This window comes from Coregonus clupeaformis, unplaced genomic scaffold, assembly GCF_020615455.1.
Source record: "Coregonus clupeaformis isolate EN_2021a unplaced genomic scaffold, ASM2061545v1 scaf0049, whole genome shotgun sequence".
Lineage (NCBI taxonomy): Eukaryota > Metazoa > Chordata > Actinopteri > Salmoniformes > Salmonidae > Coregonus > Coregonus clupeaformis.
In genome coordinates this window covers 25,238-97,326 of record NW_025533504.1, presented here as the reverse complement: position 1 = coordinate 97,326, position 72,089 = coordinate 25,238, and the positions used below count along the sequence as shown (strand labels likewise).

Here is a 72,089-nt window from a genome sequence, read left to right as displayed (position 1 = left end):
ATGATGTATAGTAACTGTATGATGTATAGTAACTGTATGATGTATAGTAACTGTATGATGTATAGTAACTGTCTGATGTATAGTAACTGTCTGATGTATAGTAACTGTATGATGTATAGTAACTGTATGATGTATAGTAACTGTACTGTCTGAGGTATAGTAACTGTATGATGTATAGTAACTGTATGATGTATAGTAACTGTATGATGTATAGTAACTGTATGATGTATAGTAACTGTATGAGGTATAGTAACTGTCTGAGGTATAGTAACTGTCTGAGGTATAGTAACTGTATGATGTATAGTAACTGTATGATGTATAGTAACTGTCTGAGGTATAGTAACTGTATGATGTATAGTAACTGTATGATGTATAGTAACTGTATGATGTATAGTAACTGTATGATGTATAGTAACTGTCTGAGGTATAGTAACTGTATGATGTATAGTAACTGTATGATGTATAGTAACTGTATGATGTATAGTAACTGTCTGAGGTATAGTAACTGTATGATGTATAGTAACTGTCTGAGGTATAGTAACTGTATGATGTATAGTAACTGTCTGAGGTATAGTAACTGTATGATGTATAGTAACTGTATGATGTATAGTAACTGTACTGTCTGAGGTATAGTAACTGTATGATGTATAGTAACTGTATGATGTATAGTAACTGTATGATGTATAGTAACTGTATGATGTATAGTAACTGTATGAGGTATAGTAACTGTCTGAGGTATAGTAACTGTATGATGTATAGTAACTGTATGATGTATAGTAACTGTCTGAGGTATAGTAACTGTATGATGTATAGTAACTGTATGATGTATAGTAACTGTATGATGTATAGTAACTGTATGATGTATAGTAACTGTCTGAGGTATAGTAACTGTATGATGTATAGTAACTGTATGATGTATAGTAACTGTATGATGTATAGTAACTGTCTGAGGTATAGTAACTGTATGATGTATAGTAACTGTCTGAGGTATAGTAACTGTATGATGTATAGTAACTGTCTGAGGTATAGTAACTGTATGATGTATAGTAACTGTATGATGTATAGTAACTGTCTGATGTATAGTAACTGTATGATGTATAGTAACTGTATGAGGTATAGTGACTGTATGAGGTATAGTAACTGTATGATGTATAGTAACTGTATGATGTATAGTAACTGTCTGAGGTATAGTAACTGTATGATGTATAGTAACTGTATGATGTATAGTAACTGTATGATGTATAGTAACTGTATGATGTATAGTAACTGTATGATGTATAGTAACTGTCTGAGGTATAGTAACTGTATGATGTATAGTAACTGTATGATGTATAGTAACTGTATAATGTATAGTAACTGTCTGAGGTATAGTAACTGTATGATGTATAGTAACTGTATGATGTATAGTAACTGTCTGAGGTATAGTAACTGTATGAGGTATAGTAACTGTCTGAGGTATAGTAACTGTATGATGTATAGTAACTGTATGATGTATAGTAACTGTATGATGTATAGTAACTGTATGATGTATAGTAACTGTCTGAGGTATAGTAACTGTATGATGTATAGTAACTGTATGATGTATAGTAACTGTATGATGTATAGTAACTGTATGATGTATAGTAACTGTATGAGGTATAGTAACTGTCTGAGGTATAGCAACTGTCTGAGGTATAGTAACTGTATGATGTATAGTAACTGTATGATGTATAGTAACTGTCTGAGGTATAGTAACTGTATGATGTATAGTAACTGTATGATGTATAGTAACTGTATGATGTATAGTAACTGTCTGAGGTATAGTAACTGTATGATGTATAGTAACTGTCTGAGGTATAGTAACTGTATGATGTATAGTAACTGTCTGAGGTATAGTAACTGTATGATGTATAGTAACTGTATGATGTATAGTAACTGTACTGTCTGAGGTATAGTAACTGTATGATGTATAGTAACTGTATGATGTATAGTAACTGTATGATGTATAGTAACTGTATGATGTATAGTAACTGTATGAGGTATAGTAACTGTCTGAGGTATAGTAACTGTATGATGTATAGTAACTGTATGATGTATAGTAACTGTCTGAGGTATAGTAACTGTATGATGTATAGTAACTGTATGATGTATAGTAACTGTATGATGTATAGTAACTGTCTGATGTATAGTAACTGTATGATGTATAGTAACTGTATGATGTATAGTAACTGTATGATGTATAGTAACTGTCTGAGGTATAGTAACTGTATGATGTATAGTAACTGTCTGAGGTATAGTAACTGTATGATGTATAGTAACTGTCTGAGGTATAGTAACTGTATGATGTATAGTAACTGTATGATGTATAGTAACTGTCTGATGTATAGTAACTGTATGATGTATAGTAACTGTATGAGGTATAGTGACTGTATGAGGTATAGTAACTGTATGATGTATAGTAACTGTATGATGTATAGTAACTGTCTGAGGTATAGTAACTGTATGATGTATAGTAACTGTATGATGTATAGTAACTGTATGATGTATAGTAACTGTATGATGTATAGTAACTGTATGATGTATAGTAACTGTCTGAGGTATAGTAACTGTATGATGTATAGTAACTGTATGATGTATAGTAACTGTATAATGTATAGTAACTGTCTGAGGTATAGTAACTGTATGATGTATAGTAACTGTATGATGTATAGTAACTGTCTGAGGTATAGTAACTGTATGATGTATAGTAACTGTCTGAGGTATAGTAACTGTATGATGTATAGTAACTGTATGATGTATAGTAACTGTATGATGTATAGTAACTGTATGATGTATAGTAACTGTCTGAGTGTATAGTAACTGTATGATGTATAGTAACTGTATGATGTATAGTAACTGTATGATGTATAGTAACTGTATGATGTATAGTAACTGTATGATGTATAGTAACTGTCTGAGGTATAGTAACTGTATGATGTATAGTAACTGTATGATGTATAGTAACTGTATGATGTATAGTAACTGTATGATGTATAGTAACTGTATGATGTATAGTAACTGTCTGAGGTATAGTAACTGTATGATGTATAGTAACTGTATGATGTATAGTAACTGTATAATGTATAGTAACTGTCTGAGGTATAGTAACTGTATGATGTATAGTAACTGTATGATGTATAGTAACTGTCTGAGGTATAGTAACTGTATGATGTATAGTAACTGTCTGAGGTATAGTAACTGTATGATGTATAGTAACTGTCTGAGGTATAGTAACTGTATGATGTATAGTAACTGTCTGAGGTATAGTAACTGTATTGTGTATAGTAACTGTATGATGTATAGTAACTGTCTGAGGTATAGTAACTGTATTGTGTATAGTAACTGTCTGAGGTATAGTAACTGTATGATGTATAGTAACTGTATGAGATATAGTAACTGTATGATGTATAGTAACTGTCTGAGGTATAGTAACTGTATTGTGTATAGTAACTGTCTGAGGTATAGTAACTGTATGATGTATAGTAACTGTCTGAGGTATAGTAACTGTATTGTGTATAGTAACTGTATGATGTATAGTAACTGTCTGAGGTATAGTAACTGTATTGTGTATAGTAACTGTCTGAGGTATAGTAACTGTATGATGTATAGTAACTGTCTGAGGTATAGTAACTGTATTGTGTATAGTAACTGTTTGAGGTATAGTAACTGTATGATGTATAGTAACTGTATGAGATATAGTAACTGTATGATGTATAGTAACTGTATGATGTATAGTAACTGTATGATGTATAGTAACTGTATGATGTATAGTAACTGTATGATGTATAGTAACTGTATGATGTATAGTAACTGTACTGTATGATGTATAGTAACTGTCTGAGGTATAGTAACTGTATTGTGTATAGTAACTGTCTGAGGTATAGTAACTGTATGATGTATAGTAACTGTCTGAGGTATAGTAACTGTATTGTGTATAGTAACTGTATGATGTATAGTAACTGTCTGAGGTATAGTAACTGTATTGTGTATAGTAACTGTCTGAGGTATAGTAACTGTATGATGTATAGTAACTGTCTGAGGTATAGTAACTGTATTGTGTATAGTAACTGTCTGAGTGTATAGTAACTGTATGATGTATAGTAACTGTATGATGTATAGTAACTGTATGATGTATAGTAACTGTATGATGTATAGTAACTGTCTGATGTATAGTAACTGTATGATGTATAGTAACTGTATGAGGTATAGTAACTGTATGATGTATAGTAACTGTACTGTCTGAGGTATAGTAACTGTATGATGTATAGTAACTGTATGATGTATAGTAACTGTATGATGTATAGTAACTGTATGATGTATAGTAACTGTATGAGGTATAGTAACTGTCTGAGGTATAGTAACTGTATGATGTATAGTAACTGTATGATGTATAGTAACTGTCTGAGGTATAGTAACTGTATGATGTATAGTAACTGTATGATGTATAGTAACTGTATGATGTATAGTAACTGTATGATGTATAGTAACTGTCTGAGGTATAGTAACTGTATGATGTATAGTAACTGTATGATGTATAGTAACTGTATGATGTATAGTAACTGTCTGAGGTATAGTAACTGTATGATGTATAGTAACTGTCTGAGTGTATAGTAACTGTATGATGTATAGTAACTGTATGATGTATAGTAACTGTCTGATGTATAGTAACTGTATGATGTATAGTAACTGTATGAGGTATAGTGACTGTATGAGGTATAGTAACTGTATGATGTATAGTAACTGTATGATGTATAGTAACTGTCTGAGGTATAGTAACTGTATGATGTATAGTAACTGTATGATGTATAGTAACTGTATGATGTATAGTAACTGTATGATGTATAGTAACTGTATGATGTATAGTAACTGTCTGAGGTATAGTAACTGTATGATGTATAGTAACTGTATGATGTATAGTAACTGTATAATGTATAGTAACTGTCTGAGGTATAGTAACTGTATGATGTATAGTAACTGTATGATGTATAGTAACTGTCTGAGGTATAGTAACTGTATGATGTATAGTAACTGTATGATGTATAGTAACTGTATGATGTATAGTAACTGTATGATGTATAGTAACTGTATGATGTATAGTAACTGTCTGAGGTATAGTAACTGTATGATGTATAGTAACTGTATGATGTATAGTAACTGTATGATGTATAGTAACTGTATGATGTATAGTAACTGTATGATGTATAGTAACTGTCTGAGGTATAGTAACTGTATGATGTATAGTAACTGTATGATGTATAGTAACTGTATAATGTATAGTAACTGTCTGAGGTATAGTAACTGTATGATGTATAGTAACTGTATGATGTATAGTAACTGTCTGAGGTATAGTAACTGTATGATGTATAGTAACTGTCTGAGGTATAGTAACTGTATGATGTATAGTAACTGTCTGAGGTATAGTAACTGTATGATGTATAGTAACTGTCTGAGGTATAGTAACTGTATTGTGTATAGTAACTGTATGATGTATAGTAACTGTCTGAGGTATAGTAACTGTATTGTGTATAGTAACTGTCTGAGGTATAGTAACTGTATGATGTATAGTAACTGTCTGAGGTATAGTAACTGTATTGTGTATAGTAACTGTCTGAGGTATAGTAACTGTATGATGTATAGTAACTGTATGAGATATAGTAACTGTATGATGTATAGTAACTGTCTGAGGTATAGTAACTGTATTGTGTATAGTAACTGTCTGAGGTATAGTAACTGTATGATGTATAGTAACTGTCTGAGGTATAGTAACTGTATTGTGTATAGTAACTGTATGATGTATAGTAACTGTATGATGTATAGTAACTGTATGATGTATAGTAACTGTATGATGTATAGTAACTGTATGATGTATAGTAACTGTACTGTATGATGTATAGTAACTGTATGATGTATAGTAACTGTCTGAGGTATAGTAACTGTATGATGTATAGTAACTGTCTGAGGTATAGTAACTGTATTGTGTATAGTAACTGTATGATGTATAGTAACTGTCTGAGGTATAGTAACTGTATTGTGTATAGTAACTGTCTGAGGTATAGTAACTGTATGATGTATAGTAACTGTATGAGATATAGTAACTGTATGATGTATAGTAACTGTCTGAGGTATAGTAACTGTATTGTGTATAGTAACTGTCTGAGGTATAGTAACTGTATGATGTATAGTAACTGTCTGAGGTATAGTAACTGTATTGTGTATAGTAACTGTATGATGTATAGTAACTGTCTGAGGTATAGTAACTGTATTGTGTATAGTAACTGTCTGAGGTATAGTAACTGTATGATGTATAGTAACTGTCTGAGGTATAGTAACTGTATTGTGTATAGTAACTGTTTGAGGTATAGTAACTGTATGATGTATAGTAACTGTATGAGATATAGTAACTGTATGATGTATAGTAACTGTATGATGTATAGTAACTGTATGATGTATAGTAACTGTATGATGTATAGTAACTGTATGATGTATAGTAACTGTATGATGTATAGTAACTGTACTGTATGATGTATAGTAACTGTCTGAGGTATAGTAACTGTATTGTGTATAGTAACTGTCTGAGGTATAGTAACTGTATGATGTATAGTAACTGTCTGAGGTATAGTAACTGTATTGTGTATAGTAACTGTATGATGTATAGTAACTGTCTGAGGTATAGTAACTGTATTGTGTATAGTAACTGTCTGAGGTATAGTAACTGTATGATGTATAGTAACTGTCTGAGGTATAGTAACTGTATTGTGTATAGTAACTGTCTGAGGTATAGTAACTGTATGATGTATAGTAACTGTATGATGTATAGTAACTGTATGATGTATAGTAACTGTATGATGTATAGTAACTGTCTGATGTATAGTAACTGTATGATGTATAGTAACTGTATGAGGTATAGTAACTGTATGATGTATAGTAACTGTACTGTCTGAGGTATAGTAACTGTATGATGTATAGTAACTGTATGATGTATAGTAACTGTATGATGTATAGTAACTGTATGATGTATAGTAACTGTATGAGGTATAGTAACTGTCTGAGGTATAGTAACTGTATGATGTATAGTAACTGTATGATGTATAGTAACTGTCTGAGGTATAGTAACTGTATGATGTATAGTAACTGTATGATGTATAGTAACTGTATGATGTATAGTAACTGTATGATGTATAGTAACTGTCTGAGGTATAGTAACTGTATGATGTATAGTAACTGTATGATGTATAGTAACTGTATGATGTATAGTAACTGTCTGAGGTATAGTAACTGTATGATGTATAGTAACTGTCTGAGGTATAGTAACTGTATGATGTATAGTAACTGTATGATGTATAGTAACTGTCTGATGTATAGTAACTGTATGATGTATAGTAACTGTATGAGGTATAGTGACTGTATGAGGTATAGTAACTGTATGATGTATAGTAACTGTATGATGTATAGTAACTGTCTGAGGTATAGTAACTGTATGATGTATAGTAACTGTATGATGTATAGTAACTGTATGATGTATAGTAACTGTCTGAGGTATAGTAACTGTATGATGTATAGTAACTGTCTGAGGTATAGTAACTGTATGATGTATAGTAACTGTATGATGTATAGTAACTGTCTGATGTATAGTAACTGTATGATGTATAGTAACTGTATGAGGTATAGTGACTGTATGAGGTATAGTAACTGTATGATGTATAGTAACTGTATGATGTATAGTAACTGTCTGAGGTATAGTAACTGTATGATGTATAGTAACTGTATGATGTATAGTAACTGTATGATGTATAGTAACTGTATGATGTATAGTAACTGTATGATGTATAGTAACTGTCTGAGGTATAGTAACTGTATGATGTATAGTAACTGTATGATGTATAGTAACTGTATAATGTATAGTAACTGTCTGAGGTATAGTAACTGTATGATGTATAGTAACTGTATGATGTATAGTAACTGTCTGAGGTATAGTAACTGTATGATGTATAGTAACTGTCTGAGGTATAGTAACTGTATGATGTATAGTAACTGTATGATGTATAGTAACTGTATGATGTATAGTAACTGTATGATGTATAGTAACTGTCTGAGGTATAGTAACTGTATGATGTATAGTAACTGTATGATGTATAGTAACTGTATGATGTATAGTAACTGTATGATGTATAGTAACTGTATGATGTATAGTAACTGTCTGAGGTATAGTAACTGTATGATGTATAGTAACTGTATGATGTATAGTAACTGTATAATGTATAGTAACTGTCTGAGGTATAGTAACTGTATGATGTATAGTAACTGTATGATGTATAGTAACTGTCTGAGGTATAGTAACTGTATGATGTATAGTAACTGTCTGAGGTATAGTAACTGTATGATGTATAGTAACTGTCTGAGGTATAGTAACTGTATGATGTATAGTAACTGTCTGAGGTATAGTAACTGTATTGTGTATAGTAACTGTATGATGTATAGTAACTGTCTGAGGTATAGTAACTGTATTGTGTATAGTAACTGTCTGAGGTATAGTAACTGTATGATGTATAGTAACTGTCTGAGGTATAGTAACTGTATTGTGTATAGTAACTGTCTGAGGTATAGTAACTGTATGATGTATAGTAACTGTATGAGATATAGTAACTGTATGATGTATAGTAACTGTCTGAGGTATAGTAACTGTATTGTGTATAGTAACTGTCTGAGGTATAGTAACTGTATGATGTATAGTAACTGTCTGAGGTATAGTAACTGTATTGTGTATAGTAACTGTATGATGTATAGTAACTGTATGATGTATAGTAACTGTATGATGTATAGTAACTGTATGATGTATAGTAACTGTATGATGTATAGTAACTGTACTGTATGATGTATAGTAACTGTATGATGTATAGTAACTGTCTGAGGTATAGTAACTGTATGATGTATAGTAACTGTCTGAGGTATAGTAACTGTATTGTGTATAGTAACTGTATGATGTATAGTAACTGTCTGAGGTATAGTAACTGTATTGTGTATAGTAACTGTCTGAGGTATAGTAACTGTATGATGTATAGTAACTGTATGAGATATAGTAACTGTATGATGTATAGTAACTGTCTGAGGTATAGTAACTGTATTGTGTATAGTAACTGTCTGAGGTATAGTAACTGTATGATGTATAGTAACTGTCTGAGGTATAGTAACTGTATTGTGTATAGTAACTGTATGATGTATAGTAACTGTCTGAGGTATAGTAACTGTATTGTGTATAGTAACTGTCTGAGGTATAGTAACTGTATGATGTATAGTAACTGTCTGAGGTATAGTAACTGTATTGTGTATAGTAACTGTTTGAGGTATAGTAACTGTATGATGTATAGTAACTGTATGAGATATAGTAACTGTATGATGTATAGTAACTGTATGATGTATAGTAACTGTATGATGTATAGTAACTGTATGATGTATAGTAACTGTATGATGTATAGTAACTGTATGATGTATAGTAACTGTACTGTATGATGTATAGTAACTGTCTGAGGTATAGTAACTGTATTGTGTATAGTAACTGTCTGAGGTATAGTAACTGTATGATGTATAGTAACTGTCTGAGGTATAGTAACTGTATTGTGTATAGTAACTGTATGATGTATAGTAACTGTCTGAGGTATAGTAACTGTATTGTGTATAGTAACTGTCTGAGGTATAGTAACTGTATGATGTATAGTAACTGTCTGAGGTATAGTAACTGTATTGTGTATAGTAACTGTCTGAGGTATAGTAACTGTATGATGTATAGTAACTGTATGATGTATAGTAACTGTATGATGTATAGTAACTGTATGATGTATAGTAACTGTCTGATGTATAGTAACTGTATGATGTATAGTAACTGTATGAGGTATAGTAACTGTATGATGTATAGTAACTGTACTGTCTGAGGTATAGTAACTGTATGATGTATAGTAACTGTATGATGTATAGTAACTGTATGATGTATAGTAACTGTATGATGTATAGTAACTGTATGAGGTATAGTAACTGTCTGAGGTATAGTAACTGTATGATGTATAGTAACTGTATGATGTATAGTAACTGTCTGAGGTATAGTAACTGTATGATGTATAGTAACTGTATGATGTATAGTAACTGTATGATGTATAGTAACTGTATGATGTATAGTAACTGTCTGAGGTATAGTAACTGTATGATGTATAGTAACTGTATGATGTATAGTAACTGTATGATGTATAGTAACTGTCTGAGGTATAGTAACTGTATGATGTATAGTAACTGTCTGAGGTATAGTAACTGTATGATGTATAGTAACTGTATGATGTATAGTAACTGTCTGATGTATAGTAACTGTATGATGTATAGTAACTGTATGAGGTATAGTGACTGTATGAGGTATAGTAACTGTATGATGTATAGTAACTGTATGATGTATAGTAACTGTCTGAGGTATAGTAACTGTATGATGTATAGTAACTGTATGATGTATAGTAACTGTATGATGTATAGTAACTGTATGATGTATAGTAACTGTATGATGTATAGTAACTGTCTGAGGTATAGTAACTGTATGATGTATAGTAACTGTATGATGTATAGTAACTGTATAATGTATAGTAACTGTCTGAGGTATAGTAACTGTATGATGTATAGTAACTGTATGATGTATAGTAACTGTCTGAGGTATAGTAACTGTATGATGTATAGTAACTGTCTGAGGTATAGTAACTGTATGATGTATAGTAACTGTATGATGTATAGTAACTGTATGATGTATAGTAACTGTATGATGTATAGTAACTGTCTGAGGTATAGTAACTGTATGATGTATAGTAACTGTATGATGTATAGTAACTGTATGATGTATAGTAACTGTATGATGTATAGTAACTGTATGATGTATAGTAACTGTCTGAGGTATAGTAACTGTATGATGTATAGTAACTGTATGATGTATAGTAACTGTATAATGTATAGTAACTGTCTGAGGTATAGTAACTGTATGATGTATAGTAACTGTATGATGTATAGTAACTGTCTGAGGTATAGTAACTGTATGATGTATAGTAACTGTCTGAGGTATAGTAACTGTATGATGTATAGTAACTGTCTGAGGTATAGTAACTGTATGATGTATAGTAACTGTCTGAGGTATAGTAACTGTATTGTGTATAGTAACTGTATGATGTATAGTAACTGTCTGAGGTATAGTAACTGTATTGTGTATAGTAACTGTCTGAGGTATAGTAACTGTATGATGTATAGTAACTGTCTGAGGTATAGTAACTGTATTGTGTATAGTAACTGTCTGAGGTATAGTAACTGTATGATGTATAGTAACTGTATGAGATATAGTAACTGTATGATGTATAGTAACTGTCTGAGGTATAGTAACTGTATTGTGTATAGTAACTGTCTGAGGTATAGTAACTGTATGATGTATAGTAACTGTCTGAGGTATAGTAACTGTATTGTGTATAGTAACTGTATGATGTATAGTAACTGTCTGAGGTATAGTAACTGTATTGTGTATAGTAACTGTCTGAGGTATAGTAACTGTATGATGTATAGTAACTGTCTGAGGTATAGTAACTGTATTGTGTATAGTAACTGTATGAGATATAGTAACTGTATGATGTATAGTAACTGTATGATGTATAGTAACTGTATGATGTATAGTAACTGTATGATGTATAGTAACTGTATGATGTATAGTAACTGTATGATGTATAGTAACTGTACTGTATGATGTATAGTAACTGTCTGAGGTATAGTAACTGTATTGTGTATAGTAACTGTCTGAGGTATAGTAACTGTATGATGTATAGTAACTGTCTGAGGTATAGTAACTGTCTGAGGTATAGTAACTGTATTGTGTATAGTAACTGTATGATGTATAGTAACTGTCTGAGGTATAGTAACTGTATTGTGTATAGTAACTGTCTGAGGTATAGTAACTGTATGATGTATAGTAACTGTCTGAGGTATAGTAACTGTATTGTGTATAGTAACTGTCTGAGGTATAGTAACTGTATGATGTATAGTAACTGTATGAGATATAGTAACTGTATGATGTATAGTAACTGTATGATGTATAGTAACTGTATGATGTATAGTAACTGTATGATGTATAGTAACTGTATGATGTATAGTAACTGTATGATGTATAGTAACTGTACTGTATGATGTATAGTAACTGTATGATGTATAGTAACTGTCTGAGGTATAGTAACTGTATGATGTACAGTAACTGTCTGAGGTATAGTAACTGTCTGATGTATAGTAACTGTATGATGTATAGTAACTGTATGATGTATAGTAACTGTACTGTATGATGTATAGTAACTGTCTGAGGTATAGTAACTGTATGATGTATAGTAACTGTATGATGTATAGTAACTGTATGATGTATAGTAACTGTATGATGTATAGTAACTGTACTGTATGATGTATAGTAACTGTATGATGTATAGTAACTGTCTGAGGTATAGTAACTGTCTGATGTATAGTAACTGTATGATGTATAGTAACTGTACTGTATGATGTATAGTAACTGTATGATGTATAGTAACTGTATGATGTATAGTAACTGTCTGGGGTATAGTAACTGTATGATGTATAGTAACTGTATGATGTCTGATGTATAGTAACTGTATGATGTATAGTAACTGTATGATGTATTGTGGGATATTGATTGACCATAAACACATACTATTAGTCAATAATTGCCTTATTTTGATATTGTTACAGCCTATATATCTACTGTACTTACAGTAATAAGGTTAACTGCTTTATGTTGTTGCAACTGGTGCTAAAATGCATTCATATTAGTCAAGTGTAAACTGATTAATGCTGGCTAAAATGCTGGTTAAATTGACAGAACACATTTTCAGTGTGTGAAGAATGACTAACGTCAGAGATTCTTATTTCGGTTCACATATGGGCAATAATTACATAGCAAAATATGATGTGTTTTTTTCCCCAAATGTTCACATTTTACCATTAGTAATGTAATTTTTTCACACAGTCATGTTATGCACATGACTGTTGGCTACTGTGCTATATATCCTTCCTCTGACCAGTGTCCTCACACCTACTTCCTCTTCTTCCATCAAACTGGGCTATGTCACAAATGGCACCCTATTCCCTATATAGTGCACTACATTTAACCAGGGCCCTATAGGGAATAGGGTGCTATTTGGGACGCATCACTGGTGTGAAACTTAGTACTCCCAAACCCTCCACTCTCACATCACTTCAACTGTCGTTAATCTGGTGAAAAGGCAAATGGGGAGGCTCCCAAAGCCATTTCATATCAATAGGATTTCTGGGGAGAATAATACAATTAACAACATTTTCAGCATTTCCTCTTTCAGTTCCATTACATTTCCCTCTCTACATTACAGAAAAACATAGCCAGACATACTGTATAACAAGGCATCAAATCAATTCTGCTATGGAGACATCGACTATATCAAAGGAGTGTTTTTGGAACAGAAACCACGATGACCAAGTCATTCAACAACGGGCCTTTAGTTTCAATTCCCTCTAAATTACAAGGCAATGCACACTTCTATTTACAGTAATAAGTCCCATTTTAAATAATATCTATGTCCCAAATGGCACCCTATTCACTAGATAGTGCACTACTTTTGACCAGTGCCCATGCTCAACAAGTGCTGTTCTAACTGGTTGAATGAACACATTCAAAGGCATTATTCTTCTTAACAATATGTCAAAACAGTAAACAATTAACATCAAACTCAGTAAACACATTACATTCACTTTGCATTCATAGTGTTATCACAGAATTGGACCAACAAGTAAAATATCCAACTAGACATGAATGTCTTGTTAGTGTGTGTTGACTAGCAGCTGCTGCTGTGCCTCGTTGGATATGACTTGCTAATATGCTCAGTAATATAGTCACACCGCTACAGATCAACATTACCATAATCTAGAAGTGACTAACAATACCTGTCAAATCAATCTGTTTCTTCCCTCTGTATTTAATCAAATGTATTTTTTTAAATCTAATTAACATTTTGTTACCATGAAACTGAGGCTGTATCCCAAATAGCAACCTATTCCTTATATAGTGACCAACTCTGTCAAATGCAGTGCACTATATAGGGAAAAGGGTGCCATTTAGGATGCACTGTGTCAAACCAACTGTGAGTACATGGAGCTGTTAAAATGACTCGGCCACTCCATGACACTGCTCAGATGGTACCTGCCCCCTCAAGCCATCTGAATAGCACAGAGTGGACATCTGTGAGCCCTCACACTGCCAAGAACAAGTCTGATGTAAAAATATCATCAGTATCCTGAGGTGGGGAAAAGACTGAAGGGTCATTTGCACGTGGTCTGAGAAGGGCTTTCATGTCAAAACACATGAGCATTTTTTCTTGTCACAGTTTAAATATTGGCAAACCCCCGCTTCCTGTGTTTTCTCATTACCATGCCGAAATAAGAGTTGGATTTTGTCAACATCTGACACCTCGAGACAGAACATTGGCAGAGACAAAAGCTTCATAAAACCTGAAATTTCCTCAAAAATCTAATAAAAGCAATCAAGCAGCATGTCTGTAATAGATTACCATAGAAAACAAGGCAACTCAAACACTGGGGTCAACAAGACAGTCAAATATGCCCTTTCACCAACATCACCACCATCTCAACACCCCTACGGCCAATGCTGATTGATCATTGATTGAGCTGGCCACTCTTGGATTTAGAGTGTAATCTGAAAAATTATATTAAAATGGCAAGGAATCAATGTTGACAACCTGTTTTTGTATCTTAAGATACCTTTTATTGTGTAGGGGGAATGGGGGGATATCACTTACCACGAACTGGATCTGTTGGTCGTACCGTTGTCTGTGAGACGTAACGCTCGTAGACGATGAGCCAGGATGAGTGTTTTGGGTTTATAACTGGGATGTTTGTTTTTTCTGTGCTGTTGTCCTCTCTTTTCTCTTTGGCTGTTTGACTGGAGAAGCTGACTGTGGAACAAGAGATACACATATATTATGATGCTGATGAGAATGGATCATCCCTGTAAACAACAGGTGAAAAATCTAGATAAGGGTTAATACAGATATACTGATAGTGTGTATTGTAAAACCACATACACACATACACACACACACACACACACACACACACACACACACACACACATACATACACCACAGGAGGTTGGTGGCACCTTAATTGGGGAGGATGGGCTCGTGGTAATGACTGGAGCAGAATCAGTGGAATGGTATCAAATACATCAAACACATGGTTTCCAGGTGTTTAATGCCATTCCATTCGGTCTGTTCCAGCATGAAAATGCATTTAAACACTCACTTTTTAAGTCAGCTGCTTAACACCATGTCTATCTACCTCAACTACCTCAACTAGCCGGTGCCCCCGCACATTGACTCTGCACCGTTACCCCCCTGTATATATAGCCTCCCTACTGTCACTTTATTTTACTTCTGCTCTTTGTTTTTCTCAACACTTTTTTTTGTTGTTGTTTTATTCTTACTTTTTTTGTTTAAAATAAACGCACTGTTGGTTAAGGGCTGTAAGTAAGCATTTCACTGTAATGTCTGCACTTGTTGTATTCGGCGCATGTGACCAATAAAATTTGATTTGATCTATCTGTGGAGATAATAGCAGAGATGATACTCTAGCAGGCAGCTTACTCATTGTTACTTCAGTCACGTCTGGTGGTGAGATCATACATGTGGGCATTGGTCTATTTATAGCCTGGCTGTGGTACTGCTTGGAGACAGAATCAATGCGCATGGCATTTTATCTGTCTACCAGCGTAAAGCAATAAGGAGGACAATATCGGGTTGTTTATGGCCATGCAGATCCATGTGACGTATGTGCAATATGAATACAGTTCTGTTATTATGAAGTACATTTTTTGTTGTTGTAATAAACAGCCTCTTACATAAAAAGGCAAGTGGCAGGATACAGGTGGGCTATGAATGAAAACATGGAATTCACTTTTGTGATAAAATACAATTAAGTTCAGACCAAGCTAGAGTTGACAGTAATAGGCTAAATAACAGTAATACATTCCGATTCAAATTAGTAAATTCACTACTAAAAACATGATAATGTTTGCTACTGTACCAACCTGATGCACTATTGTATCTCATTGCAAAGATTTGACACTATCTATCTTACCTTCTGTACAACAAAACCACGTTGAGTTGAGAAGAAACTCGGTTGGATCAATTTGGCAACGGTAAAGTGAATTTGGTACCCTGCTCGAAGGCAGATAGAGGGCTTCGGGTCAGGCGAGCGCTGTTTTACCATTGAAGCGAATAGGAATGCTCAGTGTCTAAAAGCGGTATGACGAATGGGCTAAACATAGCTACGATGAAAGAGCAGGAGCAGTACAATCAAAATTGTAGCCTATGCGGTATAGAGGGATGGTAGACATAGCAACAGTGTTTATAAATATGTGTGGATATATGGTGATGTTCTATTTCAATCTCTACATGATTGCACTTGATAAAGAAGAACAAGTCTTAAAAATCATGCAGTGTTGCTGGTGCCGGTAAATAAGCCTCCTTGATATAACAGATGAGCCTACATACATCTAAATAGTACTAGACTACCTTATCATTGTGTTTTTACTTTGTCCCGCTCTTACTATAGATTGCATATCACAAAGGAATGTTATTAACGAGTGATAGGGTTTATATTGAAAAGTAGGTCTACAGCCAGGCAGCAGCTATGCTCTGTTGGTTTGGGCTGTCTGAGGTGTCTGGGGTCCACTGTGGTGGGCGGGAATCTGTGGTCTCTCTCTCTCTCACTCTGTGTGTGTGTTTGTGTGTTTGTGTGTGTGTGTGTGTGTGTGTGTGTGTCCTCAGGGCCACTGAAGAAAACTTTCTCGGCATGGTGTCTTGTGGCAACCTGGTCTCAGAGCATTTCGTATTATTCTGTACGTAAATCAGGGACACCCATTTAGTATGATATGTTACGTTTCGTATGGTATGAATTAATTTGTGGATGTCAATCACCCATTTCGTATGATATGTTACAAATTACAATTAGTATTATATGTAACAAATTTGCAAAACGTACATGTTACGGATTTCTAAATGTATGATATGTTACGAATTCTAGCTAGGTGGCTAGGTGGCTAACGTTAGCTAGCTAGCGGTTGGGGTTATTGATTAGGGTTAAGGTTAGGGTTAAGTTTAGGAGTTAGGTTAAAGGGTTAATGTTAGGGTTAGGGGAACGGTTAGCTAAAAGGTTTAAGGTTAGGGTTAGGGTTAGGGTTAGGGGAAGAGTTAGCTAACGTGCTCCACAAGCACTTCGTATTATTCTGTAAGTAAATCGGAGACACTCCATTTAGTATGATATGTTACGTTTGGTATGGTTACATAAGACAGATGGCTACATAACACACGAAATGGGGTGTCTCGAATTTACATATAGAATAATACGAAGTGCTCTGAGACCAGGTTTCTTGTGGAGGGTTTACTGCTGTGTTCCCACTGTTAGAGGAGGGGAGCCACAATGAGGGATGAACTCTGATTTACTGAGGGATTTCAATGATTTATGGCTGGAGTGTATTTGTCAGAATCAATCGTCGTGGGAGTGTCATGACAAAAACTTACCTGAGGAGTTCAGTAATACTGCCTGTCTCCTAAATGGCACCCTATAGAGCTCTTGTCAAAAGTAGTGCACTATGTAGGGAATGGGGTGTCATTTGGGACACATCCAATGCGTTGAGGTATTTGTCAGAATCGTCATGGGAGTGTAATGTCAAAAGTGGATTTCAGTAATACTCTGTTTGCCTAATTTTGACCACAAAAATATACAACCTATATATTTTATACATGCCTATAAAATAAAGAAAATGATTTATCCACATGACCTAGAGGACATAGGCCCTATATTTAGGTAAAGTATGTCATCCAACACAAACATTCAGAATACACCTCAGAGAGTTGTGGGAGGAAGGAAGGGTTATACAGAGAAGCACTTGGACAAATAAACACTGTTGTTGTCCAGCAGCTGGGTGCAGCAGGAAGGAACAGATAAAACACTGGCGTTCACTCTTCATCTTCTAGGAAACAGCTTCCCCTGCTGCCTACATCTGAAGTTGCATGGAGGTCATACAACTGTCTTACAACAAGTCTGTACCACTTCCAACAGATGTTTCTATCTACCAACCAGGAATCTATCACCACCACTTAAGCCTATGCTGTAGCCCATTCTGCACTAGGGATACCCCTACCTATTTATGAGTTTGTGCTGTATCCCATTCTGCACTAGGGATACCCCTACCTATTTATGAGTTTGTGCTGTAGCCCATTCTGCACTAGGGATACCCCTACATATTTATGTGTCTGTGCTGTTTCCCATTCTGCACTAGGGATACCCCTACATATTTATGAGTGTGCTGTAGCCCATTCTGCACTAGGGATACCCCTACATATTTATGTGTCTGTGCTGTTTCCCATTCTGCACTTGGGATACCCCTACGTATTTATGAGTGTGCTGTAGCCCATTCTGCACTAGGGATGCCCCTACATATTTATGATTCTGTGCTGTTTCCCATTCTGCACTAGGGATACCCCTACATATTTATGATTCTGTGCTGTTTCCCATTTTGCACTAGGGATACCCCTACATATTTATGATTCTGTGCTGTTTCCCATTCTGCACTAGGGATACCCCTACATATTTATGATTCTGTGCTGTTTCCCATTCTGCACTAGGGATACCCCTACGTATTTATGAGTCTGTGCTGTAGCCCATTCTGCACTAGGGATACCCCTACATATTTATGATTCTGTGCTGTTTCCCATTCTGCACTAGGGATACCCCTACCTATTTATGAGTTTGTGCTGTAGCCCATTCTGCACTAGGGATACCCCTACATATTTATGATTCTGTGCTGTTTCCCATTCTGCACTAGGGATACCCCTACCTATTTATGAGTTTGTGCTGTAGCCCATTCTGCACTAGGGATACCCCTACATATTTATGTGTCTGTGCTGTTTCCCATTCTGCACTAGGGATACCCCTACATATTTATGAGTGTGCTGTAGCCCATTCTGCACTAGGGATACCCCTACATATTTATGTGTCTGTGCTGTTTCCCATTCTGCACTTGGGATACCCCTACGTATTTATGAGTGTGCTGTAGCCCATTCTGCACTAGGGATGCCCCTACATATTTATGATTCTGTGCTGTTTCCCATTCTGCACTAGGGATACCCCTACATATTTATGATTCTGTGCTGTTTCCCATTCTGCACTAGGGATACCCCTACATATTTATGATTCTGTGCTGTTTCCCATTCTGCACTAGGGATACCCCTACGTATTTATGAGTCTGTGCTGTAGCCCATTCTGCACTAGGGATACCCCTACATATTTATGTGTCTGTGCTGTAGCCCATTCTGCAATAGGGATACCCCTACATATTTATGTAGTCCAGTAAACATCATGAAGTCATGCAATAGCATATGTGGATATGTTTGCCCTTCCCTAGTGTGTTTAGCGCCAGGTATCAGTGGTGAGGGGCTACATCCCAAATGGCACCCTATTCCCTATGTAGTCCACTACTTTTGACCAGAGCCCTATTGGGGTGAAATTTGTGTATGTGGGCCCTGGTCAAAAGTAGTGCCCTATATAGGGAATAGGGTGTCATTTGGTACACAACCAGTGTCTTCTCTTGTTCCCCATGAGGGTATGGGGTAGGGTGGGTTGGGGTGGGGTGTGTCACGGTGTGTCATGGCAGCCGGTAGCACACTTCAAAGCCAGTCAGGGGAACCAGAAGCTGTGGGCCCTCGGACCCGACACTTTCCCACTCCTCTGGGTGACATCACCGGTCATCGCTGGGAATGTAGTGAGAAGAGAGATGCTTTTATCTTAACCAGGAGCAAAGGCATGCACGATTAGGGCAGATTATATGCAGATTTGTCATCGTCATAAATCCACAGCTGTCCAGGGCCTCATGTTTATTTGTCACTTCAAAGGCATTCTTCATTGTCTCTCTTTGGTTTATTGTTTTGGGCACGGACCGCCAGTGGACAAAAGCATTTTCAGTCAATCATTGTGAAAGTAGTTTTTCAACAATGTATATTGAAACAATGTTTTTGTGACATAAAAGTGGTGTTCTGGCCAATGATTTGGATGTCCAGGGTGGGTGGTGACTACAGAGCTGTCCATTAAATTCCCTCTGCTGAGTGACTGGCTGATGACCTGAAACTAAAGAGGAGAATGTAAGACGTTTCAAGACCACACTAACATGTCTCCAGAGACAACCTGAAACACCAGTGGCAGCCATGGCAAGACATTATCAGTCTTGATCATGCAGAAAGGTCTTGTGGCACATAACCATTAGACACCTGCAGCGATGGGAAAGGACTGGTGAGCTGATGCAACTCCTGTTCTTCTTCTTCCTCCTCATCCTCCTAATCTTCCTCCTGCTCCTCTGTCTCTCCTCCTCCTCCTCCTCACCATGCAGCAGCAGCAGTAACAGCTGAATGACCTGGTGGGTGACACCTCTTTCATCCGAGGTTCTCCTCTCTCCACTGGCCAGCTGTTTGCTATTCCTCATTCTGACGGCCTGAGAGACAGAGGACCAATGCTTCCATGCAGAATCTCTCTCACACTCACAGTCACACTCACACTCACGCTCACTCTCACACACACACACACACACACACACACACACACACACACACACTCACTCACTCACTCACACACACACACACACACAAACTAGCGCTGCGCGGGTCAGCAGTTTTTTCACCTGCAACCGTCTGCAATTGCTAATAACTATTAGCAACCTCCCGACTATAATGTGATAAAGTGAAAATCTGAGGCCAGCACCCGACCTATCCCGCTAATAAAGAAAATGCGCTGTAGGCTACAGTCAGAGACGGCAGAACAGTTTTTTGACAGGAGGTGCAGGATTTTTTTTGGCCTGATCTACTTATCATTTTCGACATTTTGGTAGGCAATTTGTTAGTCAACTTGTCTATAATTAGATACATGCAGCTTCTCTTCTGTCATTATATGTTGCCCTAGAAGACTAATCTTGCTCACCAGAACAATGTCATTCATCGATAGAATGAATGCTTCAATCTAGTTGACATTGGTAAAGTTTTCTCTGTGATCTCTGCTTCTTTCATGGAGAAAATATGTTTAGGGACCGGGGAGAAAGTCCAATAACAAACATTTCTGGCCAAAATGTCCAAATGAAATCAGTTTGACCGGTTGTAAAGAAATATAAAGCTGTGAAAGTGACCCAACATGTTTCTGATAAGATTTCAGTTCGGCTTGGATGCATATTTTATGTGGTTGAATTACTATCAGCTTTTATGATGCTGATAAAGATAGATACTGTCTGTAGAGGCGCCCGCTGCACATTCACATTCGCTCAAGATCAACATTTCTCTACTCCTGTTCCCGAGTAGAAATGTAGCCTATATTTGGTGTAGGCCTATCATTTTACTGCAAGAAATGCTTAATTCTGCAGGAGTTAATATTAAGGCTATGTGAGAGGTTATAGACCTACAGTCAGTGTCGAGATTTCAGTTTCTATTGAACCCATCTGAACAGTAGGATACAGTTCCCTTGACGTGCCATAGGCCTGTCTATTTAAGTCACTGTCTTGTGACTGTGGAATTTGTATAGCACCTCACAATCATCACACATAACATAGTCGGCACTGCGATCATCCTCTTTTACCACTTCACCAAATCTTTCCTAAACGTTACTTTTCTGACCATCCCTTCTCTTTATTTTCAACTCTCCATTTAGCAGATTTTCTCTTATTGAATAAAAAACCGACACTGTCCTTTTTGCCTCCGTGGATCGACCCCTTTCCCAAAAAGGGCCACGGAGATTAGGTTTATGCACTAATACCCCTGATAAAATAATTAAAGAAAAACCTAAATGTAGCCTATAGATATAAATTGCATTTACAGGTATTGTTTTCTCTTTATTCAACCCGCCCGCCACCTAGCCGCCTTTCATCCACACAATATTTCATGATGACCCTAAACCCGCCGCCCTGCGAATATATCCACGGGAACTGCAGGTTATTAGTCAACCCACGCATCACTAACACACCCAAACAAACACAGACACACACAAGTCACTGTGGCCCACTGCAAAACAGGATACAACCACACCTGGACTGAATAGATCAGCCATCAGTTCAACGGCAATAATAAAAGCTGACGTATCAGATCCTAGTGCCACAGATCCCTGCATTAGCAGAATAAACAAGCCAGCCCGGGCTTCCTCAGTAGTCAGGGGATAGAGGGTAGAGCACAGGTGCTACAGGTCAGTGTACACACATTACAGAGTCCAGGGATGGAGGTGGAAGGGGATTAGGCTGCTGTTCAGGAGTAAGGAGGTGGGGCGGGGTGAGGGTAAGATCAGGGTGAGGCATGTGAGAGCCAAGGGCATCTGTTTTCTCCATCTCCCTGTGTGTGTTTACACCCCTTCTCCCTCTCACCCTCCTTTCTGCTCCTCTCTTAATTCAATTTGTGGGAACCCCCATCCCTTCGCTCTCCCCTCCTTCCCATCCAGCTGTCCCCAGTGAGAGTGCATTCCAGCTGGGGTTACTGGGGCCTTAGGGGGGCTTAGGGACAGATCCTGGAAGATTACCTCTGGCTAAAAGGGACCAACCCACCCAAAACCATCAGCACAGTGGTGAACTGCACACCATGGCTGCCATACACACCACCTTTCCTCGCTCTCATTTTCTTGAAATGTGAGACCGCCAGGCAAAGCTGGTGAGCATAACCCACATTCTTTCACAGGAGGGAGGCAGAGTAGTGGACTACAACACTACACCCTCCTTCCCTCCCTCCACCACTACCACTACCACTACCATCACCACCACCACTACCACTACCACTACCACTACCACTACCACCACTACCACTACCACCACTACTACCACCACCACCACCACCACCACTACCACTACTACTACTACTACTACTACTACTAGAACAGTAGGACATTCACCAGAGAGTGATAATGACTGTGTTCATTCTTCAGTCTTCCCAGACAGATGAGGGTTGACACCACATCCTGACCTGGCTGCTCATAGCTCAACTGTTAGTGGAAGGAAGAGACTAGACTTGATCTTTAATGTAATGACCACCCAGTGGGACAACTATCTGTCTAAGGTAAGTTGACTGAGAACACATTCTCATTTACAGCAATGACCTGGGGAATAGTTACATGTGAGAGGGAGGGGGGATGAATGAGCTAATTGGAAGCTGGAGATTAGGTGGCCATGATGGTATGAGGGCCAGATTGGGAATTTAGCCAGGACACCGGGGTTAACACCCCTACTTTTACTATAAGTGCCATTGGATCTTTAGTGACGACAGAGTCAGGACACCCTTTTAATGTCCCATCAAAAAGATGACACTCTACACAGGGCAATGTCCCCAATCACTGCCTCTGTAGCTCAGCTGGTAGAGCACGGCGCTTGTAATGCCAAGGTAGTGGGTTCGATCCCCGGGACCACCCATACACAAAAATGTATGCACGCACGACTGTAAGTCGCTTTGGATATAAGCGTCTGCTAAATGGCATATTATTTTATTATTACTGCCCTGGGGCATTGGGATATTTTTTATGACCAGAGGAAAGAGTGCCTCCTACTGGCCCTCCAATACCACTTTTTTGTTAGGGCTGGTTTATACTTTGTGAATTAAAGTTGAGTGTGGTAGGTGAATTATAATACCATTAGTTATTTCAACTATTCTAATATTGCTTTTCAATGTCAAGGAATATGGGACATTTTTGTATCAAGCGATTTTTCATTCAAGGATTCATTACCACTCTTGAGAAAGCGAAAACATGATATTTAAGTCAACAACATATCATCATGAGCACAGAGGAGTGTGAAACTCTCCTAACCTGGAATGTTAGCCACAGCAGCTGATGATGCAGGACAATAATCTCCTCTGGATGGACAGTGGAAATACCTCAGACAGGACTGGAGGGGAATGGAATGGAATGCCAGCGTGGCTTAGAGACAGACAGGACTGGCGGGGCATTGGCGGGGCATCAGCGTGGCACAGCGCCAGAGGTTTGGACACAAGACTGGCAGTGTGTGGAGTACAATAGACCAGTTCCCACAAACCAAATACATCCAGATTCCAATGGTTCCAATGGTCATGGCACATTCCTTGCATGGCCAAAATCCCTGTCATTGATAGCTTGGCATATTTGAATTTTGGGGGGAAAGAAATCTGCAGTTGTTCCCCTGTCTGGAAGGAGCTGCCTCCCTCTGTCAACCTGTTGTGTAATTTAGACCGATATATCACACATTCTCTCATGGCTCTGCTGCTGTAGCAGTCTTAGAGAGAGAAGACAGCAGGGGGCAGTGTTATACCACAGTTCAGAGAGATCACCCCAAGAAATTACAAAAACAATACTAAAACTTATTAAATCTGTCTAAAATGAGGCTGCTCTAAAATAACAAAAAATATATACAATATTGTTTATTGTCTACAAAAACAAATACTTTTTTATATCTTCAGATTTTCACAGAAAAACCTGTGAGAACAGAATGCCACCAAACTAGACTATTCACATTCCTCAATGATCAACCGAATTAGACATATCAGTTTAGCCACAAATAAAATACGTCACATTTTAATCTCCCATAAACAACAGGCCTCAGGTATGTGTGTTTCAACATGACATAACACATAACCAATGGGATTAACAGGTTGTTATTACCCGGCAATAGAAACGTCTGGAACGGCTATCCTTTCTGTCTACCTACTTCACATATCGTGTTAGTGTAAAAACGCCCTCAGAACTGGGACATCTCTGGTCGACGTATTTTAAGTATCAACAAGAGATTCCAGGAGCCAAGTTGTAAACATTCCGTGAGGAATCATATTGGTGAGCTATATAGGTTAGTTACCATCATAGTGGTGAGCTATATAGGTTAGTTACCATCATAGTGGTGATCTATGTAGGTTAGTTACCATCATAGTGGTGATCTATATAGGTTAGTTACCATCATAGTGGTGAGCTATATAGGTTAGTTACCATCATAGTGGTGATCTATATAGGTTAGTTACCATCATAGTGGTGATCTATATAGGTTAGTTACCATCATAGTGGTGAGCTATATAGGTTAGTTACCATCATAGTGGTGATCTATGTAGGTTAGTTACCATCATAGTGGTGATCTATGTAGGTTAGTTACCATCATAGTGGTGATCTATGTAGGTTAGTTACCATCATAGTGGTGATCTATATAGGTTAGTTACCATCATAGTGGTGAGCTATATAGGTTAGTTACCATCATAGTGGTGATCTATATAGGTTAGTTACCATCATAGTGGTGATCTATATAGGTTAGTTACCATCAGTCTAATACTGACTATTTATTTTTATTTAACCTTTATTTAAGTCAGTTAAGAACAAATTCTTATTTACAATGAGGTCTACCCCGGCCAAACCCAGACAACACTGGGCCAATTGTGCACCGCCCTATGGAACTCCCAATCACGGCCGGTTGTGAGACAGCCTGGAATCAAACCAGGGTCTGTAGTGACGCCTCTAGCACTGAGATGCAGTGCCTTAGACCGCTGCGCCACTCTGGAGCCCAAACACCACATGCCATGTTGCTGGCCTCATCGCTCAGTCTAATACTGACTACATGTCATGTTGCTGGCCTCATCCCTCAGTCTAATACTGACTACATGCCATGTCGCTGGCCTCATCCATCAGTCTAATACTGACTACATGTCATGTTGCTGGCCTCATCCCACAGTCTAATACTGACTACATGCCATGTTGCTGACCTCATCCCTCAGTCTAATACTGACTACATGTCATGTTGCTGGCCTCATCCCTCAGTCTAATACTGACAACATGCCATGTTGCTGGCCTCATCGCTCAGTCTAATACTGACCACATGCCATGTTGCTGGCCTCATCCATCAGTCTAATACTGACTACATGTCATGTTGCTGACCTCATCCCTCAGTCTAATACTGACTACATGTCATGTTGCTGGCCTCATCCCACAGTCTAATACTGACTACATGCCATGTTGCTGACCTCATCCCTCAGTCTAATACTGACTACATGCCATGTTGCTGGCCTCATCCCTCACAGTCTAATACTGACTACATGCCATGTTGCTGACCTCATCCCTCAGTCTAATACTGACTACATGCCATGTTGCTGGCCTCATCCCTCACAGTCTAATACTGACTACATGCCATGTTGCTGACCTCATCCCTCAGTCTAATACTGACTACATGTCATGTTGCTGACCTCATCCCTCAGTCTAATACTGACTACATGCCATGTTGCTGGCCTCATCGCTCAGTCTAATACTGACTACATGACATGTTGCTGGCCTCATCCATCAGTCTAATACTGACTACATGTCATGTTGCTGGCCTCATCCCACAGTCTAATACTGACTACATGCCATGTTGCTGACCTCATCCCTCAGTCTAATACTGACTACATGTCATGTTGCTGGCCTCATCGCTCAGTCTAATACTGACTACATGTCATGTTGCTGGCCTCATCGCTCAGTCTAATACTGACCACATGCCATGTTGCTGGCCTCATCCCTCAGTCTAATACTGACAACATGCCATGATGCTGGCCTCATCGCTCAGTCTAATACTGACCACATGCCATGTTGCTGGCCTCATCCATCAGTCTAATACTGACTACATGTCATGTTGCTGGCCTCATCCCACAGTCTAATACTGACTACATGCCATGTTGCTGACCTCATCCCTCAGTCTAATACTGACTACATGTCGCTCAGTCTAATACTGACTACATGTCATGTTGCTGGCCTCATCCCTCAGTCTAATACTGACTACATGCCATGTTGCTGGCCTCATCCCTCACAGTCTAATACTGACTACATGTCATGTTGCTGACCTCATCCCTCAGTCTAATACTGACCACATGCCATGTTGCTGGCCTCATCCCTCAGTCTAATACTGACAACATGCCATGTTGCTGGCCTCATCCATCAGTCTAATACTGACTACATGTCATGTTGCTGGCCTCATCCCACAGTATAATACTGACTACATGCCATGTTGCTGACCTCATCCCTCAGTCTAATACTGACTACATGTCATGTTGCTGGCCTCATCCCTCAGTCTAATACTGACTACATGCCATGTTGCTGGCCTCATCCCTCACAGTCTAATACTGACTACATGTCATGTTGCTGACCTCATCCCTGTCTAATACTGACCACATGCCATGTTGCTGGCCTCATCCCTCAGTCTAAACTGACAACATGCCATGTTGCTGGCCTCATCGCTCAGTCTAATACTGACCACATGCCATGTTGCTGGCCTCATCCCTCAGTCTAATACTGACTACATGTCATGTTGCTGGCCTCATCCCTCACAGTCTAATACTGACTACATGCCATGTTGCTGGCCTCATCCCTCAGTCTAATACTGACTACATGTCATGTTGCTGGCCTCATCCCTCACAGTCTAATATTGACTACATGTCATGTTGCTGACCTCATCCCTCAGTCTAATACTGACTACATGTCATGTTGCTGGCCTCATCCCTCAGTCTAATACAGACTACATGCCATGTTGCTGGCCTCATCCCTCAGTCTAATACTGACTACATGCCATGTTGCTGGCCTCATCCCTCAGTCTAATACTGACTACATGTCATGTTGCTGGCCTCATCCCTCAGTCTAATACTGACAACATGCCATGTTGCTGGCCTCATCGCTCAGTCTAATACTGACCACATGCCATGTTGCTGGCCTCATCCATCAGTCTAATACTGACTACATGTCATGTTGCTGACCTCATCCCACAGTCTAATACTGACTACATGCCATGTTGCTGACCTCATCCCTCAGTCTAATACTGACTACATGTCATGTTGCTGGCCTCATCCCTCAGTCTAATACTGACAACATGCCATGTTGCTGGCCTCATCGCTCAGTCTAATACTGACCACATGCCATGTTGCTGGCCTCATCCATCAGTCTAATACTGACTACATGTCATGTTGCTGACCTCATCCCTCAGTCTAATACTGACTACATGTCATGTTGCTGGCCTCATCCCACAGTCTAATACTGACTACATGCCATGTTGCTGACCTCATCCCTCAGTCTAATACTGACTACATGCCATGTTGCTGGCCTCATCCCTCACAGTCTAATACTGACTACATGCCATGTTGCTGACCTCATCCCTCAGTCTAATACTGACTACATGCCATGTTGCTGGCCTCATCCCTCACAGTCTAATACTGACTACATGCCATGTTGCTGACCTCATCCCTCAGTCTAATACTGACTACATGTCATGTTGCTGACCTCATCCCTCAGTCTAATACTGACTACATGCCATGTTGCTGGCCTCATCGCTCAGTCTAATACTGACTACATGACATGTTGCTGGCCTCATCCATCAGTCTAATACTGACTACATGTCATGTTGCTGGCCTCATCCCACAGTCTAATACTGACCACATGCCATGTTGCTGACCTCATCCCTCAGTCTAATACTGACTACATGTCATGTTGCTGGCCTCATCGCTCAGTCTAATACTGACTACATGTCATGTTGCTGGCCTCATCGCTCAGTCTAATACTGACCACATGCCATGTTGCTGGCCTCATCCCTCAGTCTAATACTGACAACATGCCATGATGCTGGCCTCATCGCTCAGTCTAATACTGACCACATGCCATGTTGCTGGCCTCATCCATCAGTCTAATACTGACTACATGTCATGTTGCTGGCCTCATCCCACAGTCTAATACTGACTACATGCCATGTTGCTGACCTCATCCCTCAGTCTAATACTGACTACATGTCGCTCAGTCTAATACTGACTACATGTCATGTTGCTGGCCTCATCCCTCAGTCTAATACTGACTACATGCCATGTTGCTGGCCTCATCCCTCACAGTCTAATACTGACTACATGTCATGTTGCTGACCTCATCCCTCAGTCTAATACTGACCACATGCCATGTTGCTGGCCTCATCCCTCAGTCTAATACTGACAACATGCCATGTTGCTGGCCTCATCCATCAGTCTAATACTGACTACATGTCATGTTGCTGGCCTCATCCCACAGTATAATACTGACTACATGCCATGTTGCTGACCTCATCCCTCAGTCTAATACTGACTACATGTCATGTTGCTGGCCTCATCCCTCAGTCTAATACTGACTACATGCCATGTTGCTGGCCTCATCCCTCACAGTCTAATACTGACTACATGTCATGTTGCTGACCTCATCCCTGTCTAATACTGACCACATGCCATGTTGCTGGCCTCATCCCTCAGTCTAAACTGACAACATGCCATGTTGCTTGCCTCATCGCTCAGTCTAATACTGACCACATGCCATGTTGCTGGCCTCATCCCTCAGTCTAATACTGACTACATGTCATGTTGCTGGCCTCATCCCTCACAGTCTAATACTGACTACATGCCATGTTGCTGGCCTCATCCCTCAGTCTAATACTGACTACATGTCATGTTGCTGGCCTCATCCCTCACAGTCTAATATTGACTACATGTCATGTTGCTGACCTCATCCCTCAGTCTAATACTGACTACATGTCATGTTGCTGGCCTCATCCCTCAGTCTAATACAGACTACATGCCATGTTGCTGGCCTCATCCCTCAGTCTAATACTGACTACATGCCATGTTGCTGGCCTCATCCCTCAGTCTAATACTGACTACATGTCATGTTGCTGGCCTCATCCCTCACAGTCTAATACTGACTACATGCCATGTTGCTGGCCTCATCCCTCAGTCTAATACTGACTACATGTCATGTTGCTGACCTCATCCCACAGTATAATACTGACTACATGCCATGTTGCTGACCTCATCCCTCAGTCTAATACTGACTACATGCCATGTTGCTGGCCTCATCCCTCAGTCTAATACTGACTACATGTCATGTTGCTGGCCTCATCCCTCACAGTCTAATACTGACAACATGCCATGTTGCTGGCCTCATCCATCAGTCTAATACTGACTACATGCCATGTTGCTGACCTCATCCCTCAGTCTAATACTGACTACATGCCATGTTGCTGGCCTCATCCCTCACAGTCTAATACTGACTACATGTCATGTTGCTGACCTCATCCCTCAGTCTAATACTGACCACATGCCATGTTGCTGGCCTCATCCCTCAGTCTAAACTGACAACATGCCATGTTGCTGGCCTCATCGCTCAGTCTAATACTGACCACATGCCATGTTGCTGACCTCATCCCTCAGTCTAATACTGACTACATGTCATGTTGCTGGCCTCATCGCTCAGTCTAATACTGACTACATGTCATGTTGCTGGCCTCATCGCTCAGTCTAATACTGACCACATGCCATGTTGCTGGCCTCATCCCTCAGTCTAATACTGACAACATGCCATGATGCTGGCCTCATCGCTCAGTCTAATACTGACCACATGCCATGTTGCTGGCCTCATCCATCAGTCTAATACTGACTACATGTCATGTTGCTGGCCTCATCCCACAGTCTAATACTGACTACATGCCATGTTGCTGACCTCATCCCTCAGTCTAATACTGACTACATGTCGCTCAGTCTAATACTGACTACATGTCATGTTGCTGGCCTCATCCCTCAGTCTAATACTGACTACATGCCATGTTGCTGGCCTCATCCCTCACAGTCTAATACTGACTACATGTCATGTTGCTGACCTCATCCCTCAGTCTAATACTGACCACATGCCATGTTGCTGGCCTCATCCCTCAGTCTAATACTGACAACATGCCATGTTGCTGGCCTCATCCATCAGTCTAATACTGACTACATGTCATGTTGCTGGCCTCATCCCACAGTATAATACTGACTACATGCCATGTTGCTGACCTCATCCCTCAGTCTAATACTGACTACATGTCATGTTGCTGGCCTCATCCCTCAGTCTAATACTGACTACATGCCATGTTGCTGGCCTCATCCCTCACAGTCTAATACTGACTACATGTCATGTTGCTGACCTCATCCCTCAGTCTAATACTGACCACATGCCATGTTGCTGGCCTCATCCCTCAGTCTAAACTGACAACATGCCATGTTGCTGGCCTCATCGCTCAGTCTAATACTGACCACATGCCATGTTGCTGGCCTCATCCCTCAGTCTAATACTGACTACATGTCATGTTGCTGGCCTCATCCCTCACAGTCTAATACTGACTACATGCCATGTTGCTGGCCTCATCCCTCAGTCTAATACTGACTACATGTCATGTTGCTGGCCTCATCCCTCACAGTCTAATATTGACTACATGTCATGTTGCTGACCTCATCCCTCAGTCTAATACTGACTACATGTCATGTTGCTGGCCTCATCCCTCAGTCTAATACAGACTACATGCCATGTTGCTGGCCTCATCCCTCAGTCTAATACTGACTACATGCCATGTTGCTGGCCTCATCCCTCAGTCTAATACTGACTACATGTCATGTTGCTGGCCTCATCCCTCACAGTCTAATACTGACTACATGCCATGTTGCTGGCCTCATCCCTCAGTCTAATACTGACTACATGTCATGTTGCTGACCTCATCCCACAGTATAATACTGACTACATGCCATGTTGCTGACCTCATCCCTCAGTCTAATACTGACTACATGCCATGTTGCTGGCCTCATCCCTCAGTCTAATACTGACTACATGTCATGTTGCTGGCCTCATCCCTCACAGTCTAATACTGACAACATGCCATGTTGCTGGCCTCATCCATCAGTCTAATACTGACTACATGCCATGTTGCTGACCTCATCCCTCAGTCTAATACTGACTACATGCCATGTTGCTGGCCTCATCCCTCACAGTCTAATACTGACTACATGTCATGTTGCTGACCTCATCCCTCAGTCTAATACTGACCACATGCCATGTTGCTGGCCTCATCCCTCAGTCTAAACTGACAACATGCCATGTTGCTGGCCTCATCGCTCAGTCTAATACTGACCACATGCCATGTTGCTGGCCTCATCCCTCAGTCTAATACTGACTACATGCCATGTTGCTGGCCTCATCCCTCAGTCTAATACTGACTACATGTCATGTTGCTGGCCTCATCCCTCACAGTCTAATATTGACTACATGTCATGTTGCTGACCTCATCCCTCAGTCTAATACTGACTACATGTCATGTTGCTGGCCTCATCCCTCAGTCTAATACAGACTACATGCCATGTTGCTGGCCTCATTCCTCAGTCTAAAACTGACTACATGCCATGTTGCTGGCCTCATCCCTCAGTCTAATACTGACTACATGTCATGTTGCTGGCCTCATCCCTCACAGTCTAATACTGACTACATGTCATGTTACTGACCTCATCCCTCACAGTCTAATACCGAATGGCACCCAATTCCCTTCATTGTGCACTACCTTTGACCAGAGCCATAGGCACTATAAAGGAAATTGGGTGCCATTTGAGACACACAGCCAGAGACAGCAGTAAGGAGGAAATGGAGACCTGACAGGGCCAATGAAGAGAAGAGCCCTGGAGAATACATGTATTAAGCTGAGGATGAGTGGGCTTGAAGGAGGTTGCCTGCGAGGAGAGGACTCAACATGCTCTGCAGTGCAGTCTATGGGTACTGCTCTGACTGTCAAAGATACAGTACAAAGGAAGAAATGCCTTGGCTTGCAGTCCAATCAAGGTTCATTCATTGAGGATTTGGAGCAAGCTGGATGTGTGAGATAGTCACTCTAGGAGGACAGTGGAAGTTGAATCAAAAATGTTTCTTTCTTATTGAATTCTGCATTTCATCCTTCTTCAGGGTGTTATAAAGCTGCATCAACTCTACTGTGTATCTGTCTATCCAGAGTGTTGGGGTTTTAGGGGTACTCTAAAATGTTTTTTTAAATGTAATTTAAAAAAAGAACTCTTAACAATACCTGAGAGAGGTTAATTAAGAGAGTCCATTGGTCACAACACCTGACCAACCAGCACCTGTTGGTCTACAGGGCTCTGCCCAGGATCAGTGAAAATCAAGGCCTGGAGGTTGTGATTTACTGGTCATTGATTCAGGCATCTCTAGCTGGCTGCCAGCAGTCTCATACGGTGGCTACCCTCTCATGGGCAAAGACCACCTGAAACCTGCGTGGACAACATCTGCCGAGACACTGGTCTCAGAACAGAGGACCTACCAGCTATCATGAACAACAGAGAGTCATTTACATTTTAGTCATTTAGCAGACGCTCTTATCCAGAGCGACTTACATGAGCAATTAGGGTTAAGTGCAGATTTTTCACCTAGTCGGCTCGGGGATTAGAACCAGCGACCTTTCGGTTACTGGCACAACGGCCATCGTCCGGCACATTGCGCCACCATAAGCAAGTAACGATAAGCAACAATACCTGTCACTAGGGTTGCAAAGGAAGGGTATATTACTGGAAACTTTCAACGTTTACCAGTAAACTACCAGAATTGTTTTAACTTTTAAGAATTGTATGTAATTTATCACAAGACATCTAGTGGTATTTTGGGTACTTCAGATTATTACAGGTGTCTAATCATCTCTGGCCCACTGTGTGGCCTCATCACATGTAAAATATATGAAATAATTAAATAAGGTGACAAAGCTGTAAAACATTATCTTAAATATCAACCATAAAACATAGTAAATACCATTGGTGTTTAATTTGAGGGTTTCAGCTTAAAATATCCTTTATATATATTTTGCTACTATGTCAATATGTATTTGTTATCAATGTTTTGGAGTCAAACTGGTGGCAGTTGTGAAAAAAGTCAATAGTTGAAAGTGTTGCAGAGTTCATTGAAAATAATGTCATTGTTGATTAGATTATTTTTTCATTAGTTAGGCTATTTTCTCTTGAACCATATGGTCTATTCACTAGAAACTCATGGACAATACAGACACAGATTTAAAAATATATATATATACTATATGAATACATTTTTTTTAAAGTATTCAAGTATAAATGACAAAAGTTAGCATAGATTGCCATAAATTCTGTTAATTACCAAAATTACAGAAGATTCCAGTAACTTTGGTAAATTACTGGTAGCTTTACAAGCCTACCTGTGACATCTTCTAACCAAGTAACTTTTTTATGAGACTGATACATACTTTAAATTGTGCAACAGAAAACCTACCCTGTACAGCAGTGTAAATAAAACCCTTCAACTGTATTTGCTCAAGCACTAGGTGTAAATAAAACTCTTCAACTGTTCTTGCTCAAGAGCTGTAACATTTATCAGCGTATGAAAGAACAGAATAACAGTAAACTTCCTCTTCCTGCAGTGTCATGATTTTTTATTATTTCATGTTAACTAAAACTTCTCATTACATAAATTGTACACAATTCATAAACAAATGCTAAACTGAACATTTTCAACAATTGAATTTGAACATATTCAAAAGTTTGATTTGGCTTTTGACAAAATAAATTAAATAAACCCTTACTTTCACTGGATTATTTTACATTTACATTTTAGTCATTTAGCAGACGCTCTTATCCAGAGCGACTTACAGTTAGTGAGTACATACATCATTTTTTTTATACTGGCCCCCCATGGGAATCGAACCCTGGCATTGCAAACGCCATGCTCTACCAATTGAGCTACATCCCTGCCGGTCATTCCCTCCCCTACCCTGGACGACGCTGAGCCAATTGTGCGCCGCCCCATGGGTCTCCCGGTCGCGGCCGGCTACGACAGAGCCTGGATTCGAACCAGGATCTCTAGTGGCACAGCTAGCACTGCGATGCAGTGCCTTAGACCACTGCGCCACTCGGGAGACACAATGATTATGTCAATGAAGTGAGAGATCTCCAAACAACAAGGGGTCTAACAGTCCACTGCACAATTCTGCATAGCAACATGAACATGATTGGTTCAGTTAAACAAGGTACATTTAAAAAAAAGTGATATACAACAGATTGTCTTCTAATTTCACTAAGTGTGCAAAAGGTTATTTTGCCATAAATAAGTGCATACATTTTCTTCAAGTTCGATATGTAGATCAAACACAGTGATCTGCCACTTGAACTCAATGGTTATGACCCAGATGGCAGCCTATTCCCTATAGACTACACCCTATTCCCTATAGACTGCACCCTATTCCCTATAGACTGCACCCTATTACCTATATAGTTCACTACTTTTGACAAGAGCCCTATGGGTCCTGGTCAAAAGCAGTGCACTACATAGGGCATAGAGTGCTATTTGAGACGCAAAATATGTCCATTGGTTCTTGGAGTACTAAGTAATCTATAAATGATGATTATTTTCCTGTCTTGCAATGCAAGCGAGTGGGCTGAAGAAAAGCTAGCCAGGATCCATAAAGCTGGTTGAAGTCCACTAAAGTGATCAATCAAATCGCTCATAAAATTACTAAATGATTTAGTAGGATTGTCAATGCATTTTGTACAAAAATATCAAGCACAGTGAAGACAGATACTCCATCTCATCTATCAAATAGGCTTATGGTTTGTTTCATTCAACTGCACCTTTAAATGCAAGTGATGAACAAGTGATTATTTATAAGCAAATAATAAATGCTGTCACAGTAAATGCTACAGTATGGGGAATAAAAAGCCAGAATGCTACAGTATGGGGAATAAAAAGCTAGAATGCTACAGTATGGGGAATAAAAAGCTAGAATGCTACAGTATGGGGACTTTAAAAGCTAGAATGCTACAGTATGGGGACTTTAAAAGCTAGAATGCTACAGTATGGGGACTTTAAAAGCTAGAATGCTACAGTATGGGGACTTTAAAAGCTAGAATGCTACAGTATGGGGACTTTAAAAGCTAGAATGCTACAGTATGGGGACTTTAAAAGCTAGAATGCTACAGTATGGGGACTTTAAAAGCTAGAATGCTACAGTATGGGGACTTTAAAAGCTAGAATGCTACAGTATGGGGACTTTAAAAGCTAGAATGCTACAGTATGGGGACTTTAAAAGCTAGAATGCTACAGTATGGGGACTTTAAAAGCTAGAATGCTACAGTATGGGGACTTTAAAAGCTAGAATGCTACAGTATGGGGACTTTAAAAGCTAGAATGCTACAGTATGGGGACTTTAAAAGCTAGAATGCTACAGTATGGGGACTTTAAAAGCTAGAATGCTACAGTATGGGGACTTTAAAAGCTAGAATGCTACAGTATGGGGACTTTAAAAGCTAGAATGCTACAGTATGGGGACTTTAAAAGCTAGAATGCTACAGTATGGGGACTTTAAAAGCTAGAATGCTACAGTATGGGGACTTTAAAAGCTAGAATGCTACAGTATGGGGACTTTAAAAGCTAGAATGCTACAGTATGGGGACTTTAAAAGCTAGAATGCTACAGTATGGGGACTTTAAAAGCTAGAATGCTACAGTATGGGGACTTTAAAAGCTAGAATGCTACAGTATGGGGACTTTAAAAGCTAGAATGCTACAGTATGGGGACTTTAAAAGCTAGAATGCTACAGTATGGGGACTTTAAAAGCTAGAATGCTACAGTATGGGGACTTTAAAAGCTAGAATGCTACAGTATGGGGACTTTAAAAGCTAGAATGCTACAGTATGGGGACTTTAAAAGCTAGAATGCTACAGTATGGGGACTTTAAAAGCTAGAATGCTACAGTATGGGGACTTTAAAAGCTAGAATGCTACAGTATGGGGACTTTAAAAGCTAGAATGCTACAGTATGGGGACTTTAAAAGCTAGAATGCTACAGTATGGGGACTTTAAAAGCTAGAATGCTACAGTATGGGGACTTTAAAAGCTAGAATGCTACAGTATGGGGACTTTAAAAGCAAGGGCCGTATTCATAAAGTGTCTCAGAGTAGGAGTGCTGATCTAGGATCAGGTCCACCCCCCTCTCCATATAATCATATTCATTATGATCTGAAAGGAAACACTGATCCTATATCAGCACTCCCACTCAGAGATACTTTATGAATACGGCCCAGAGGTTTGGTAACATTTGACTGCATCATCTCATCTTACTTATTGACCAATGGAAGAACTGGTCGTTCAGTATTACATCAGGTTCATGACAGTGCATGCTGACACACTGACCAGTAAACCACGACTGCACCAATGGGTTGTTTTTCTGGACAAACAAAATGGCTGACAAGAGTTTTCTTTTTTAAGCAAACCAAAATTCTAAAAAGGTTGTTAGTCCATTACATTTCTATGCATATCATCCACTTCCTCTGGTCTTCCTCCGTCTGCCTGTCTGTCTCTGACTGTCCCACTGCCTGCTGTCTGACATTCAGACAGTCTCTCTGGATGTTACTCTTATTTTTACATTTACATTTTAGCCATTTAGCAGACGCTCTTATCCAGAGCGACTTACAGCAGTACATTTTCATACTGGTCCCCCGTGTGAATCGAACCCACAACCCTGGCGTTGCAAGTGTCATGCTCTACGAAGTGAGGCACACCTCTCCAGTCCAAGTCCTCCATACTCCCAGACATTCCCTGGCTCCTGTTTAAGATTGAATCCCAAATTGTACCCTATCCTCTATATAGTGCACTAGTAGGGAGGAGGGCCTTCAGTCTCACATGAATCTCCTCAGAGGGAGGTCAGGGTAGGGCCTGCTCTCAGCGGCGGGAGGGGGAGGCTGGTGCGTTGGCTGCCCCGCTGCTGAATGTCCACGGTCTGCCCCCCTAGAGGACCCAGGGTTGGGTACAGGGCCAGCCCCCCTAGAGGACCCAGGGTTGGGTACAGGGCCAGGGTCTGCCCCCCTAGAGGACCCAGGGTTGGGTACAGGGCCAGGGTCTGCCCCCCTAGAGGACCCAGGGTTGGGTACAGGGCCAGGGTCTGGGCCAGCCTCCTGCAGGCTCCCGTTCTGGAACTGGAACAGAGGAAATGTCAGACTTAGCTAAGCCTCCTTTTTCTGGTCTAAACTGCCCTGATGTGTAAATACCCACTGGCTTTCAACGGTCAAATGATAATGACCTTCTGTTTCTAAAGTATCATTCTTGGTAAATCTGATGCGCGAGTATGTATGTGCTGTTGGTATTCAACGATCATATGATGAGCCTATAGCTAGAGGAAGTAAAGCATATAGGCCTAACATTTTACATAATTAGTTCAGGGGCCTGTTCAGTGGGGCACAATGTAGCCAATTATAATTGTTTATTATTAGCATTCTTACTAGACAAGTTCAGGTAGGACCCGCTTTATGTTTCACAACATTTTACCTGTTTGCTGCCTAATGAACACTACCCAGGTTAGTGTCACCTTTCTTACCTGTGCGGTGAATGGCCGCTCTGCTCTGTTGACCCGGCTGAACCCCACAGCCAGGGGATAGGCGTGCTGAGCCCAGTCCGTGCTGGTGGCCTGAGACTGGGCTTGGCCGTCAGGGAGGTGCCCCTGCTGCTGAAACACACCCAGGGCCTCCACCACACTCCACTGGTGCGCTCCCCTACCATCTTCTATCCCCCGGGGACCAGTGGACTCCAGGCTGCCCAGCAACTCCTCCAAATCCTGGGGCGGGAGCTCTCCGTCCACCCTCTGGCTCTGGAGGCCCGTGGTGGGTACATAGGAGGAGAGCTCCAGGGAGCGGCTAACAGACACAATGTTCAGCTGGTTCCTGTAGGGGAGGCCCAGGGAAGCTTCCCCCAGGCAGAGGTGCCCATGTTGGGGGTGGCTGCGGTGAGTCTGGAGCCCCCCTAGCTGCTCCACGTTGAACAACGGAGGAATCTTCTGCTGCTGCTTGGTGATGTCTTTTTGTCTTTCTGTCATTGAACCCGTCCCAGTCCCATCCACCTGCATGTGCTCCAGTCTGTTACACAGCTGTTGCTGTCGCTGCTGTGGATGGAAGGGCTGTGACTGTGAATATAGCTGGTTGTTTTGCCGCTGTTGCTTTGGCAATACCTGTCCATTTAGATGGTTCTGTTGCTGCCGCTGTGGACGTTGGGACAGCCGGTGCTGCTGCTGTGTTGCCTGCAATGCTTCCTGTGGGCGGGGCTGTGTGTGTAAACACTGCTGTGGTATTGGCTGTTGTGGGTAGTGGGGTGGAGGCTGATAGTGGTGAACTGATAGAGGATGGACTACAGGCAGCTGGGGTGGCCACTGAGGAACTGTAGTAGAATGTGGAGTCAGTGGCTGTTCCATAGATGGTTGGTGTAACAGAACTGTAGTAGAATGTGGATGTGGGGTCAGTGGCTGTTCCATAGATGGTTGGTGTAACAGAACTGTAGTAGAATGTGGATGTGGGGTCAGTGGCTGTTCCATAGATGGTTGGTGTAACAGAACTGTAGTAGAATGTGGATGTGGGGTCAGTGGTTGTTCCACAGATGGTTGGTGTAACAGAACTGTAGTAGAATGTGGATGTGGGGTCAGTGGTTGTTCCATAGATGGTTGGTGTAACAGAACTGTAGTAGAATGTGGATGTGGGGTCAGTGGTTGTTCCACAGATGGTTGGTGTAACATAACTGTAGTAGAATGTGGATGTGGGGTCAGTGGTTGTTCCACAGATGGTTGGTGTAACAGAACTGTAGTAGAATGTGGATGTGGGGTCAGTGGTTGTTCCACAGATGGTTGGTGTAACAGAACTGTAGTAGAATGTGGATGTGGGGTCAGTGGTTGTTCCACAGATGGTTGGTGTAACAGAACTGTAGTAGAATGTGGATGTGGGGTCAGTGGCTGTTCCATAGATGGTTGGTGTAACAGAACTGTAGTAGAATGTGGATGTGGGGTCAGTGGTTGTTCCACAGATGGTTGGTGTAACAGAACTGTAGTAGAATGTGGATGTGGGGTCAGTGGTTGTTCCACAGATGGTTGGTGTAACATAACTGTAGTAGAATGTGGATGTGGGGTCAGTGGTTGTTCCACAGATGGTTGGTGTAACAGAACTGTAGTAGAATGTGGATGTGGGGTCAGTGGCTGTTCCATAGATGGTTGGTGTAACAGAACTGTAGTAGAATGTGGATGTGGGGTCAGTGGTTGTTCCACAGATGGTTGGTGTAACAGAACTGTAGTAGAATGTGGATGTGGGGTCAGTGGCTGTTCCATAGATGGTTGGTGTAACAGAACTGTAGTAGAATGTGGATGCGTGGCTAGTGGTTGTTCCATAGATGGTTGATGTAACAGCGTGGTAGGGCAGCTATAGTCCTGATCCCCTAACTTAGCCCCCCTGCAGGAGAATACAGTCTGATCCCAGTCTGACCTCTTCCTCAGAGACTCCTGTACGTAGGAGAGAATCTCGTCTGTCAGGTCAGGGAGGAGGCCGTCTCGGCCAGCGTCCAGATCCACATCGAGGAACAACTCATCCTGCTGGAACAGCTCCAGGTCCTCCCTACTGTTGCCCAGGTTCCTCATGAAGCTCCACAAATCCCTGTCTCTGTCAATCAATAAAATCAATACCTTTATAGTCACAATTGGGAAATGTGTAGTGCAGTCATGGTTACATTATTAAAAACAACCACACACATACACCTAAGGTAAATAGTAAGACATCAGTTACCTGTCCTCTGATGAGAAGCCATCGATCCCCCCGCCACCCCCCACCCCCAAGGGCTCCTGCTTGAAGAGGACAGTCTCCGACAGAGAGAGGATGCTGCCCTCCTGCCCGCTGCTGGAGAAGATGCCCCCACACTCCCCCTGTGGAAGCCCTGCCACCTCCTCCTGGAGTTGGTGCTGGTTCTGAGTCTGAGGGGAGCAGTAGTAGATGGACTTCTCCTGTTTCAGCAGAGAGCCCAGCAGTGAGTCAGGGTCCAGGGTTCCGTCCTGGTTGTTGTTGGTGGTATTTTCTGTAGGGCAGGTGGTGTCGCATGCTAAGGAGTCCCCTGTTACCAGGGTCTTGGGGAAGCTGGTGTCGTAGAGAAGGGCCTCCCCAGTGGTGTAACTGAAAGGCAACTGGAGGCTCCGCTTCCTTAGGGTGTCCTCTCCCTCTTCATCCCTAAAAACAATTACATTTTAGTCATTTAGCAGACGCTCTTATCCAGAGTGACTTACAGGAGCAATTTGGGTTTAGTGCCTTGCTCAAGGGCACGTCTACAGATTTTTCACCTAGTCGGCTCGGGATTCGAACCAGTGACTTTCGGTTACTGGCCCAACGCTCTTAAATGTTAGGCTACCTGCCGCCACAATGAGGCCTCATTAAACAATGAGGTAGTGTAAGAAAGAGTGTGTGTGTGTGTGTGTGTGTGTACCGAGACATACGTGAGGACTCTTTGGGATGCGATGATACACTCAGGCCGTCCGTTCTTGTAGACCAGTCTGGCATTAGCCTGCACCCACACCCAGCCTGTCAGCTTGGTCAGCAGCCTGAACACTGTCATCCCACTCTCTCCGGTCTTTATCACTGGCCAGGGAAACACACAGACACACACATTAACGACGTTAGACAGCAGAAATGTGTATAGGACACATTGATGCAGTTTCTAATAAACTAAAAACATCACCAAAAGTTACGAGGGATGTGGCATATGGTTAATAAAACAACAACATTTAAACAAGTTCTTTGCGGTTTCTGTAAAAATATAAGAAAAATTCATAACGTTTCACGTGAATTCACAATGCAGCTGCGCTGCTGCCAGCTACGGTTTGGGTCTCACGGTGCGTCCTTTTAAGAGGGTTAAGCATTGCACCTGTACTACCATTACTGTACCTTAATTTCACCTCGCAAAGTTTGCGTTTCCTTCTCATTTAACGAGACTTCGCTGCTGTCCCTTGCCTTTATCTGCCATTTTTCCAAAGTTAACGACAATGACGTAGTGGTGGAGAGTCGACTCCAAAATAATTGATTCCTAGACTCCTTGCATGTCGACTCCTGTTTCTGAGTGTTAAGAATCGACCCCTAAGATTCAGTATTTTTGGAACGGAAGAGAATGCTTAGTTGCCATACTTCCGAGAACAAACACTCGCATTTTTAATAGAGAGCTAGCGAGGGCCGGAGAGAACAAACACTCGCATCTTTAATAAAGAGCTAGCGAGGGCCGGAGAGAGAGGAGGGTCACAGTATAGACAGATCGGCAACCAGGCAGACAGAGTCAGAACCGTGCACTAGGCAATCAAAAGCTGTATCTCGCAATGGAATACTGTATCTTGCAATTTCTTGGCTTGCAATGTTTCGTAATCATCAATGAATAGGCTAGGATATTCTACACGCAACAGACCGAAGACTGAACACACACTCGCATCATTAGCAACGAGAAAGAGCATGCGAGCCAGCGCGAGGGGGGAGGGGCAGGCAGAAAGAAAGTATTGCCTCGTCTTGCATGCCTCGCAAATTAAGTAAAGTAAAGTTTTATTTAAATTACACAACTTTCCCCAGGCCTTTATAGCCTACCGCCTAGTTAATATATAACACGAAAAATAATGTTTTAACTGCACTGTGAATTTAGCAAAAAAAACATTGTTTTTCGGTTAGTGAGCCCAACTTTGTATAACAGTTATGTTTAAACGTTCACACCTCTGCTTGTCACTTAAAGTCACTAATTCAAATTTCAATCAAAATTGCCTAGGGATTAATAAAGTACTATCTTATTTTATCATCTTATCTTAAAACACCATTCATTTTTTAGAACTTGTAGGAATGAATCTGTTCAGACAGTCCCCTCAGGACACTGGCTGTAGAATGAACCACTATGTGCAACTCGAAATACAGTACAGTATGCGTTTGCAATGTGACACTCACATTTTTGATCCCATCTGTCAGTCACTATGGACAACACTACATGATAGGACTGTGTGCAACAGGAGATCAGTCTTACTCCTACATGATAGGACTGTGTGCAACAGGAGATCAGTCTTACTCCTCATGTGGTTCTCAGCGCAGTGCAGCATGTCAGCAGCATGGATGAACTGGTATCCTGAGCCACGGTTGCAGAGCTCAGCCTCAGTGTAGCCCAGCACCATCTTCCCTCTGTATGGGAGGACAGGACAAAAACAGGAAGCACAATGAAAACCTGATCAAAACATGTCTCTTCCCTACTTCTGAATAGATCACACTTGTGATCTAACCGCATAATCTCAAATCTATCACTGGCGCTGATAGTTCCTCAATGTATAAATTATTTGATTTATTAGGTTTATTTGACAGGGACCACGTACAATTAAAACATACATCTCACAAGAAATGTGATGCATTGTACTAGATTTAGCTAAATAGCTCGTTCACAACTCCAGTCCCCGGGCAGGTGAACAATACAATTATTCAGCATTCAGACAGCAAGCTTTGAATTCAATGTAAAATATTGTAGTGAAGTGGTTATGTTCCCTATGTATTGAAGGGGCTTAGTAGCAGTAAGGTCCACTGGACAGTGTTAGTGTTATTGTCACCCACTTGGCATCGCAGGCAGTGGGGGTGAAGTCCAGCTTGTGCTTGGTCTTGAAGATGAAGTTCTTGGTGCGGATCTCCAGGATGGTGGGGGTCTGTAGGGGCGAGGCCAGAGCGAACAGGGCCAGCTGAGGGGGGATGGCCTTGCCCTCCTTGGTTCTCTCGCTCTGGCCATGGAGGAACTTTAGACGCCCCTGGATGTTCAGGGCCTGGAGAACGCAGAAAAGCCCTTAAACATAGTCAGGACTGCATCCCAAATGGCACCCTATTCCACCATGATGCCGGTAGATTAAGAGCAAAACATTAGTTAAATAAGATCCCAATAAATTGTTGGAAGAAGCATCAAGATTATCAATGAGCTGGAGTTCTTTTTATTGAGTAAACTTTTTTTCTCCATGCACCTGAGAGCAACTTAAAAAGGGAAATATCACAAGTGTTCAACTTCATATTCATCATCTCCAGCACCACCCCAAAATCAACATGTGAAAATTACGCGTTTCTATGTTTTGTAGTGAAAAGGATTGAGGGAGATAAGTGTTTCCAATGACATCGGTGTGTATTGTGTGATTTTAACCAATGATAAGGAGGCATTACCTACTAATTGCCTCCAAATTGGTTGATGAGGTCATTGGAAACACATCTTCCACAATCTTTTTTACTACAGAACATAGAAATGTGCCATTTTCACATATGTTGATGTTGGGGTGGTGCTGGAGATGATAAATATGATGTAGAATATATTTTTTTACGTTCCTTTAAAAAGGTATGTATGTGCAAGTTTACTTTCTAAAATTTACATTGACATTTTAGTCATTTAGCAGACGCTCTTATCCAGAGCGACTTACAGTTAGTGAGTGCATACATTTTCATACTGGTCCCCTGTGGGAATCGAACCCACAACCCTGGCGTTGCAAGCACCATGCTCTACCAACTGAGCTACACGGGACTTTGTAAATCAAAGTAACACATTGCCAATGAAACGCTCCATGATAAGACTGAAATAAGAACTCAGTGGGTCATTCTGATTAGGCCCCATAAAAATAAATACTAAAAACTCAGTTTCCCTGCCTGAACGGAATTTGACACTGATTTGATTTGTCCTCAGGTCATCCAACACGGGTGTTCTTTTTCTGCAGAGTTGAAGAGTTCAGGGGGAGAATGAAGGCTAGCCAGAGGACCAAGGCAGAGTTCTCCACTTCATTTCCCATATTAGATTTGAGAAATCAGTCAGCATGACTTGTAACAGAGGAATTATTCAGCTCCATAACAATCAGCCCACTCAGAAAAACTTAAACACTATCTATATTCTAAGAAAATCTAGAAAATGTCCATGAAATCGAACTAGATTTTCAAATAGATTTCTAGGAAAATGTCCATAAAATGTAGTAAATTTTTTAAAATCTAGCCTAGTTAAAAACGCCAAATGGTCATTGGTCAAATGGGCAAAGACAATTTAATTTTAACTACAATATTGAGTATTCATGTAATAAGAAAACACCATTTCCAATTGCAGCTAAATCTAATCATTCAGTGATTATAACCTGACATTCACAAAACTAGAGAAAAGCAAAAACATTACAAAAAGTAGACAATATTTTTGTGTTCTCAAAGTTTGACTGCAAACGCTATCTGTAGGATAATTTCCTAGCCTGGATAAGTAGTCTGTGGCCCTGCCCTTCCCTGAACTCAAAAGGGAAGTAGAGAAGCTTACACTGATTCCCCTACTTGAGACCAACACATATTTAACCCCTTCTTGACACTCCACTCATCCCCAAAGAAAGTGGCTTCAGTGGCTGTCATAATACAATTACAATCTCAAGAGTATCAGCGGGAGTTGAGAGTCGATTTCCATTGCACTCTAGTACAATGTTTACAAGGATTCTTCGAAAATAATTATTTTGATATAATTAGGGTTGAAAAAATTGTGACTTTCCCCAATTAAAATTACCAGATTTTCCAAAAATCCCGGTGGGATGTTTCTAGGAATCGGAGGGGAATAAGCAGAAAATCTGTGAATTATTCAACCGAGATTTCTAGAAAACCTGGGAATTTTGGGAAAGTTACAAGAATTTTACAATCCTAAATATGAACTTTGTGTCCTCCATGAACTTACTAGGAAGCCAGTGGAGTTATCCAGGAGACATCTTAACCTGCAGACAAAGTTGCGTTCCAGGAAGGTGGAATTCTCTGGTGGGAGTGCCTCTGGGTTGTAGACTGTGACAGTCTGTGGCGAGGCTGAATCTTCAAAGGCCAGAGAGGTGGGGGGGGTCATAAAATTACACATACAGCACACTATAGCTATAATAGTGAATTTCAGGATGTCTAGAGAAAATAGTATCTTTGGTCAGTGTCTCTTCATATAGTAGGCTAACTCTTAACTGCAAACCTCACCCCTAACTGCAAACCTCAGCTGCAGCCCTCACCCCTAGCTACAAACCTTATGTTAACAGTCTAGTCTGCACACATTACAAACCAGAATGTTATGCCACACGTCATTAGCCATTTTCAACTGAGGAAGGCCAAAATGCTAGGTAATACTCCCAAACGTAGCGTTTATCTTATCAGGGGCCTAGACCAGGCCCACCACAGCCAGGTGCCACTTCTGGCCCAAGGTGCTAAAACGCCCCCTGCTCACAGGGTACGCTGTCTCGCAGGATGCGAGGTGAAACACTGCTCCACACCCAGATATGGAGAGTGAATACAGTGACTGTCTGGATAATATTGAAGGTAGAGGACTGGTAGAGAGCTGGCGGTTTACTATGATCGGTGTAACAGAGTTACTGTTACACGAGTAGGGCAAAGGACCCGTCCAAAAAAGATGGTTCTACCCATGGAAACAACAAGCCTACAGGATGCTTATAGGCAGCATATCTTGGTGCAACAGCCAAGATCACTTTCTGAGTGAAAACGCATTCCGAGATCTACCGCTCAGATTGTTTTTTAAACATGACTTAAAAAACGTAAGCCTATGCAACATTAACCTATTAAAAACAGTTATGTAGCTATGAGCATTGTGCAGTAGGCTATAGGCTCAATACATTTTCACTGCATATTGGCTATTCTTGAAGTCGAACTTCATTATATTCTGACACATGCACCAATTCATGTCGTTACTCATATGACCAGAGAACGTGAAATACTCCTCGATATTAGAAAGACACAAGCCGAGTGGATAGGGAGAGGGCGTTTTATGGCTTATAAAAGTGTTGGGGAAAAAGTGTTGACAGTGCTGAATAAAATCTTAAACATGAACTCATTCATAAAAACAGCAGCTCTTTGCTGTATTCTTTGACAGTCTCTCTCTGGTTATGGTTTTGAAAGTTTTGAAATCTCACACAGTAGTCGACTATCAACTTCGCTGTGGGCTCGTAGAAGCTGCAGACACAGTGATCTGATTGGCCAGCGGTAGGCCTATAGGTGCACTTGATTTGCTCTCCGGACCTGCCAGGTAGGCAGAGTTTGTACCTTCAGACACATGAAATGGTTAAAAATGGGAACACTTCAACTACCCGGTGCGCAGGACAGCTGAATCAAGTGCACCTACCGCAAACAGCGCAAAAGTTATACATAAATAAGAACGCAAGGTTTTTTACAGAAATGTTTGTCGATCTACTAGGAAAGCCTTGGAGATGGACCGGTTGGTGACCACTGGACTAGAACATCTAGGCCTACATTCCTGGCTGACGCAGCCAAGATACATGTACATTCAAGGAGCTTTACTTTTCACAAGTTTGTTATTTCCTTCTGTGGCTCTCTTCATTTCCTAGTGCGTACCATATTTCCCTGTTAATTATTTATGCATAGTCACTTTAACTCTACCCACATGTACATATTACTTCATCTACCTCAACTAGCCGGTGCCCCCGCACATTGACTCTGCACCGGTACCCCCCTGTATATAGCCTCCCTACTGTTATTTTATTTTACTTCTGCTCTTTTTTTTCTCAACACTTTTTTTGTTGTTGTTTTATTTTTACTTTTGTGTTAAAAATAAATGCACTGTTGGTTAAGGGCTGTAAGTAAGCATTTCACTGTAATGTCTGCACCTGTTGTATTTCGGCGCATGTGGCCAATCAAAATTGATTTGATTTGATTCGGCAGCATACATGGAGCTGCTGGGCTTAATGTTCCTCCTAGTACATTATGTAGCAGACACCCTGACCTGCTGTCTCCTTGTCATTATGTGGAACCTGCCAAAGCAGGGGGAGCTCAATTAATATGAGATAATAAGATCTGGGGCAATCACTGAATTATTGGAGAAGTCAATGAGCTCATTTTAACCCAATGTCTATTAATATTAAGAGATAGGTTAGATAGACCGTCACTCTCCACTCCACTATAAGAAATAGCCGTGCTGGTACAAATTGCGTGTCGGCTGTCTGTGTGGTGAAAAACTGAGGTACCGTCCTGTTCCAGCGCAGGTGAAAAATTCAGCTTTACCTGAGACCAGCTGTCCAGTAAAAGGGGTGAAAGTGGGGTTAGAGGTTACCTGAGACCAGCTGTCCAGTGTCAGGGCTGAGGGTGGGGTTGGAGGTTACCTGAGACCAGCTGTCCAGTGTCAGGGCTGAGGGTGGGGTTGGAGGTTACCTGAGACCAACTGTCCAGTTCCAGTGTCGGGGTAAGGGTAGGGTTGGAGGTTGCCTGAGACCAGCTGTCCAGTGTGAGGGCTGAGGGTGGGGTTGGAGGTTGCCTGAGACCAGCTGTCCAGTGTGAGGGCAGAGGGTGGGGTTGGACATTGCCTGAGACCAGCTGTCCAGTGTCAGGGGTGAGGTTGGAGGTTGCCTGAGACCAGCTGTCCAGTGTGAGGGGTGAGGGTGGGGTTGGACATTGCCTGAGACCAGCTGTCCAGTGTGAGGTTGGAGGTTGCCTGAGCCCAGCTGTCCAGTGTGAGGATGGGGTTGGAGGTTACCTGAGACCAGCTGTCCAGTGTGAGGGGTGAGGTTGGAGGTTGCCTGAGACCAGCTGTCCAGTGTGAGGGGTGAGGTTGGAGGTTGCCTGAGACCAGCTGTCCAGTGTGAGGGGTGAGGTTGGAGGTTGCCTGAGACCAGCTGTCCAGTGTGAGGGGTGAGGTTGGAGGTTGCCTGAGACCAGCTGTCCAGTGTGAGGGGTGAGGTTGGAGGGCACCTGAAACCAGCTGTCCAGTGGCAGGGGTGAGGGTGGGGTTAGAGGTTACCTGAGACCAGCTGTCCAGTGTCAGGGCTGAGGGTGGGGTTGGAGGTTACCTAAGACCAGCTGTCCAATGTGAGGGGTGGGGTTGGAGGTTAACTGAGACCAGCTGTCCAGTGTCAGGGGGTGAGGGTGGGGTTGGAGGTTACCTGAGACCAGCTGTCCAGTGTCAGGGGTGAAGGTGAGGTTGGAGGTTACCTGTAACCAGCTGTCCAGTTCCAGTGTCGGGGTGAGGGTGGGGTTGGAGGTTACCTGAGACCAGCTGTCCAGTGTGAGGGGTGAGGTTGGAGGTTGCCTGAGACCAGCTGTCCAGTGTGAGGGGTGAGGGTGGGGTTGGAGGTTGCCTGAGACCAGCTGTCCAGTGTGAGGGGTGAGGGTGGGGTTGGACATTGCCTGAGACCAGCTGTCCAGTGTGAGGGGTGAGGTTGGAGGTTGCCTGAGACCAGCTGTCCAGTGTGAGGGGTGAGGTTGGAGGTTGCCTGAGACCAGCTGTCCAGTGTGAGGGGTGAGGGTGGGGTTGGAGGTTACCTGAGACCAGCTGTCCAGTGTCAGGGCTGAGGGTGGGGTTGGAGGTTACCTGAGACCAGCTGTCCAGTGTCAGTGGTGAGGGTGGGGTTGAGGGCCCAGTGGAGCTGTCTCTGTAACTCTGCTCGGTCCTCCGTATGGATGACGTCATAAACACTCTGATGGACGACATCCGACTGAGGAGCAAACACATCCACCATCATCAAAATAGAAGTCTAGTAAACTACAAGAAAACAATGCAAACATGGACACTACTGTTGCTAGACAACATATCCTTCCTCTTCCCATCACTTATCTCATGCATCCAAGTCCTGACATGGACTCTGCAAACATGCTCTGTACTGGGCCTTAGGTTCAACCTGTGTTAAGTTCCAATACCCAAACAGACTTATTAGACTTGGCATCTGTTTAGGGCCTGGCTTCTGTTCATGTTGAGGAAATACCAGCACAATCAACTTAGTAACTTCACATGCAAACCGTTAGGTAACAGAAATAATGATATGGACACTAGTAAATAAGCATTGCTTACGCAATATTTAAATTATATTTCACTCAGAAATAAAGCAATATTTAAAAAATCTGACATTTAACTCATAAATCAACATTAGTCAGATGTTTTAACCCAAAATCAATTGACTAATGCTTCAAGTTTTAATGTCACATGCAAAGTACAACAAACACCAACAATGCAGTAATCAATACCAATGTAATACTAAAAATAACAAGGTTGAACAAAGACACACGAGATATAATGAGAATAAGAAATAAGAAGAAGACGATAAAGTAAGTAAGCATACTACATACAGGGTAAGTTCCAGTACCATATTTACAATGTGCAGAGATAATGTCAAGATGAAGCCACTTCCCATGTCATCAGTTGTGTAGATCCAGTTTTATGCCATTGACTCAATCCCAACTGAATGGAAAAGATGAGCACCACCTAGCCTAATTTCCTGGTTTTATTCAGTGCTCATCTTTCCCATTAATTTGGGGTAGCTTTAAACTCAAGGTGCGTTTATAGTAGCCTGGCTGATGCGGGACCCACGTGACTACGCAGCGAGCTGTGACCATAGATATAGAGGCTCTTTCTACCTCTATAACTGGGCTTTCACCAGGTAAAGGCTCTTATATCCGTTTCATAAAGTGACTGACTACTTTAAAATGGCGGCAGCATGGTGGAAATGGGGGCATAGTGTTTCTTCAAAGTGAAACACTACATAAAGCAAAAAGTTATAGGTCTTTTAATGAGGTGTTCATGACAATGTCCATGCCAAAACGTTATATCCACGACGAGTCTCTCTCTCTCTATGGCTGTGACTCACTGGTCTGGTAACTCGGGCTTGTAAAAGGGGAGGTTAGCTGAAATTAACCTATCAACATAGTGATGACATATACTGTGTTAATAACGTTTTAATTACAGGTGTATACTAGACGACGCACCCTGCATAAAGCAAGCTCAGCCCTATTTGATATATTGTCCAATTGCAGTTGGCCTCTGTGTAGGTTGACTTGATGAAAGATGATTCATTTATCTCTTTTGGTTTGTTGGTCATACTGGCTGTAGTCTGATCTTGTTTTTGTAGTCTATTAATGTTTAGGGTAGTTAATGTTCATGCAAAATTAGGGGGCAGGGAGGAAACTTGCCAGAAGTGAACATGGGTAGCTAGCTAGCTAGCTAGAATGCATGAGTGATTAACGTCATTGCCCTACTATTTTAACCGAGGACATCCAAATTAATAACTTTAGTGGGGTAAGGAAATGTTCAGCCTATAATTAGCAAACTAGTTAATTTATAACTAAAACATACATTTGATTAGCTAGCCGATTTCGAGTTGATAGCAAGCTAAAGTTATTAGCCGTCTGGCTTTCTATTGGCTGAACAATGCTAGCTAACATTAGCTTTGCTAGCTAATGTTAGTTGCTGCTTGCTAGCCACAAGATCGTAACGCTTAACAGGTTGCAGTCCTCCAATATGTCACTAGTATTAGTGTAGAAGGGTTTTTATAACGTTTTGAAAATGTGTGTGATGATCTATGCGCCCTATTCATCCTCTGCAGCTCAATTGGTAGTGCATGGCGCTTGTAACGCCAGGGTAGTGGGTTCGATCCCCGGGACCACGCATACGTAAAAATGTATGCGCACATGACTGTAAGTCGCTTTGGATAAAAGTGTCTGCTAAATGGCATATTATTATTATTATTATTATTATTATTATTATAATACAATGTCCGAACTCCGAAGGTTTGTGCTAGCTAGCTAGCTACAGCGTGTGTTTGCTTATCCCGGAAGGGCTGGCTGGAAGCGGAAGGGTGGTCCTATGTAAAACAATAGTGGTCCTATGTAAAACATGATTAGTTGAATTCTAAACGGGGATATCCAACCAGCGTACGCTGCCACCTTGAAGTCTGAGGGCAGAGCCCCTTCATTATTGATGCTTCGTGCCGACACATCAAAGCAGCCGTTCCAGACTCTCAAGTCAGGAAGACTTTGAGAGCTGGTGTCAGCCAGACTACGTTTATAGAGGTAAAAAGAGACACTTTACCTGGTGAAAGACCAGTTATAGAGGTAGAAAGAGCCTTTACCTGGTGAAAGACCAGTTATAGAGGTAGAAAGAGCCTTTACCTGGTGAAAGCCCAGGTAGTCCTGGATGGTGGAGGATGCATAGAAGATTGTGCCACCAGCCGTGACGACCAGAGCAAAGCCATTCAACACCTGAGAGTAGAGTGGAATAGAACTGATTAGTATATCTTTATACACTGAACAAAAATATAAACGCAACATGTTTCAAAAACTCATTCTGATTAGCTGAGCCTGGCTCCCCAGTGGGTGGGCCTGGCTCCCAAGTGAGTGGGCCTATGCCCTCCCAGGCCCACCCATGGCTGCACCCCTGCCCAGTCATGTGAAATCCATAGATTAGGGCCTATTGAATTTATTTCAATTGACAGATTTCCTTATATGAACTGTAACTCAGTAAAACCTTTGAAATTGTTGCGTTTATATTTTTGTTCAGTGTTCACACACACATCTAGACTACATGTGAACCGTCATATGAAGTATGCCTACAGCTGTAAAGAGCAAAGAGCAAAATGTCAAAGGAACTGAAAGGCCTATAGAGTTTTATCTGTGTCCCAAACCTCACTCTATTCCCTTTGTAGTGCAATACTATTGGTCAAAAAGTATGACTCAATAATCCATGCTTTCTGGGAATTTTCTAAAGTCCAAAAGGTATGAGCGGAGTTAGAATGTTGGCTGTCAGAAGAATTACAATGTAAATGTACTTTTAATCCGTCTGTCTGCATATTTCAAGACATGGCATATGAGGGTGCAGTGAGATAACCGATGGGTTGGACGATACTTTTCTCGTCAATCATCTTGGGGGAAAAAACATACTTAAAAGCTGGAAATCAACCAGTCCTCGGTCGTTAACACAATGGAAAGGTCAAATGCTTTATTCTCTAAATGTTGAAGGTGTGTGGACGACAGAGAGAAACAAAATGGTGCAGTTTGAGGCCATGTGGCAGAGAGTGATGCGGGCGCTGGAGATGGGGGTGAGAGCAGGTGGGTCTGGGCAGTGGTGATGTTGTCATTTGTATGTTTTGTATTGTAAAATAATAAATAAATAAATATTACAAACAAAACACAGGAATAGGGTGATTCTGGTCAACAGTAGTGCACTATACAGGGAATAGGGTGATTCTGGTCAAAAGTCGTGCACTATACAGGGAATAGGGTGATTCTGGTCAAAAGTAGTGCACTATACAGGGAATAGGGTGCCATTTGAGAAGCATGCATTGAGTTTGTACCCTATTCCATGTAGAGTCAGTTCAAGGTCAGACACTTCTGTCTCACGCAAAAGTATATGATTAACTCTGTGATTATTTGGACACGAAAAGCTAACATGCCACATAACCCTGCATGGTGTGGTTCAACTGCAGTTAATCTCAACTTAAACCAAGAACTTTCCAATGTAAAAGAAAGGGGGCTAGTTAATGGCCCGTATTCACAAAGCGTCTCAGAGTGCTGATCTAGGATCAGGTCCGCCCTGTTCATGTTATCTTATTCATTAAGATCTAAAAAAGGTCAAACTGATCCTACTCTGAGACGCTAACAATATGTGCTGCTTTTAATATCTGTTTGTCCTTTGTTGTGTTTTATAGGGTTTTATTGTTGTATGTATTGGCTGGTGCAATCACGTGTACCCTTTGTGGGATTAATGAAGTACTTATTTTATCATGAATACAGGCCCTAGTGCTATGGTGAACAACCTTATTGAAATGGGAAAACTATAGTAGAACAAAGCATTTCATCCAGATCTTCTTTAAAAAACGACAGCCATGATGGTTGCAGACAGGGTGGTTACTGAATAGACCCCACTAACCTGTAGTAGCAGACAGGGTGGTTACTGAATAGACCCCACTAACCTGTAGTAGCAGACAGGGTGGTTACTGAATAGACCCCACTAACCTGTAGTAGCAGACAGGGTGGTTACTGAATAGACCCCACTAACCTGTAGTAGCAGACAGGGTGGTTACTGAATAGACCCCACTAACCTGTAGTAGCAGACAGGGTGGTTACTGAATAGACCCCACTAACCTGTAGTAACAGACAGGGTGGTTACTGAATAGACCCCACTAACCTGTAGTAGCAGACAGGGTGGTTACTGAATAGACCCCACTAACCTGTAGTAGCAGACAGGGTGGTTACTGAATAGACCCCACTAACCTGTAGTAGCAGACAGGGTGGTTACTGAATAGACCCCACTAACCTGTAGTAACAGACAGGGTGGTTACTGAATAGACCCCACTAACCTGTAGTAGCAGACAGGGTGGTTACTGAATAGACCCCACTAACCTGTAGTAGCAGACAGGGTGGTTACTGAATAGACCCCACTAACCTGTAGTAACAGACAGGGTGGTTACTGAATAGACCCCACTAACCTGTAGTAACAGACAGGGTGGTTACTGAATAGACCCCACTAACCTGTAGTAACAGACAGGGTGGTTACTGAATAGACCCCACTAACCTGTAGTAACAGACAGGGTGGTTACTGAATAGACCCCACTAACCTGTAGTAACAGACAGGGTGGTTACTGAATAGACCCCACTAACCTGTAGTAACAGACAGGGTGGTTACTGAATAGACCCCACTAACCTGTAGTAACAGACAGGGTGGTTACTGAATAGACCCCACTAACCTGTAGTAACAGACAGGGTGGTTACTGAATAGACCCCACTAACCTGTAGTAACAGACAGGGTGGTTACTGAATAGACCCCACTAACCTGTAGTAACAGACAGGGTGGTTACTGAATAGACCCCACTAACCTGTAGTAACAGACAGGGTGGTTACTGAATAGACCCCACTAACCTGTAGTAACAGACAGGGTGGTTACTGAATAGACCCCACTAACCTGTAGTAACAGACAGGGTGGTTACTGAATAGACCCCACTAACCTGTAGTAACAGACAGGGTGGTTACTGAATAGACCCCACTAACCTGTAGTAACAGACAGGGTGGTTACTGAATAGACCCCACTAACCTGTAGTAACAGCTCTCCCTCTGGAACTTGAAGTTCAGAGCCTTGCTTCTTCAGAACATTACTCTCTGGGCGCTGGGAGGCTGTGGATTTTAGGGTCACTGCAACACAATACAAAACAATCTAGATCAAGGTTACTGTACCATAGAGGATTTCCACCACACAGTGAAGGAATGCAGAGGAACCAGTTACAGTGCATAACTACAGACAGAGACACATTCACAATAATGTGAGATAGGCCTAATGAGTACACCGCAAATGTACTATTATTTCCTGTGGAAGAGAATTTGATGGGCATTTTGATCAACCAAAAATGATGTTTTTCTATTTGTGTTTACTGTGGTAGCCATATAGTCTAGGCAATGGCAAATCATCTTCAGATAGATTGTTTAGTGTGATGCCTTATGATTCAGTGTGATTAAGAGAACAGACCCTAACAGTGCTGGTCGGGCCCTATAGCCTAGTTACAGTAGGAGATTTGTGCCAGTACAGACCCTAACAGTGCTGGTGGTCCCATCCCTGCAGTATAATAAGATCATATATAAGGCAGTCCCATCCCTGCAGTATAGATCGTATCTCAGACAGTCCCATCCCAGGAGTATAGATCGTATCTCAGACAGTCCCATCCCTGCAGTATAGATCGTATCTCAGACAGTCCCATCCCAGGAGTATAGATCATATCTCAGACAGTCCCATCCCTGCAGTATAGATCATATCTCAGACAGTGCCATCCCTACAGTATAGATCATATCTCAGACAGTCCCATCCCAGGAGTATAGATCGTATCTCAGACAGTCCCATCCCTACAGTATAGATCATATCTCAGACAGTCCCATCCCTGCAGTATAGATCGTATCTCAGACAGTCCCATCCCTGCAGTATAGATCATATCTCAGACAGTCCCATCCCTACAGTATAGATCATATCTCAGACAGTCCCATCCCTGCAGTATAGATCATATCTCAGACAGTCCCATCCCTACAGTATAGATCGTATCTCAGACAGTCCCATCCCAGGAGTATAGATCGTATCTCAGACAGTCCCATCCCTGCAGTATAGATCGTATCTCAGACAGTCCCATCCCAGGAGTATAGATCGTATCTCAGACAGTCCCATCCCTGCAGTATAGATCGTATCTCAGACAGTCCCATCCCTGCAGTATAGATCATATCTCAGACAGTCCCATCCCTACAGTATAGATCATATCTCAGACAGTCCCATCCCTGCAGTATAGATCGTATCTCAGACAGTCCCATCCCTACAGTATAGATCATATCTCAGACAGTCCCATCCCTGCAGTATAGATCGTATCTCAGACAGTCCCATCCCTGCAGTATAGATCATATCTCAGACAGTCCCATCCCTACAGTATAGATCATATCTCAGACAGTCCCATCCCTGCAGTATAGATCATATCTCAGACAGTCCCATCCCTACAGTATAGATCGTATCTCAGACAGTCCCATCCCAGGAGTATAGATCGTATCTCAGACAGTCCCATCCCTGCAGTATAGATCGTATCTCAGACAGTCCCATCCCAGGAGTATAGATCGTATCTCAGACAGTCCCATCCCTGCAGTATAGATCATATCTCAGACAGTCCCATCCCTACAGTATAGATCATATCTCAGACAGTCCCATCCCTACAGTATAGATCATATCTCAGACAGTCCCATCCCTACAGTATAGATCGTATCTCAGACAGTCCCATCCCTGCAGTATAGATCATATCTCAGACAGTCCCATCCCTACAGTATAGATCGTATCTCAGACAGTCCCATCCCAGGAGTATAGATCGTATCTCAGACAGTCCCATCCCTACAGTATAGATCATATCTCAGACAGTCCCATCCCTACAGTATAGATCATATCTCAGACAGTCCCATCCCTACAGTATAGATCATATCTCAGACAGTCCCATCCCTGCAGTATAGATCATATCTCAGACAGTCCCATCCCTACAGTATAGATCATATCTCAGACAGTCCCATCCCTACAGTATAGATCGTATCTCAGACAGTCCCATCCCTGCAGTATAGATCGTATCTCAGACAGTCCCATCCCTACAGTATAGATCATATCTCAGACAGTCCCATCCCTACAGTATAGATCGTATCTCAGACAGTCCCATCCCTACAGTATAGATCATATCTCAGACAGTCCCATCCCTACAGTATAGATCGTATCTCAGACAGTCCCATCCCTACAGTATAGATCATATCTCAGACAGTCCCATCCCTGCAGTATAGATCATATCTCAGACAGTCCCATCCCTACAGTATAGATCATATCTCAGACAGTCCCATCCCTACAGTATAGATCGTATCTCAGACAGTCCCATCCCTACAGTATAGATCATATCTCAGACAGTCTGCAGCCGCACTTCTTATTTTCACCTTTGTTTATACAGGTAAGTCAATTAAGCACTAATTCTTATTTACAATGACGACCTGTCCACAATCTTGATTATATTCTCATGTGATGGCCAAGATAATCCCCCCTCCACCTCTGGTTCACATCAACCTACCCCATACACTTGACAGAGCCGAGTCTAAGCTAGACTATCAAACTCTATGCATCCCAAATGGAATCGTATTCCCTATATAGTGCACTATTTTTGACCAGAGCCTATGCCCTTGGCAAACGTAGTGCACTAAACAGGGAATAGGGTGCCATTTGGGACGCAGGACACCACTGTTTTATAACCCTCCTCAGGAGTCTGTGGAGTCAAGAGTTCAACAAGTCTGTTCTAATCTAGATTACTCAAGCAAACACCCCCCTCCCCTTGGGAGTCTAGGAACTCTGCCGATTACACAAAGCACCACAGCAGCAACAAGCAGCAACACTCAACACAACAAAGGCCTGGAATCCTGGCTGCTAGCAGGTCTCTGAGGAAACTATAAAACGAGTAGAACATTTTATTCTGTTGGCTTTTTCCTCATGCAAGTCGATTTAATTGTTGAGTCACTCAAAATATAAAGGGCTCCCCAAGGGAAGATCTTGCAAAAATTAAGGCTAAATGTTTACGTCTCAGACTGCTAGCTTACAAAATCAGTCGACATTTTTCAGCTTCCTTGCTTTATTTTGTGGTTCTGCAAATGTTTGATTGAATGCACAATTTAAAACACTTGCCCCACAATCCCCCCCTTCCCTGATACATGTCTAAATATTGGACTATAAACTGTGCCTTCTTGTATTATACTTATACTCAAAACTGTATTGTATTCTACTGAGCCATTTACTTTATGTTCGTTTTCTTACCCTTTATTATTTATTCTTGTTGTTGCATTGTCGAGAAGAAACCTGCAAGTAAGCATTTTAGGGTTGGGCAGTATCCAGATTTTCATATCGTCATACAGTCCTTCTCGCATATCGGGATCTACGGTATTACAGGCTTAGTACACAAGGTGGCGGCAAAAATATATATATACAAAAAACTGCCCATTTGGCATCCATTACCAGAACGCTAACAAAATTAGCAAAATAATTTCAATGGAGACTGCTAGCTAAATATGCTAACGAGCGCAAACGAAAATAAACAAATTGCAAAGACAGGCAATCCAGCTCATAAAGTTATACATATATTTACATTTACATTTTAGTCATTTAGCAGACGCTCTTATCCAGAGCGACTTACAGAAGCAATTAGGGTTAAGTGCCTTGCTCAAGGGCACATCGACAGATTTTTCACCTAGTCGGCTCGGGGATTAGAACCAGCGACCTTTCGGTTACTGGCACAACGTATATAGGATGGAGCTACCGAATGTCATTTTTGGTGAGTTTGGACATTTACAAGAGAATGTGAACGAGAAACATTGTGCAAATGAACACAGTTTTGACGCATGCTTGTCTGTAGGAAGAACAGTACTGGCTCTGGAGCAGCATGTGTAGGCTACACGCTCTGTCTGTGTGGAGTCTGGAGTCACTAGGGCAACGGGCCTGCCTGCTCTGCTCAGAGAAGAGGGGAGAGGGGCTGAGAACGGGCCTGCCTGCTCTGCTCAGAGAAGAGGGGAGAGGGGCTGAGAACGGGCCTGCCTGCTCTGCTCAGAGAAGAGGGGAGAGGGGCTGAGAACGGGCCTGCCTGCTCTGCTCAGAGAAGAGGGGAGAGGGGCTGAGAACGGGCCTGCCTGCTCTGCTCAGAGAAGAGGGGAGAGGGGCTGAGAACGGGCCTGCCTGCTCTGCTCAGAGAAGAGGGGAGAGGGGCTGAGAACGGGCCTGCCTGCTCTGCTCAGAGAAGAGGGGAGACGGGCTGAGAACGGGCCTGCCTGCTCTGCTCAGAGAAGAGGGGAGACGGGCTGAGAACGGAGTGGAGAAAAATGCAAGGAAATCAAGATAGTCATAGATGTATAAATCACTTATCCAAAGGGCTTTGACTTCTCAAACACGGCAGAAAGCTAACACAATATGATGCCCCGTCACCTTATTAATTCAGCCACTTAGTTAAGTAGCAAGTTAAACTCAGGGGTTGCGTTTATGCAGAATTCTGAGTTATTCAAGCAGGAAAAAATTAAATTCATAAGAAATATCTTGCTGCATCTTGTAAACGCAGATTAAAAATGCTTCTAATTGTAATTTCTGCTCAGCATCAAACTAATATCGTGCTTCAGTTGCACTTCTCCACTGGGATGAGAATTCACCAACGGGCATTCTATAAGCAGACAGCGCTCTGACTGATGTCTAGCTACGTTTCTCAGGTACTTTTCTTAGTGTAGCCAGACCACATTTCTCCAGTAAAATGCAAGATTAACTTTAAGCAAAACATTAGGACATTTATCTGGCTACATTCTTTCTATGATAAAGATTAGAAATATGATGGCCATGCATCATTTTTGTAAAAACAACGTGCTTTTTCATTGTAAGCTCATTTACTTGTGTGGCTGCCAGCCAAATAGCATTGCACTTCTGTTGTCATCTGATGAGAATGAAGCTATTTTCTGCCGAATGTGTTGCACTAATGTATTTTCTGTGAAGGGAAACTATAGTTGCACGTCCCTGATCACTCTAGTGAAGCAAAATAACACTGTTGACTTCCAATATAAAACACAACCCCTGTCAATACACAGCTGGACTCACCTGCTCCCGCTTTCCCCCATTGTACTATTTACAAACAAACACATGACTGGCTCAACTGTTCTGGGGAACTACGCTAAGCTTCATAATGTAAAATAATGTGACAGGTGAAATGAAGAAAGTGATCTGCTTCCTCTCCTAAGGTATTGCACAAGTTGACTACAGGTATTTAATTAAAAAGTAGCTACAAATATTAAAATGTATTGAAACACTTCAAATAAATAGTTAACAGTATTGAAAAACCATCCCGTGGCTATTTCCAAATACCCCGGAATACGGTATATACCGTATACCGCCCAAGCCTAAAGCATTTTGTTGGACGTGTATCCCATGTGTATCCTGTACATTCGATTAATAAAACGTGAAACTTGTAATGGGTCTGACACAGTAAGGACACTTCCATTACATAGACAACAGGAACAGAACCAGACCACAGTCTACTCTACTAAGGCTCTTCTGATGATTAAAATCTGCAAACTGCAACATTTTCAAAAAGAAAGTTTCAGCAAGCAGCCGCCTTGGGATAGCAGTATTGAATTCAGGGATGCATCTTAGTAAACTCGGGCAGCAGTCAGTCAGTCTGCATCTGCAGTCTGCATGCCATTGTAAGTGAATTAACGGGTAGCCTAATCTGTGGTTGATCTAATGCAATTTCATGCATATATCCTCTTGGTGAATTTAGAGTAGCCTGTTAAAGTAATGAACAGTAGTTTGTGAATCATCTTCAAGTGAATTAAGAATAGCCCAAGGCCTGTCATTTTAGGGGGTCTGCCGACTCTGGCTCTTTCACCAGTTCCAAATGACAGCTGTAGGCCTAATTGAGACAGTTTAGTCAGGCCTGTGAAAGCATTATGAATCGAATCCACTTCTCTGCAACACCTTCCAGCCTGCCTCTCACAATACCAGAGACTAGAACACACAACATATCAACAGAACATTTCTTTGGGACATGAGATGAGCAAACATGAACAGCGTTGTTCTCCCTCCGGGTGCTGGAGCCACAGAGTCCTATACAGAAGTATTGTTATAACACAGTTGCAGAACTGCAATTCTGATCCTTTGCAAATTCTGTCGTCTCGAGACAACCATCTAGGCAAAGATAGACGCCATTTTCAGGGAGCTTGTTATAGCAATGCATTTTACATTTCTGTTATTTAAGTGGGTTAATTTTAAGTTGTTCAAGGAGGACCCACGCAGTCCCAAAATGTGAGAATGCATGCTAGTAGTAGTGCCCCTTGTTAAACTGATGGGAGATTAGGAGCAAAAGGAATTTGGACTTCAGGCTGTTTTCTGCAAGTCACTCAATGCAGATATTAAGAGAAAGCAGCATGTCATTTTCAGTCTTTTTTGGAGTTCAAAAAGCCTAGTCTGGGTCCAAAAAGCCTAGTCTGGGTCCCGAGGATAGATACTAGGACCGGGACGATACCAGTATCACAATCCTCGTTAGTATCATGGCAAGGAAACAAAACACGAAGCGGATTTAACTTCTTTAGGAAAACAGCCCTAATGTTGGAAATAAACATCATTATGTTGTCATCCAGAGTCACATTTATGTATTTTCCAAGCTATAGCACACAATATTTGACATACAGCAGGTTTTTAAAGGACCAAAGAGTAACGTCTGCTTCCTGTTTTCATTTTTGCCATGGAACAAATATTGCGATACTGGTATCATCACAGCCCTACTTTTTTGGAGTCCAAACACCCTAGTCTGCATCTCAAACAGCACCCTTTACCCTATATAGTTCACTACTTTTCACCCTAGTCTGCATCCCAAACAGCACCCTTTACCCTATATAGTTCACTACTTTTGACCAGAATAGGGTGCCATTTGAGATGCAAATATAATGTCTTGCAAGGGGGAGGATGTTGTCACGGGTTTCCCTTGGTCAGATCCCTCAGAACGTATGTGGTTAATGCTAGAAAACGATCTATTGTTGCGGCACTGCTAAGGCTTCCGCTAAGACAGATCACAAGATTACACATTCATATTTTACTTTGCACAGGATTTCACACACCCTGATGGCATCCTGTTATTTCAGAGAGCCCTCCACTTCTTGCTACACAGAGCGAGAGAGAGAATTGTCTAGCCACCGCCTTCCAGACACCTCAGTAGTTGGTAGTCTAGCCACTGCCTTCCAGACACCTCAGTAGTTGGTAGTCTAGCCACCGCCTTCCAGACACCTCAGTAGTTGGTAGTCTAGCCACTGCCTTCCAGACACCTCAGTAGTTGGTAGTCTAGCCACTGCCTTCCAGACACCTCAGTAGTTGGTAGTCTAGCCACTGCCTTCCAGTCACCTCAGTAGTTGGTAGTCTAGCCACTGCCTTCCAGTCACCTCAGTAGTTGGTAGTCTAGCCACTGCCTTCCAGACACCTCAGTAGTTGGTAGTCTAGCCACTGCCTTCCAGACACCTCAGTAGTTGGTAGTCTAGCCACTGCCTTCCAGACACCTCAGTAGTTGGTAGTCTAGCCACTGCCTTCCAGACACCTCAGTAGTTGGTAGTCTAGCCACTGCCTTCCAGACACCTCAGTAGTTGGTAGTCTAGCCACTGCCTTCCAGACACCTCAGTAGTTGGTAGTCTAGCCACTGCCTTCCAGACACCTCAGTAGTTGGTAGTCTAGCCACTGCCTTCCAGACACCTCAGTAGTTGGTAGTCTAGCCACTGCCTTCCAGACACCTCAGTAGTTGGTAGTCTAGCCACTGCCTTCCAGACACCTCAGTAGTTGGTAGTCTAGCCACTGCCTTCCAGACACCTCAGTAGTTGGTAGTGACAGATATAGTTGATTATAATGTCAGACTGTAGTCAGATCCATAGTGATAATATCTTAACTTAACCCAACCCTAAACATGGACAATAGAGTAGTCTAATAGAGTGGAGTAGGCATGTGTCTATAGGGCGTGTTATGATCATGCCTTACCATTGAAAAAGCTCTTGGCACGCAGGTAGCTGACACAAAGCCTTAGGATGGTCAGTTTGTCCAGCTTGGAGATGACATCCTGGGGGTAAGGAAGCAGACTGGCCAGCCTGTCCAACTCCCCATTCAGGCGTTCCCGGTGCCTCTTGGAAGGGTTTGATTTGGCTCCTTCTGGAGGTGGCTTCACACTACAAGGAGGAGGAGGAGAATGTCTGCCATGAATGTCTCACATGATGATACTCTTCTGTCTTGTTATGTAGTCTACATGGTAGATACTGTATGTTTACAAAAGTGTGAATGAATGCAACTTATTGAGTCCACAGACAGAGGAACCATACAGGTCAAGCAAGATGCCTGAACTAAAATACACATGCATTGACATGCCTAGATAGTGGATAAAGAAGTGTCATTGTCTAAGGTTGAAACATGCTTCTTTCTGTACCTCATTCAGCCCTCATACAAATCAGATTAGGGAGTCTGTCAGCCAACCCCATTCCAATCATCGAATAACAGTACTACAATTTAACTGTCACTCGTTTCACTCACAAGTCATCCTAATTCTGTACAGTGATGTAGCATACTAAACATGCACTAAACTAGTAGTGACATAGGTAGTAGTAGAGCTAGTGACATAACTTTGTATATAACCCCTAACTAGCTGGCTATGCTGTTGTAGCGGCGAGCAGTTATCTAACGTTACTGTACCTTCTCTGGGGCTTTTTCCTCTTGCGACTTGCATACATGTTGGTGCTCATTATTCCCAATGTGTTCTATGGAACGCCAAGCGCACTAGAAAGACAGCTAGCTAGCTGACGGGACAGGGTAAGCAGTCAAATCCCTGCTTCTGCTAGGCCCGCTCGATAAATAACACGTATCATGTTAGCTAGCTAACAATCAAACCAAAACATGGTGGATTACTCAGCAAGATGCATTTTCAAGCATGCTACAAAACGATCTAGCTACTTAAATGCATACCTGCATTATTAAGCGAAAAGCTAGAAATGTTTGCTACATAGATTAACAACCTAGCTAGAGAAAGTGGAAAAGTTCGAAGGAGAGGCAGGTGATTGATTGCCAACACCGAGCCGTCACTGAATCGTGCCGTTCGAGCTTCCTTGACAAATGCGGATGGACCATAAATCCAATCGGAATATATCCACCGAACATTAGCCACGCGCGCATTTCATTGCTACAACAAACGTCTGGCAACCTGCAGAAATGTGATATCTGTGGTCATTTCTTCCTCACTCCCCTCAGCTCCGCCCCCTGGGGACGCACACGCTTATCCCAGCCAATCGCAAAGCGACTCCCATTGCGTTGTTTACACCCTTCAAAGGTCTGGGTCTAGACGAGATCGATGGGACGTCTTAAAAACCCTTTGAAAAAATAAACGTTTCTACTTCTGTAGTTCATTACCGTAGCTACTGCAATTGTAGAACACATGAGAGAGGCAGGGTTAAATAATTCAAGCAGGTTTTATATAAGTAGCCCACTAGGCCCTAATCATGTATAAGGTACCTTGTGGATCAGTTGGTAGAGCGTAGCGTTTGCAACGCCAGTGTTGTGGGTTCGATTCCCACTGGGGACTAGTACGAAATGTATGCACTCACTGCTGTAACTCGCTTTGGATAGGAGCGTCTGCTAAATTACGTAAATGTATTTAGCCTTATATAAACTCATGGATTTTCAAAACAGCCTTCTGTATTTTTTGGTCAGCAAAGCAAAATAGGTCATAGTTTGTGAATGTACTGCAGACTGACACCTCACCAGTTAAATGAAGAGAGCTATTAGGAAGAAGTGTGTGGTGTGTGTATACAGAAGCAGTCTTGATGGAAGGTGGTGATCTCTAATTCAGGGTAAATCACTTGGGAATTACTGTATTCAAGTTACTTGTTATTTCAGGCTCTGATAGCAAAGCTCTTTATCTCCTAATCTGCCACATAACTTGGAAGCCGTTTTACATTTTCCATTTGCTTTGAATAAAAGGGATTAGGGATTTTTCCATCTCAGATTCAGCAAAAAGGGATGTTTGCCTCCCAAAATGTCAACATTTGGAATGATCTACGCCTGACAGAACGGACAGCCATGAACACTTTTTCTGACATGGAGAAATCTATGTTGGACTCCACAAAGTGCTTAAATGTCATATTTGACAGGATTAGATCAGACAACAGATTTGAGAATCAACAGAATATTGTATGTGTGCACCAAAATCCCATGACTTTGACCCAACTACATTATATCTTTACCCAACTACCTAACACAATTGTGAAGTCATTTTTTTAGGAATTGACCTAACCCCCAAGTCAATTTGTATTCAGTATTCCACGTCAATGTACAGTATGTGGAAAATCCATTAGATATTGGGAAAGCATGGTAAAGACAGTACACCACATTTAGATCCAAGGTATATCCCAGTCAAAGCTTGGGAGGATAATCCGTAAAACACTGCTTATTTCAGGCTTTTAGGCTGCTTTGGGGGAATTTCATAATCTGACAGTTGACATACTGAATGTGTTTGTCAGAGCGAATAAACATCAAAACATTTAGATATGTAATAGGTTTATTACCAAGCAAATCTCCATTTGTTTGAAAACATAGGGTTTTATTGTGTCAGCAATGCATTCATTATATTATCTACTCATATGGCAATGATACTGTACTGTACCCATCCTTGGCTTGTCTGTCCCTATAGTAATGTTTTTTGAATAGGCTATTCTTTCAGCATTTGAAAATAACTACTTATGGTGAACTAATGTTTTTGAATGAATACATTTATAACCAAAAAATATTATGTTTGTGTATTACATTGATCAACATGCAAAAAATCTTTCATCAAGTGACATTCATTTCAAGTGGAGAAATTAAATTAATCAAGACTATACAGCAGATCATTCAGTGAATATATTGTATTCATTGAGTGAGAGGGTTTCATGGGGATTTTGAGGGGATTTTAGGGGGCTACACTCACTACCGCTAAAACCTAAATCCCCTTGTGTTTACAATAGGATTTGGAAAGCTAAAAGCAAGTGGGTCAAGCCACATTAAAAAGAAACACATGGGGCAATATCTTTGACTATACGAATAGGTGTGGACATGCTTTAAATTGACTTTGACATCACTTTTGATGTCATGACCTGTCTCTGAAGTAAGTCAACTTCCTTCTTGACCCCAAGCTAAGCATTACAGTACTACTATATGTTTACGTTTGTGTATGTAGGACCGTTGTTGGGTATGGCACTTACATACAAAACGATATTGTCTTGGATATTCCATCTACAACAGAGCTTATTATGTTAGATGGTAGACAGACCCTCTGGTTATTTATTTTAAAGTACTGTAGGTCTACACTTGCTCTGTTACTCAGTGAGGAGGGAACTTCTCTATAAGCTTGTTATGCTGCCCTGCTGTGCAGCATGTTTTTTACCCTGGGATCAGGGCAGGGTTGGAGCAGACAGCCAATTGTTCACTTAGATGTGACAGTGAGCGAGCGGTTGTATTACTGAAGGGTGATGGGGCGTGTTTAAACAGATCTACTGTTCCCCCCTGAGTCTAGTGTGGGACATGAACAAGAAATTACAGAAAATGTACTATTGATCAAAACAAGGAAATATAGCATAATGTATGAGAGAAAGCTCTCTCTCTCTCTCTCTCTCTCTCTCTCTCTCTCTCTCTCTCTCTCTCTCTCTCTGTCTCTTCTGTCTCTGTCTCTGTCTCTGTCTCTGTCTCTCTCTCTCTCTCTCTCTCTCTCTCTCTCTCTCTCTCTCTCTCTCTCTCTCTCTCTCTCTCTCTCTCTCTCTCTCTCTCTCTCTCTCTCTCTCTCTCTCTCTCTCTGTCTCTGTCTCTGTCTCTGTCTCTGTCTCTGTCCTTCTCTCTCTCTCTCTCTCTCTCTCTCTCTCTCTCTCTCTCTCTCTCTCTCTCTGTCTCTGTCTCTGTCTCTGTCTCTGTCTCTGTCTCTGCCTCTGTCTCTGCCTCTGCCTCTGTCTCTGTCTCTCTCTCTCTCTGTCTCTCTCTCTGTCTCTGTCCTGTCTCTGTCTCTGTCTCTCTCTCTCTCTCTCTCTCTCCTCTCTCTCTCTCTCCCTCTCCTCTCTCTCTCTCTCTCTCTCTCTCTCTCTCTCTCTCCCCCCTCTCTTCCTCTCCTCTCCCTCTCTTTCTCTGAATGAAAGTGTCATTCAATGTTTTGAAGCCAGAGGTGCATGATGACTGATAGGATGTGTGCTCTCAGAGCAAACATTATCAAACACCATCACTGAGGACACTCTCAGAGCAAACATTATCAAACACCATCACTGAGGACACTCTCAGAGCAAACATTATCAAACACCATCACTGAGGACACTCTCAGAGCAAACATTATCAAACACCATCACTGAAGACACTCTCAGAGCAAACATTATCAAACACCATCACTGAGGACACTCTCAGAGCAAACATTATCAAACACCATCACTGAGGACACTCTCAGAGCAAACATTATCAAACACCATCACTGAAGACACTCTCAGAGCAAACATTATCAAACACCATCACTGAGGACACTCTCAGAGCAAACATTATCAAACACCATCACTGAGGACACTCTCAGAGCAAACATTATCAAACACCATCACTGAAGACACTCTCAGAGCAAACATTATCAAACACCATCACTGAGGACACTCTCAGAGCCAACATTATCAAACACCATCACTGAGGACACTCTCAGAGCCAACATTATCAAACACCATCACTGAGGACACTCTCAGAGCAAACATTATCAAACACCATCACTGAAGACACTCTCAGAGCAAACATTATCAAACACCATCACTGAAGACACTCTCAGAGCAAACATTATCAAACACCATCACTGAGGACACTCTCAGAGCAAACATTATCAAACACCATCACTGAAGACACTCTCAGAGCAAACATTATCAAACACCATCACTGAGGACACTCTCAGAGCAAACATTATCAAACACCATCACTGAAGACACTCTCAGAGCAAACATTATCAAACACCATCACTGAAGACACTCTCAGAGCAAACATTATCAAACACCATCACTGAAGACACTCTCAGAGCAAACTGTGATGTCACGAGAGGCTGTGTCCTGGAGGGACGTTACATCCCCCTGAGGTGGCTGCAAACCCAGACAGCTATGGCTCCATCTGCTGGTATGGTCGGGAACTCCACCCCTCTATGGCCAATCTTCCCACGCAGCTGAACCAAATGAGGAGCTGATGAGCTGAAGGTTTGGGAAGGGAAGAGACACAGTCTCCAACCTGGGCTCTCTGGAGAACAAGAGTGCTGCACGTCCACTTCCATGAGGAATATAAGGATTTGGAGATACTTACCTTTGGGAAATACTCACCTTTGGATATATGCACCTGTGGAAATACGTGAGAGACATTTGGAAGGACTTTTTGCTGGGTTGGCCACTAGCTGCAACGTGGACTACACAATCCCGCTGAAAGCTGTGTAGCCTCTCGTGACGTCACAGATGGTGGAGAATACGGGCACGCTCAAGCGTTAATAGTGCATGTCAGAGGAGGATACCGAAGGTTTGATCACCCAGTTTTCCAAGTTGGCCGTAGGCTCCCCGCCGACTGAAATGGAGGACATATTGAAAGCCCTGGTTGCTGGCCAGCAAGCCCAGATGCAAGCAAACGTGGCTCTCTTGGAGGAGCAAAAGAAAGCCAACCTTCTGAAGGCAGAGGAATTGCAGTTGCAGAGACAGAGGGTTGTCCAAAATACCCGCCCAATAAAGGCAAGTGACTTTATATCTAAGATGGGAGCTACCGATGACATTGAGGCATACCTGCATGCATTTGAGGCCACGGCCACTAGGGAAGCCTGGCCCAAGCAACAGTGGGTTGGTCTGTTAGCCCCCCTTTCTAACCGGGGAATCGCTGAATGCTGTCCGGGACCTGGGCCCTGACCAGGTTACTGACTATGATGCCCTGAAGTCTGAGATCCTCAGCAGATATGGACTCACAAAGTTTGGTATGGCCCAGCGCTTTCACAGCTGGACCTTCCAACCAGACCAACCTCCTCGGGCGCAGATGCATGAACTTGTCCGAATCGCCAGGAAATGGCTGGATCCGCAGAGGAATACAGCAGCGGCGGTGGTGGAGGCCGTTGTGGTGGATCGTTACCTACGCGCCCTGCCTTATGAGGCAAAACGGTTCATCAGTCAACAGGCCTTGACCACGGCTGATCTGACCGTGGAAGCTGTGGAAAAGTACCAGGCCACAGCGGAGATGCTGAATGCTTCCCGAAAAAGACCCCAGGAGGGCGGCCCCACCACAAATGGGAAGAACCCGTCCAAAGGACCCCAAGGTCTCGAACCCAGCCACGTCAGGACTTATCCCGGCTCCAGGGGGAGCCAGAAACCAGGCGGGTCCAAGAAGAGTACACCAGGAGGGGGAAACTCGACAGTGTTACCGGTGTGGGGAGATGGGACATATCTCCTGGCAGTGTGGGAAACCAGCCGATGAACCTATGCCCACTGCGGAGTCCTCCAGCTCAGCACCCACACACCGTTTTGCCTCGCTCTTGGGAGTCGTAGATGGCGGCCCAGATCGACCCCCCCCACCTGCCCGGTAACTGTGAATCACCATGATGTGGAGGCCTTACTGGATTCTGGTAGCCGGGCCACCCTGGTGCGTAAGGATTTGGTGGGCCCAACGTGTCTGACCCTGGGGAAAGTCCTCCCAGTTTCCTGTGTCCATGGGGACACCAGAGAATACCCCATTACTGAACTTACAATGACCAGCACACGGGGAACCATACACACGACGGCGGGGGTGGTTGATTCCCTCCCCGTCCCTGTCCTAATTGGGACGAGACTGCCCAGCCTTTTACCCACTCTGGAGAGAGTCTCAGGAGAGGATAACCCGAGTACCTCGGAAACGGAGAGGCAAGACTCATCCTGGGAAGGCTCCGGTGCAATCCTCCGAGTTACTCACTCCCCGCCCGGGCTCTGATAGGGATGGCAGGTGCCCAGACCGACACAGAGACGGAGCTACAGAATCTGGACAAAGAACTGTCTGGTCTGAAGGGGACCGCTGAGAGGTATCGTTTGTTAAAGCAACAGTTAGACATGAAGACAGAAGAGTTAGATATCCTCCAGGCTAAACTCCAACAGAGCTCCTTCCCTAAGCAACAGGAGGAGCTGGAGAGGCTGCGCAGGACCATCGAGGAGTGTGAGGAGACCCTGCGCAGTAGTAAGGAGGTCCAGAAGAAGGCAGAGGAGAAGTACAAGGTGTTGGAGAACAAGATGAAGAATGCGGAGGCAGAGAGAGAGAAGGAACTGAAAGCTGCTCAACAGAAGCTAAACTCTGCTAAAACCAAGGCTGATGCGTTCAGTAAGAAACTCAAGGAGAGACAACAGGAGGCTGAGTCCCTGGTCCTAGAGTTGGAGGAGTTGAAGAGAGAGCAGTCTGGCAAGCACCACGGCAATGCGGACGCCCTCTCCCGGCGTGATGCCTTCTTCGCTGCCTTTACCCCGACGAGGACGTCGGTCCCGAGGAGGGGGATGTGTGATGTCACGAGAGGCTGTGTCCTGGAGGGACGTTACATCCCCCTGAGGTGGCTGCAAACCCAGACAGCTATGGCTCCATCTGCTGGTATGGTCGGGAACTCCACCCCTCTATGGCCAATCTTCCCACGCAGCTGAAACAAATGAGGAGCTGATGAGCTGAAGGTTTGGGAAGGGAAGAGACACAGTCTCCAACCTGGGCTCTCTGGAGAACAAGAGTGCTGCACGTCCACTTCCATGAGGAATATAAGGATTTGGAGATACTTACCTTTGGGAAATACTCACCTTTGGATATATGCACCTGTGGAAATACGTGAGAGACATTTGGAAGGACTTTTTGCTGGGTTGGCCACTAGCTGCAACGTGGACTACACAATCCCGCTGAAAGCTGTGTAGCCTCTCGTGACGTCACAAAACATTATCAAACACCATCACTGAAGACACTCTCAGAGCAAACATTATCAAACACCATCACTGAGGACACTCTCAGAGCAAACATTATCAAACACCATCACTGAAGACACTCTCAGAGCAAACATTATCAAACACCATCACTGAAGACACTCTCAGAGCAAACATTATCAAACACCATCACTGAGGACACTCTCAGAGCAAACATTATCAAACACCATCACTGAGGACACTCTCAGAGCAAACATTATCAAACACCATCACTGAGGACACTCTCAGAGCAAACATTATCAAACACCATCACTGAGGACACTCTCAGAGCAAACATTATCAAACACCATCACTGAGGACACTCTCAGAGCAAACATTATCAAACACCATCACTGAGGACACTCTCAGAGCAAACATTATCAAACACCATCACTGAGGACACTCTCAGAGCAAACATTATCAAACACCATCACCGAGGACACTCTCAGAGCAAACATTATCAAACACCATCACTGAGGACACTCTCAGAGCAAACATTATCAAACAACATCACTGAGAACACTCTCAGACATTGTCAAGGCCCTTTATCTACTTCCCCAGAATCAGATGAACTCGTGGATACCATTTTTTTTGTATCTGCATCCAGTATTAAGGAAGTTAGAGGTAGTTTTGCGAGCCAATGCTAACTAGCGCTAGTTAGCAACTTCCTTCAAACTGCACACAGAGGGATAAAAATGGTATCCACGAGTTCATCTGATTCTGGGGAAGTAAAGGACCTCATTGCCAAAATCTTGAAATATCCCTTTAACATGATTTAACACCATCATTGAGGACACTTTCAGTGCAAACATTATCAAACACGACCACTGAGGACACGCTCAGAGCAAACATTATCACTGAGGACACTAAGAAATGTTGTCTCAAACATTATCAAACATTTCAGTGGCGTTTCTCTGCATCGCCTTAGTGGTTCTTACATAAAAATAGACACATCCCTCTTACAGTCATTGACATTTTCAATATGCAAAAGGCAGAGAAAGTATACTGAACAAAAACATAAACGCAACATGCAAAGTGTTGGTCCCATGTTTCATGAGCTGAAGTAAAAGATCCCAGAAATGTTCCACACGCACAAAAAGCTTATATCTCTCAGATTCCGTGCCCAAATTTGTTTCCATTGCTGTTAGTGAGCATTTCTCTTTTGCCAAGATAATCCATCCACTTGACAAATGTGGCATATCAAGAAGCTGATTAAAAAGCGTGATCATTGCACAGGTGCACCTTGTGGGCTGGGGACAATAAAAGGCCATTCTAAAATGTGCCTTTTTTTCGCACAACACAATGCCTGTCTCAAGTTTTGAGGAGGGGTGTAATTGGCATGCTGACTGCATGAATGTCCACCAAAGCTGTTGCCAGAAAATTGAATGTTCATTTCTCTACCATAAGCCGCCTCCAACGTCGTTTTAGAGAATTTGGCAGTAAGACCAACCAGCCTCACAACCGCAGACCACGTGTAACCACGCCAGACCAGGACCTCCACATCCGGCTTCTTGTCAGAAACCGTCTCAGGGAAGCTCATCTGCGTGCCCGTCATCCTCACCAGGGTCTT

General features: G+C 42.1%; 1 protein-coding gene across 5 annotated transcripts; it reads right to left on the bottom strand.

Annotated features, from left to right (window-relative positions):
* Positions 1–14,852: 14,852 nt before the first annotated feature.
* Positions 14,853–63,789, bottom strand: LOC121555556 (aryl hydrocarbon receptor-like). Of its 5 annotated transcripts, none has more exons than XM_041869390.2 (13): positions 63,258–63,789; positions 62,556–62,740; positions 54,570–54,667; positions 51,653–51,742; positions 49,083–49,206; positions 45,453–45,580; positions 43,346–43,548; positions 42,816–42,925; positions 41,221–41,362; positions 40,523–40,957; positions 39,324–40,399; positions 38,305–39,149; positions 37,393–37,906 (listed from the first exon to the last, which is right to left on the bottom strand). In XM_041869390.2, the coding sequence occupies exons 1-13, from the start codon at positions 63,305–63,307 to the stop codon at positions 37,610–37,612; spliced, it is 3,783 nt and encodes a 1,260-aa protein (XP_041725324.1). In that variant the 5' UTR covers positions 63,308–63,789; the 3' UTR covers positions 37,393–37,609. The 5 variants fall into 5 exon arrangements, with proteins under 5 accessions (XP_041725325.1, XP_041725324.1, XP_041725326.1 ...); XM_041869392.2 differs by having other exon boundaries at positions 40,044–40,399; XM_041869391.2 differs by lacking the exon at positions 37,393–37,906 and adding an exon at positions 14,853–15,023 and having other exon boundaries at positions 38,305–40,399.
* Between the last annotated feature and the right edge of the window lie 8,300 nt (positions 63,790–72,089).

Excerpts from the sequence above, each read along its gene's own strand:
- LOC121555556 (XM_041869389.2), bottom strand. The coding sequence starts at position 63,307 with ATGAGCACCAACATGTATGCAAGTCGCAAGAGGAAAAAGCCCCAGAGA. Across the intron at positions 45,581-49,082 it reads CACTGGACAGCTGGTCTCAG|ATTCAGCCTCGCCACAGACT; the intron begins GTAACCTCCAAC and ends TGGCCTTTGAAG. Across the intron at positions 37,907-38,304 it reads AGCGGCCATTCACCGCACAG|TTCCAGAACGGGAGCCTGCA; the intron begins GTAAGAAAGGTG and ends CCTCTGTTCCAG.